General features: G+C 39.9%; 4 protein-coding genes and 1 long non-coding RNA gene across 7 annotated transcripts; 1 reads left to right on the top strand and 4 right to left on the bottom strand.

The window, feature by feature from the left end:
- Nucleotides 1-1,339: 1,339 nt before the first annotated feature.
- Nucleotides 1,340-4,519, bottom strand: LOC309711332. The gene is made up of 4 exons (XR_014277939.1): nucleotides 3,765-4,519; nucleotides 3,275-3,425; nucleotides 2,818-2,903; nucleotides 1,340-2,212 (listed from the first exon to the last, which is right to left on the bottom strand). It is a non-coding gene; the product is annotated as an uncharacterized lncRNA (long non-coding RNA).
- A 4,686-nt stretch (nucleotides 4,520-9,205) lies between these two features.
- On the top strand, nucleotides 9,206-19,637 carry rab4a (RAB4a, member RAS oncogene family). Its single transcript, XM_082534074.1, has 8 exons — nucleotides 9,206-9,384; nucleotides 11,448-11,528; nucleotides 13,545-13,659; nucleotides 14,321-14,383; nucleotides 14,622-14,776; nucleotides 14,903-14,998; nucleotides 15,317-15,462; nucleotides 16,760-19,637. Exons 1-7 carry the CDS (start codon nucleotides 9,369-9,371, stop codon nucleotides 15,430-15,432), a joined length of 642 nt encoding a protein of 213 aa, XP_082390200.1. The 5' UTR covers nucleotides 9,206-9,368; the 3' UTR covers nucleotides 15,433-15,462; nucleotides 16,760-19,637.
- Nucleotides 19,638-19,727: 90 nt separating this feature from the next.
- ccsapb (centriole, cilia and spindle-associated protein b) lies at nucleotides 19,728-27,348 on the bottom strand. Of its 3 annotated transcripts, XM_082540818.1 has the most exons (6): nucleotides 27,036-27,348; nucleotides 26,696-26,885; nucleotides 25,391-25,797; nucleotides 24,464-24,523; nucleotides 23,991-24,211; nucleotides 19,728-23,909 (listed from the first exon to the last, which is right to left on the bottom strand). In XM_082540818.1, the coding sequence occupies exons 3-6, from the start codon at nucleotides 25,770-25,772 to the stop codon at nucleotides 23,727-23,729; spliced, it is 846 nt and encodes a 281-aa protein (XP_082396944.1). In that variant the 5' UTR covers nucleotides 25,773-25,797; nucleotides 26,696-26,885; nucleotides 27,036-27,348; the 3' UTR covers nucleotides 19,728-23,726. The 3 variants fall into 3 exon arrangements, with proteins under 3 accessions (XP_082396944.1, XP_082396943.1, XP_082396945.1); XM_082540817.1 differs by lacking the exon at nucleotides 27,036-27,348 and having other exon boundaries at nucleotides 26,696-27,019; XM_082540819.1 differs by lacking the exons at nucleotides 26,696-26,885; nucleotides 27,036-27,348 and having other exon boundaries at nucleotides 25,391-26,395.
- A 333-nt stretch (nucleotides 27,349-27,681) lies between these two features.
- Nucleotides 27,682-31,719, bottom strand: acta1b (actin alpha 1, skeletal muscle b). The gene is made up of 7 exons (XM_082540805.1): nucleotides 31,586-31,719; nucleotides 30,620-30,756; nucleotides 29,792-30,116; nucleotides 29,269-29,430; nucleotides 28,643-28,834; nucleotides 28,343-28,524; nucleotides 27,682-28,181 (listed from the first exon to the last, which is right to left on the bottom strand). The coding sequence occupies exons 2-7, from the start codon at nucleotides 30,746-30,748 to the stop codon at nucleotides 28,038-28,040; spliced, it is 1,134 nt and encodes a 377-aa protein (XP_082396931.1). The 5' UTR covers nucleotides 30,749-30,756; nucleotides 31,586-31,719; the 3' UTR covers nucleotides 27,682-28,037.
- Nucleotides 31,720-37,328: 5,609 nt separating this feature from the next.
- abcb10 (ATP-binding cassette, sub-family B (MDR/TAP), member 10) lies at nucleotides 37,329-51,234 on the bottom strand. Its single transcript, XM_082528133.1, has 14 exons — nucleotides 50,148-51,234; nucleotides 48,240-48,446; nucleotides 47,245-47,447; nucleotides 44,435-44,569; nucleotides 43,756-43,902; nucleotides 43,011-43,146; nucleotides 42,822-42,917; nucleotides 41,286-41,495; nucleotides 41,116-41,195; nucleotides 40,796-40,976; nucleotides 40,236-40,279; nucleotides 40,045-40,079; nucleotides 39,830-39,888; nucleotides 37,329-39,729 (listed from the first exon to the last, which is right to left on the bottom strand). Exons 1-14 carry the CDS (start codon nucleotides 50,581-50,583, stop codon nucleotides 39,536-39,538), a joined length of 2,163 nt encoding a protein of 720 aa, XP_082384259.1. The 5' UTR covers nucleotides 50,584-51,234; the 3' UTR covers nucleotides 37,329-39,535.
- Nucleotides 51,235-51,476: the final 242 nt, after the last annotated feature.

Here is a 51,476-nt window from a genome sequence, read left to right as displayed (position 1 = left end):
GCAGCCTTACAATTTGGATATCCAGCACATTAAGGGCAAAGATAATGTCTTGGCAGATGCTTTGTCCCGTGCCCCTTTGTAACCAGCAGCTTCACTCCTCATATGCTTGAAGTATGTCCTCTCCAGTGTAGTTTTCCTTCCTCTTAAATTGCTCCTAGGTACCAAGGTTGCTGAGGTTGGAGTTGAGCTGAAGATGATTTTTGAGCATACAAAAGGTGTTGAAAGTGAGGGTGCATGTGTGTGTGTGTATATGTTATGAATTTAAAAAATGTTAGTTCTTCTAGCTGCAAATTCATAATGTAAATGTGTTTGCCAATTCAGGGTGAGACCCTGTTCTTTGGGGGGAAGTGTGACGGCCAGTGGGCTGGCCTTGTGTTTTTCTTTTTCCTTTTCCTGTTTCTTGCAGGTAGGTGGAGCTGACCCAGTTATTGATGCAGCACACCTGAGAGGCCAGTCCCAGTGTATATAAAGACACCTTGACTGAACCAGGGTGGCTGGCTTTTGGCTCCCTCTGGCACGTGTTATGTTTATTTGGAAGTTTCAGTTATGGCTGTTATGTCCTTTAACTTGTGTTTAAGTTGCTTTACCTTATTTTCATTAAATGTGTCTTACAGTCTTTAAAAGCCTGTGTGTGGTCTCCCATTTGTTTGTCACTTCCTATGAGCCGGGTTGTGACACAGTAAAGAAAATCAAACCCGATACACTGAAAAAAATATGTTGTTGGATTTACTTAATTCAATGGTGGACATTTGTTGCACACAGATGTTTTGCTTCGGCAGCAACTTAAACAATTGAGTTAAATTAACACAATTTATTCATGTTCAATAAACCTGTGCAATTTGTGTTGATAAAATGTGACTTAAACATGTTTTGATGAAGTAATTTGAGCTCTTGGAATATTTTAATCCTTCACAATTTTCTCACGTTATCCCAACACGATTCAATAACTTTTACCCAATACTACTTGGTCACTTAAATACTACATGTTATCTTCAAATTACATTTTGCTATTATATTCTAGTATCAAATACACAATTTTCAAATGGAGGCCTTATAACAGATTGTATTGTTCTCTTCCAAGATGGTTGCTGGCATCCACCAGTAACCTTTCAAAACAAAATGTCTAATTTCACTGCATTGACAGTAGGTAAAGAATTAAACTGACATTACTCCTCCACTGAATCTATATAAATCAACAGTTAAATAATGTCAGTTCTTCCGTGTTCTCTGGAATCAATCACAGCAAAGAAATTAGACTGTTTCTTTTGAAAAATGTTGGGAAAGAACAAATCAAAACATTCTATTTAAGGCCTCTGACATCAAGATTCAGTTAAACAACAATTCTAACTAAACAATTTGAGGTAATGTTAGTTTCCATTAACATTAAATTAGGTTACTGAATTGGCAAACACCTTCCTATTAACACCTCCCATTTTACCCCAATAACTAAAGAAATTAGCACTTGCAGGTCAAAAACTTTATTCAAGAGACGCAAAAATAACATTGATACAGTGACTGTCAAAAATTACAGCACTGATCATACTGTGACATCTTGGTTCAAAACAGCACACTTAGAAATATTCAACGTTCTTTACTTCAACTGAATGAAATTGAAAATACCATTTCACACGACCCATATGGGATATTTAGACTGTATAACTGTTCACGCTACATCTCTTCACTAGTAAAAGAAAGAAAAAATACAAAGAGAAATTAAAAAATGCTGCCAAACAGACAAACAGAACTTGTACAGAGCAAAAGGAAAAACAAACAACAAAAAAAACGGCTTGTCCTCATGGCAGTTGCAGAGTATATAAAAATGAACCCTGCGATCCGTTCCTGGAATTGAGCTTCAAAAATGCAGCAGAACAAGTGTGAGATTTAAATGTCCTCTCACCTAGAGCTGGTCACCTCACATGCATAACAGTGAGCTTCGTTGCAGGAGCAGTTTTGTCTTAGTTGTGAGCTTTTCTTGAGAGCTGAGTTGCATCCAACTCCATTACCACCCTTTGAATCACCTCAAAAGTGTAGCAGAGTTGTGATGGGTAACTCATGTTGAAGGAATAAAAAAGGTCCAAACAGCATGGCTACTGCAAAGGTCACGTTATCCAGATCTTGAAGAACAACATCAGAAAAGTCATTGCCTGGCGCATCTCTGGAGACAGATGTTCATTGTGGTTTTCTCAATCTGTGCAGTGGCCTCAGTCAAGTCCTGGTTAAACACAAAACATTTCTTTAAGATTCCTTTTTAAACTCATCTCTTTTGAATCTACCAGTTCTAATGTTAGAGTAATTTAAACCAATGCAAGCAACATAGTAAATAGCTATAGCCAAAGAGTGGCCTGCCATGCTGCCATTCATGGTCTAACAGAGTTTCTAAGAGAGGGTGAAAAACATAATAATTTCAAATGCTTTACATTAGTTTTTGTTAGAAAGACACCGGCCCATCAGAAATCCAGGCTATGTCACTCAGAAGATGTTAGAATTTAGACTTTCAGCCCCACAATTTGGTTAGCTGTTGGTCAGTTGGTCTTTTTTTTTTTTTTCTTTCAAACAAAAGCTAATGTAAATATTGGGGGGATTTTTCTTTGTTCACTAGAATGACAAATTTAAAGTTTTTTCACACTGATGTGACCCCTAATACAGGGGTGGGGGTGGGGCCTCAAGGGCCGGCGGCCGAGTTCACTACCAGGCCTCATGTGAACTTCAAATTATTAAAGAGGACTACTGGTCCTAACCAGTCCAATGAGGATCAAGAGGATAACTAAATGCATTTTTAAATGTTGCAAAGCCACAATCTACTCATAAAACACTCACCATGAACTCCTGCACCAAGATGTTGCAATTGTCTTTCACACAGATGCGGAGCACTTTGATGAGGGACTCCGAGCATTAATGTCATCCTAAAGTATTATAACAAAGAAAACAGAGATTTGTGAACTTTTCAGTAGCACAGAAGAAAATGATCCCAGACAAAAACTCTTGACTTTTTAAACCAGTCAACATGCAACACCAGCATCTACAAAGCAATATCAAAAGTTCCTGTTTGACATCAACTTTATGGATATATAGTTTCCAGAACATTTATTTTTAAAAAAAGATAAATTTTTCTCAGTGGGCCAGTAAATGCATGACGAAAATTATGGCATCCTTTTAGTGGAATCATTACTCACAGGTAATAGTTGACTGTTTCAATGGATGTAGCATAAAAATCTTTTACTGACCTAATGCAATACATATACACTTTGTAGTTAAAGAATTTTAAAGTTCTTACTGTCATAATGGCAGCTACATCCATTAGCTTTGTGCCCTGTTCCCCCGATCACTTTGCAAACACTTTCAGCAGACTGCCAGAGAGAAACTCAGCTCCGTCAGAAACCTTGACTGTATGCATGGTTGGGATGCACTGGAATGCTGCATTTCATCTGAAATGACATAAAAAGGCACTGTGCTTGGTTAATCAGTAATGTTTTGTTGAATAAAAACTGTGTTTCCAGATCTTATGGGATTAAAAAAATCCAAAGATGTTTGTTTCTGATTTGCAACCCAACAACCCACAAGTTACAACCTCATTTCAGTTCAAGTGTGCATTAATGCGAGTCCAGTAATCACCTTTCTGGCAATACATACAGGTATAAGATAAACCTATGGCAGATTTTGGATTTCTCAGTTGTATTAATAGGGTGAGTATGCATGCACCTAATAATTATAAAAAACCTATTATAATTAAGTTACAGAAACGAAAATAGAATATACTTTCTTACCATAACACCTTGAACCCACAATCCATCAGCTGACTCCTGGTGAAATGCAGAATAGAGGTCGTCTCTCAATGTGCAGCAAAAAAAACAAAAACAAAAAGAAAAGGACAGCAGGTGAGGGCAGGAGGGGTAGGGATGTAAGCTAGCATAATGCCGCTGATGATATTAGCTAAAGCTGTTCAATGTCCAAAATCTCACTAACACCACGGTGCAGTAAATACACAATGTAACTGAAGAGTCAGTTGGCAAATCTATTCACACAGAAAACCAAATTATGTTATGAGTGCCTCGTAATTAGGTTTAATGTGATATTACGGCTCTTGTGCCAAAGACAAATTCAAATGAAAAAGCGCCAATTCTTTGACAACAGATAAAACAGCAAATAAGCTAACGGCTCTTTTTTAGCATGTTACATGGCGACACTCTAGACGTTTAACTACATTTGGCTGAAATATGGTAAAAATTAATTCAAAAAATCAAGACATACCAAAAACGTAGAGTTGGCTGCTCGACTTGACTGAGATGGATGCCTTTTTTAAACCACGATCCAAAGCCCGCGAGATGAAATCACGCGTGGTTTCACGAGATTTAACGTTGCTATCTTATTAACTTACTTCACCTGAACATGATATGAACAATTTAATACACCCTTTCTGCATATCATGTAGTTTTTACACTATATAGTTACATTTAACTTTAAAACATGAGGCAATTGTGTTAAATACATGCAAGATGCTTACATAAATCCAAGAGATGGCCAGTCCCTTTTTTTCAGTGTAGAAAGAAAAAAAAAAACGATCTGTCAACGTCTCATTCACCCAGCGGTGCAGAAAGAGTTAAATTACGTCCTCTACTGGAGTCCTACCTCATGTGACAAATATGGCCAATGTGATTGGCTGTGCCTTTTAGGGAGCTCTGTTTAGTTTTAGCAGCGGCAAGCCTGCGCTGCCAGGAGAGGATGATGGCAGCAAAAAGGAAGAATCCAAATGAACTCATAAAATGTGTCCGTCATAATAACAACGTTACAGGCTATTCTAGGCTTTGGCCCACATCAGTCTAAAATTGTATGTAACAACGAATAACGTGTTTTGGAAACTAACTGCACGACAGGCAGCACTATTAGTTTTCTCAGTCTCCCAGAGTAGCATTTCTAATTTTGATTGAAACTGTAAGAGAAAACGGCAGCTTTGAGCAAGCCAGGATATTAGTTTACAGAGGCTGGTAAAATTATGTCTAACATTAAAATGTTGGTGACACAATAATTTCATCCTAATGGTACTGACATATTCATAGGGTTAATTTTTGAGACAATGTCATGAGGTAGTCATGATTTTGCAAATATCCACCTTGTAGTGCAGTTTGCACAAATTGTTTTAAAAATGCACTCACCCTACAACCATTACTGATGAGTCAAGATCTGCACAAATTGACAGAAACACTGAAGCAGCTCCACATTTTATTCTTATTGTCATGTATGTCCTATTTGTCAGGTGACAGAAGAACCAACACAAAGCTCAGAGAGCAATGGTGATACAAGATCACAGGTGAAATTGGATGATGACTTGTTGGTTCATTACTGTATTTGAAGCACATGTGTGACTGCATGTATTTGGAATGTCTCACTGTTATTTATCAGGTGACAGAGGCAGCTCTGCCATGTTGTAGCTCAGACAGAGGTGAAGAGGCAAGGTCACAGGTGACTGACTGATGATTTGGTGCTATAGATTAAATAGTATTTATTATCATGACAATTGTTAGGCTGCTGATGTAAACTGATTCATTAGTGTATACTTGACAAAGAATCTGAATTGACATGTCTCACTTTTTATATGGCACGAATCAATGTGTTATTTTATCAGGTGGCAATATGTCCTAGTGCAGTCAGAGGGGAAGAGCCAGGGCCAAAGGTGAGGCACATCAAGCACAGAATAATAATTGTAATCTGAGGATAAAACGCATGTACTGAGGCTGAAAGAAGCTTCAGTGCTCTCAGAAGACTAAAAAGATGGCTAAGGTTAACAATGACTCAAATGAGATTAAACAATGCTGCTGTATGCCATGTCCACCAGGAGAGACTGGACAGTATAGATGTAAAACAAATATGCCAGCAGTTTATCTCAGTTAACGAGAGGAGCAGGCATGTGTTTGGCTCCTTCACATAGTGGACATTGAGTTGTTGTGTGGGACACCAGTAGTATTAATGTCTGTTGCTGTAACAGTAGTTCATGTTTAGAATAGAAAATCTCAGCTCACTGATTTGATCGGGGCAATAGTGCCTAAAATGTTGCATAATTTTGCTGAGAGATCTTTTACTTTGTGGTAATCTTAGATGAGTAGTTTTATGGACAAAAACCACCAGGTCATTCAGTGTTCCCTTAGTGCCAAAATATAACAGATGTTGGTGTACTATAACTGAAGTAATGATGTTAAGTCCTTAAAGTCATATTCTTTTATTGTCATGACTGTATTTGAAGATATTTTTATTTTTGTATGATACCTGATTTATATGGATTATGGCTGAAGTAAACTAAAGCCTAAAATACTTAGTCAGTCATTTGTTTAATAATTCAACTATGAATTGTGATTTTAAATGGTTTAAAAGCATGTAGAATAGCATATGTAGGCAAGTATATTTCTCCTCTTTTTATTAAGAAGCAAAAACAAAAAGGAAAAAAAAAGAAACAGGGCAGAGTTCGGTGGTTGAATCATCCGTCCCTACCAATGCCAAAACCAAATCTACGCCCTTGGATACAACTTTTGCTTTTTCAATAGGAAGAGGGCCATGTGACACATCAAACTTAGTGGTAATGTCACAAGAAAAACAATGGTGTGCTTGGTTTCAACGTAACTTTATTCTTTCATGAGTTATTTACAAGTTTCTGACCACTTATAAAATGTGTTCAATGTGCTGCCCATTGTGTTGGATTGTCAGTGCAACCCTCTTCTCCCACTCTTCACACACTGATAGCAACACCACAGGAGAAATGCCAGCACAGGCATCCAGTATCCATAGTTTTAGGTGCTGCACATCTCGTATCTTCACACCATAGAGAATTGCCTTCAGATGATCCCAAAGATAAAAGTCTAAGGGGGTCAGATCGGGAGACCTTGGGGGCCATTCAACTGGCCGACAACGACCAATCCACTTTCCAGGAAACTGTTCCTCTAGGTCTAGGAATGCTCGGACCTGGCACCCATAATGGGGTGGTGCACCATCTTGCTGGAAAAACTCAGGGAACGTGCCAGCTTCAGTGCATAAAGAGGGAAACAAATCATCATGTAACAATTTCAAATATCCAGTGGCCTTGAGGTTTCCATTGAGGAATTAGTTGTACCAACTAATGCCACTCTCCAGTGACATGCGGTGAGTGCTACGCTGTGGGCTTTTGCTGAATGAAGTTAGGACAGCCACTGATGCTTCTTCATTAGTGACAGTTTTCTTGCGTCCACATTTTGGCAAATCCAACACTAAACCAGTTTCATGAAACTTTGCAAGCAGTTTGCTAACTGTAGCATGGGAGATTGGTGGTCTCGTAGGGTGTCTTGCATTGAAATCTGCTGCAATGACCCGGTTACTGCGTTCACCAGATATCAACACAATTTCAATCCGCTCCTCACGTGTTAACCTCTTCGACATGTCAATGGCTGTGAACAAAGAGAAACTTGTAAATAACTCATGAAAGAATAAAGTTACGTTGAAACCAAGCACACCATTGTTTTTCTTGTGACATTACCACTAAGTTTGATGTGTCACATGGCCCTCTTCCTATTGAAAAAACGAAAGTTGTATCCAAGATGGCTGACTTCTAAATGGCCACCATGGTCACCACCCATCTTGATGAGTTTGCCCCCTCACATATACTAATGTGCCACAAACAGGACTTTAATATCACCAACCATTCCCATGTTATTACGGTGTATATAAATGGCCCACCCTGTACATATTATTTTTATGTCACTCTTTTCACTTACTTTAAAAAAAATCTTTAACATAATTTTTTATTATGTTATTTTATTATTGTTGAAAGTAAAAAAATTCTCTACATCAAATTATAAGAGCTCCAACATGGGCATGTTACTTTTACTTTGGAATGCCTGTCTGATATAAGAAGAGTTTCTTTTTTGGGGTTTATAAAAACTCATTTTTGGGTTTATAAAAACTCAAAACATTTACTGTCATGCAATATCATGTCTTGTTTTACCAAAGATGTGATAACATAACAGCAATATAAATTTATTATTATATAAACATGTATAAAATTACTAGTGTTAAACATTGTCTTGACTTCTGTGTCACCCCCCCCCCCCCCCATGAGTACTATTTTTACTTAGAGCAGAAACTACTCTGTGCATTCAGAACAGTGAGGGGAATCCTGAATCTGTCTGACATTGAAGCTGTAACTAATGGCTGTGAGAGGTTTTGGAAGTTTTTCCATGTTAAGATTGCTCACATTAGATCAATTTTTTTCCCTTTCCTGATACTTCGTTAAGCAGTCCAATGGTCAGGAACACTCTTGAGGGACTTCATATGGTTTCTGTTGCTAGACTAGGTGAAATTGTAAATCATATGAAACCCTCAGTTAGTTTTGTGGTCTAATTTCTGCTTTTTTCTGCTTAACCATTTTGCTCTTAGTCTCAAGTAGAGCTTCCACAGATTGATTTATTTAATTATTTTTGTATTGTTGCATTGTTAACTTACGTTGTGTACTATGCTTGCAGGTGCAAAGCACTTTCAGATAATACACTTGCATTTATATAATGCTTTTCTAGTCTTATTGATGATTCAAAACACTTTCAACTACACATTTATGCAGGACTTTATTCTATAAACTTCAACTACCTTACATCCGTGATCTGTTTAGAATCACCAGTGCACGAACATGCATGTCTTCAGAGTAAGGGAAGAAGCTGGAGTACCCAAAGAAAAATATGTGAACTCCACACAGCTAAGCCCAAACCAGGATTTAAGCCAGCTGTGAGGCAACAGTGCATCTTCACTTGGGAGTGAAGAGATTTGGGACAGGAGTGATGGGAACACATATAGTTTTACCTTTACCACTGTCCCATTAATAATGCACACAGGTATGACATTTTCCTTGATTTGACCTACACTGGTGGATTTAAAGTTAATTTCAGTCGGGACAGGTCAAATTTGATTGGAGCAGTCTCAGTGTACAGAAATATGTAGCACATAAATTTTAAAAAATATTTATTTTTTAAGTTTTAGGATCCCTAAAACATAAAAAATAAATATTTTTTATACCTTAGGAAAAGTCATCCAATTTCAAAATAAAATAATTAATATTTATTCGTTTAGTCACATGTAAAAATTGACCCAAACAGCAGTCTGTGTCAAAAGTCTCAAGCAGACACAGCGCCACCCTGCGGCTGCCTGAAGACTTTACAGTGATCCAACGGTTCTTCGGTTAGGAGCACAGACGGCTTTTATTTTGAAACAAACCGCGTACGGGAAGTCGGAGGGGAAAATCAGCTGGACTCCGCGGAAATCACCAACAGGAGTATTTTCCTTTTATTTAGCTAGCTAACCATCTGTCAACTCCCATTTCTCCCTCCCTTCTTTATTGCTGTCAAACCGCCACACTGGCGATGTCGGAGTCGTACGGTAAGATAGCACTTTTGACCTGTGGCCACCGTTATCATCCTCCCGTAGCCTCAGAGATGGGATGGGGCAGGTGTGCCCAGAGAGCTTTTTCTCATCGTAAACAGATAGCTGACAGGCTAACCGAGCCGCCGCTGAAGGCTGCTGGCCTTAAAAGTTGCCTCGTCAGCGTAAGGAAACCCACAAAGGCTGTACAGCAGAGTTTAGTGTCGCCGTGTGCAAAAAACGTACCCACGGTACAAGGTTACAAAGCTCCCCGGAGGGTATCGTAAAAGACAAGGGAAGCTGACACCTGGCTGGGGCTTGGTGCAGCTGTAATATCTGACTGAGCTGCAACATTACAGTCATATATGAGGCATTGTTTTCTTAGCTTGACCATTTTACACCAAAATAATGATTATTTTGCTAGTTTAGTGGTTTAATAGTGGAGAAATTCCTCCGCTGCACAGAACAGCTGACTGTAGTTTTTGTTTGCCTACATCAAAGCCTCCACAATATTTTCTTTGTGAGGGGGGGGGTACTTAATTTTTTGTTTGTTTTTCATTAGGATGATACCTATATCAATATTTGAAAGCTATAAAATCAAGCAAGTAAAGCCATGCGCTGTTTGTTGTTAAACATCAGTTTATTATGGCCAAAGCATCACAGTATTGTGCAGCATATGCTTGAGCCTGACTGATAAATTGATTTTGGGAGCCGATGTGCACAGTTTGTCACAGTTATATATCTGAAACCCATTTAGAACACCTGCCAAGAAAATTAAAGACAAAAATCAAATTTCTAGTTTACTACTCTTAAAATCATTCTGTAATCCACAATTTAGTCTGTGCTGGACTGTGGTGATGTGGTGATATGATTTGTCTGCACCTTGATTTTTGCATTGTATTTTATCGCAGGTGATTCTTTTCTGTCTCGTATGAAAAAATGTACTTGTCCTCTTTAGCTATAATAATACTACAGGAGTATATGCTGGTAAATGTGGGTGTTTGCAAGGCTACTGCAGAGATTACTGGATTTACTGGACTTCATAACAGTGACGGTAACTCTCACCACTCAAGTGGGGGGAAAACTAAATTTAAATGAGCTACAAAATATATGAAGCTACAGTTTCTGATTTCTCTAGAATATTTTGAAAGGTCATGTTTACGGAACTTGAGCCACACCCTCATTTGTTTATATTTTGCAAGGAAAATAAGAAATAGGTGCAGCACTTTCTTTGAAACATGCAAAAATATATGGAAATACAGAATATAAGGCAAAAACAGAGTTTGTAATGAGTGTGAAAGTCAGGATTTGGTATTCTTCAGCACAGCCTGAACTCTGTTAGACAGGTTTTTGTAATTTCTTTAAGTAGTCTTCAGGAATAGTTCACTGGACTTCTCAAAGGACATTCAAAGCTCTTCATTGGATTTTGACTGCCTTTATTTCTGATTTCTATCAGGATGATCCCAAACTGCCACTGAGTTTCACTCCAGTTCTTGTGTAATTTGGCATACCTCAACCTTTTCTCCCTGTTTCCTTTCCTTAAGAACAACTGAGTTTGTAGATGGATCAACTGAAGGATGAGTTTTATCTCTCAGGTCAAGTTATTACAGTTCACTAAAACTAAACTAAAAAAATAAAACTGTTTTTTAAAGATGGACTAACTGACATGACATTGACTAATTAAACTAAACTTATTTAGTTTGTTGTCACATGTAGCTTCATTAGGCCTTGGTACATTTGGTTATTAAGGCTTGGAATGACTGTGAGCTAACTGCCTGTGTTTGTATTATAATATCTGTTCTGAACCCCTGAAAAGCACAACCCAGATTACAATAAATAAGAAAGCTAGCACTGAAGCTAAACACTAAAATGAAACGAGCAAACTCACTGTGGAAATGAAACTAAATTGACAAGAAAAACGAGCTGGATATACCAAACTAAGACTACAGTAACTGAGCTTTTCCCACATTTTTCTTGTAATTTCCTGTCGTTTTAGCTACCGTCTATAGCAACTAGTTTCATATAGTCTGATAATAATAGCCCAACTGATGTAATGTGTGTCCTTGCTTTTCCCTTTGCAGATTTCCTCTTTAAATTCCTGGTGATTGGGAATGCTGGAACGGGAAAATCCTGTCTTCTGCACCAGTTCATAGAGAAGAGGTGTAAGTCTGAAAGATCCATTACACTCCTGACTGTTTACTGCAAACTACAGCACTACATCAGGGAATTTCTTCAGGCAAATGAGACAGTAAATATGCCAGTAATTTCCACATGTTAAAGATTCCTAGGATGGAAATCAAGATTTCAACATTTTAAGTCAATATTTCATGAGTGAAATAAGCAGTGAAATTAATGGATATGACTGCATTCTTAATCCATGGATTTAACTGTGTGCATTTATACTTGCATTCTGAGTTTTATAGGCAAAACTAAGAAATCTGTCCTGTTAACTTTGGGTTAAAGCTAAGCTTCTCAGAGCTGACACGCTGGAAAGGGGGTTGTGTTAGATAAGAAAAGCATTTACATTTCTAATATTGTTGAGGATGATCCACTGTAATGACAAAACTATTTGCCCGTCCACCTTCACACTCATATAAACTTGAGTCTCATCCCATTCTTAATCCATTGCGTTTAATATGTCAGCCCACCCTTTGCAGCTATAACAGCTCCAGATCTCTTCCACAAGATCTAGGTGTGTGTTCATGGGAATTTCTGATCATTCTTCCAGAAGTGCATTTGTGAAGTCAGACACTTATGTGGTTTGAGGAGGCCTGGCTTGCAGTCTCTGCTCTAATTCATCCTAAAGGTGCTCTGTTGGGTTGAGGTCAGGACTCTACAGGCCAGTCAAATGCTTCCATGCCAAACTTAATCATTTATGGACCTTACTTTGTAAGTAAACATGTGCAGTCATGTTGGAGCAGGAAGGGGCTATCCCCAAACTGTTTCCACAAAATAGGGATCATGAAATGGTCCAAAGTGTCTTGATATGCTGAAGCATTAAGAGTTTGCAGTCAGACAAGTGCTGTTCTCTTGGCAACCACCAAACTCATACTTGTCCACTGCTCTAGTGTCCAGTGGCAGTGTGCTCTTTACACCACTGCAACCGACGCTTTAAGTTGTGTTTGGTGATGCATCGCTTGGATGCAGCTGTGTGGCCATGAAGCTATCTATGCACTGTCCTTGAGCTGATCTAAAGGCCACATGTAGTTTGGAGGTCTGCAGTGATTGACAAAATTGACTTTTTTATTTCTAGACACTGTGTGTGTGAGTTGCTGTCGTTCTTAAATGCTTCCACTTTGTTATAATACAACTAACAGTTGACTGTGTAAAATTTAGTAGTGAGAAAATTTCAGACTGGACTTGTTGGGCAGGTGGCATCCTATCACAGTACCACGCTGGAATTCAGTGAGCTCTTGAGATCAACCCATTTTTATAAATGTGTGTAGAAGCAGTCTGCAGGCATAGGTGCTTGATATTTATACACCAGTGGGATTTGAAATGACTGAAACACCTACATTCAATGATTGTGATGGGGGAGTGAATGCTATCGGCAATATAGTGTATGTGAAATTTGCCAGTCTGAGCCAATCTGATATATTGACATGTGGTCAATTTCCCCTTGTTTTTCTTCAGAATGACTTTCCAGTTCAAACATGTAGAGCTCAAATACTCCAGTGTCAACTTGCCATTGTGTAAAGTAGAGCAGTGTTAGTGTGTGAGCAGAGTCAGAGGTGAACCGATTTACTGGAACTGCACAGCAGCAGGGGAGGAGTGGGTGTCAGTAGAGATTGGAATGAAATTTCATATTCACAGATGCGAAAGGAGGCAAAAGTGTGAGTGACATCAAGCTACATCACATTTTACACCAGGTTGAACCACATTTTAAGGCATGAAGGGATACATTTATGAAAAAACAACTTCTAAATGTGTGATTTTTATGATTGGTTCTGTTTTTTAAGGGTGAAACCAAAACCTACAACCAGACTTCAGGAGAAAAACTTCAAAGAAAATCATTGTCTCATCTACACATGCTGAAATTGGCTTATTTTTCATTGAAGTGCAGAAGCAACAGTTGTTTTCCTTACAGCCACACAGTGATAATCATATCATCCCTATTAATCCCCCTTATTTAATAATATTAATGCATTTGCATGTTTTATGTATTTTTTTTTTTCTAGTCAAGGATGAATCTAACCACACAATCGGAGTCGAGTTTGGCTCTAAGATCATCAGCGTGGTCAACAAAATGGTCAAGCTTCAGATTTGGGACACCGCAGGACAAGAGAGGTTCAGGTAGGAAAAAAGCCCAACGTGAATATGCACTTGGCACACAAGTCATCTCTGTTATGCTGCAGACATTCAGCTAGCAGTACTATAGCTTAAAGACCAGAGTAACAGACACAGGAGTTTTGGAAGGTAACGGAGAGCTCAAAAAGCTGTTATTAAACTCTGCTGCCTAATTGATGTCCTGAGTAAAACAGGAATAGTTTTGTTGCTTCTGATTATTTTATTTATTCAATTTTCTGCTATAGCTGCTATAACAATTTAAGGCGAATCTGGTGAAGATATTTTCCAGAATTGCTTTTTTTTTTTTTTGAGGTAGCACACGCCAGGAATTGGTTCTGTTGTTTTGTCCTGGCTAAATGCAGCTGTCTGAACAGAGGGTGCACTGAGCAGCAAACATGACACCCACTCACTAGTGATGCATGCCCCAGACGGTTAGGTCTGTCTGTGCATTGCCACAATCCAGCTCACGTGGACTGTAGAGCTAGCAAGTTAAAGACCAACCTGATTAAACTGCAGCAGACATTTAAGTAGGTCTCTACAAAGTTCAGGAGTTAAATGGTTTTCACGCATGCATTGATGTTTTTTCTTTTCTTCAGGGGGAATGTATTGTATACTTCCTGATTGTTCTCAATGTATGTCTACTAATCTGTGTGTGTCTGTGTGTTAGGTCTGTGACCAGGAGCTACTACAGAGGAGCAGCAGGAGCCCTGCTGGTCTATGACATCACCAGGTATCACACAATGTGATGCTAGACTTTTCACATTTCTCTAATTTGTTCCTCCTCCTCTCCTCTCTCCACCCTCTTGCCTAAGACTAAAAGGAATTGAGGATGCACAAACTGAGAAATATGATAGGCTCTGTGTTTCAAGCCTCTAATTTATTTTTGTTTTCTAATTAGCTTCCACATCTATTCCAAACTGTAACATGTCATTACCTGCCATCCTTTTTATTATTATTTTTTGTTGCAGTCGAGAGACGTACAACGCTCTGACCACATGGCTGAGTGACGCGAGGATGCTGGCGAGTCAGAACATCGTCATAATCCTGTGTGGGAACAAGAAGGACCTGGATGCTGACAGGGAGGTCACCTTTCTGGAGGCTTCCCGCTTCGCTCAGGAGAACGGTAAGACCAGCAGCTGATTATTGGGAACGATTCCTGTTGTTGTTGTTAGATGTGTAGACCATCAACTTCAAAGAATTATTGAATTGTTATTTATTATAATGTGTTCATTGTAAACTGATGTAACAGAACTGATGTTCCTGGAAACCAGCGCTCTAACAGGGGAGAACGTCGAAGAGGCCTTTGTCCAGTGTGCTCGGAAAATCCTCAACAAGATAGAGTCAGGTATGAGCTGTAGTCAACACCCTTACCTGTGTGTGCCCCAGCGCTTATTCTGTCAAACCACATGATTCTGTATACCTCTTAACACCACTACCTCAGTCAGAAACAAAATATTTTTATATCATTCAGAAGCCCAGACAGCTAACCCATCAACTAGCTGGCCTACAGCATTGTTCCAGGAAGAATCGAACTTTAACAAAAGCCTTTTGCAAACTTATATAGATGATTAAAGCCTTTTCTTAACTGTCAGTAAACTAAGCACAATAGGTGTAAGTTGGTTATCTCGCTGACTGTTCACTCATGTGATCTCTTGTGTTTCAGGGGAGCTGGATCCAGAAAGGATGGGCTCAGGTATCCAATACGGCGACGCTGCTTTACGACAGCTTCGCTCTCCTCGTCGTGCTCAGCCACAGGGCACCCAAGAATGCGGCTGCTAGTGGACGTGTCCTGTAACACATACAGACGAGGTGAGGGGGTCCTGAGTCTGTACTGTCTACACAGCATTAAAATGAAAAGGTGTCTGAGGGCTTTCAAATAAGGAGAACCTGTGTTTAGAAGCTGAAATTATGCCTTCTGCTCCCCGCAGTGTCTCTCAGATGTGCAGACTCAGTAATTCTATATTTAGTCAGTGCCCATTTTTGCTTCTGCGCACTTGATCCACCCATCATTTGAAAGGAAGCCTTCATTATGATTGTCCAAGACAGTAATCATGAAGGCTGTAATCATTAAATAGTGGCATAAAGTAAAAGGTGGATGTATGTTATTACCTACATATTACACAATAAGATGAACGTAGAAATTCTGGTGTCCATAACTATTTGCACCAGACTTTGGCTGCACTGATGCCTGATCGCTGATAGAAAGTCATTACACCACAGTTCCAGCTGCAGTCTGACAGTTTTCCCTGTTTACATGTCAGATTATTGCTTTTGCCTAGATATTATTATTGTTGTTGTTGTTGTTGTTATTGTTATTGTTGTTGTTATTATTATTATTATTAGCATCAGAACACTATGAAGCAGTTTTGCTGATTCCTACATGAAGTCCAGTAAGCACTCCTCAGGGCGCTAAAAACCAGACCAGCGGCAGATATTTAAAATAGCTTGATTAATTGTGATGATCTCATCTATGACTCTCGAGTAAGTGGAAATGTTTAATGATTCAAGTTTTCTTGTTTTTTTGTTTTTTTTTAATTCTCATTCCAGCACATGTATTTACATGAAGTGGAATTACAGTTTTTATTTTTGGTCCCTGTTCAGGCCAATGAGGATAAAACACATCAAGAGCGACAGAAACAAGAGCAAGAAGTATATTTACAGTGTAAATGACAAGTCAGTTTCCAAGTGTCAGATTGTGTGCGGTGGATTGTAGCTGAGGATCACCAGAGCTGAAGAGACTCCAGGGAGAAACGATCACTGAGTCTTGTGGTTCTGCTCTGCTGGGTCTTTAAAGTTACTGGAGCCTCTTTTTCTGGAACTGCTGGTGTTTTACAATGAGTCAAAAAATAATTTGAGAGAATAACCTTAATTCAATTTAGACGTAATGTTTTTTTTTTTTCAGTGGCAGATTCAATTTTTTTTGTAATAGCTAGTTGGTCAAAGCTCTGTAATTCTTTCTTGCTTCATAATGATGAGAGATGATTAAGATAACCTTTATTAACCTTTATTAGTCCCACAAGAGGGAAATTTGTTAATTACTGGGTGGACAGCCTGATATTGATAAGCTTTTGTATATTTCTGCAACATCTGTGTGTTTTATATGCAGGTTTGTGAAGACCAGGAGAAAAACAGCCATGTGAGACCTGATAACGTGGGGTTCAGATCGCTACGCTGGTGACTTCTCCCCGACCTTTGACCCCTAACCTTTGCACGGACCCCTCAGAACCTTGTTGCCATGCAGATAGCTCAAAAGACTTCCCTGTCACGCCCCCTCCCAGAACTTAAAGATCTCCAAGGTAACCAGAGATCAGCCAACAGTCTGCTCTTCTATTGGACCAAACTGTCCCTCCAACCAAGACCACCCCCAACACTTCTCTCGTCCACACACCTGCCAACCCAGATTACCACATTTTAGATTTCCCAGTCGACCCTCCAGCTACTTAAACAGACATACTAAATACAGATTTTTGGAGCAAGCTCCACAGACCTTTAGATTGAGCTAAACTAACTGCCCCCTGGCTCCAGTTTGATACTTAGTGCACTGATGCGTGGTCTTGATTTTCTCAGAAAAAAAAATTTCTCGTCTTGTGGAAATATTCCTTCGACCACATGCTAATTTAAGTCCCTTCCCTTCCACAGGTCTTCTGCTTCTCTTGCTCTAATTATCTGCTAACTCCATGCTTGCATTTGCAAACACACCACTAACAGTATCCTGTGTAGCTGTGCAGTTTGCACTTCTTGTGTGCCACCTCCACTCCCTTTCTTCACCTGATATCACTGTTTGTATTCTTCTTAAAATATCCAGACCATCATTGCAACTGAATAATTATGCATAGGATGTGATGTCATGGGTTTGATGTCACAGGAGGAAAAAAAGATAAGGTTGTGGTGGATGAATGGCTCAAATCTGAGTGTTGAAGTGGATGGGATGAGAATTGGCACCCTCAGATCAGACCCCAGGCTGTAAAAGGGTGAATTACCCGCTCTCAGCTGAGACTGAAGCAGATTAATCTACCTGTCCTCACCTGTGGCCACAAGCTGCGGGTGTTGAACTAAAGAATTAGTGGACGAACAATCCCCAGCTGTAGTGTATGGGGTCTGTTAGAGATAGAGTAAGGATCTCAGTCAGTAGAAACACTGCTCCTCCATGTTGAGGTGTTTGATGCATGTCCTATGGGCTGTTGTCAGACAAGCTGTTGAGATTGCATCTCTCAGCTGGACCATTAAAAACTGTGGATGCTGGGAACAGGGAGGTCTAGGCATCTCTGCTTACACTGCTGCTCTCATGGCCTTCAGCAGGAAATGAGTGGATGAGAAACACTTAATTTGTTTCTTTCAAGCAAAAGCAAACATGGAAATATTTGTACTTCCATGACCTGTTACATTTTCATTGTAAAAATGTGTTTTGAGAAAGGGGAAAAATACCGTATTTTATTAAAATTAGCAGAAACATGGATCTTTTCCTAAAACAGAGTCTTTAACTATGTTATTTCTCTATTAAAAAGCATGACTAATCAGTAACAGTGATGGTCCCAGGGCAACACCTTAATATTGATATGATATTGCAGGAAATACACACACACTTTTACATCCCCCTTTTTCTCTCCTCCTCTCCCCTAAAGCATCCCTGTACCTGTACAGTGTTTCTGTAAATAGTTTGACGCATGTTTTCTCAAACAAAATATCAGAGTATTTCATTATGAAGAGATATTACGTGTATATTATAATAGATATCATATTCAGCATCTGCTTCGTGCTCCACTGCATCATTATCATTTGAAGCAACTATACACTGGCAACTTGTAGCAGGATACTAGTGATGGGCAGTACTCAGTATTTTTATTTTTTTTGTTAAACAGGACAAGCTGATTCAGATTTTATTATGAATTATGAGGGGAAAGATTCTGAAACAAATTTTTATTTGTTGTTTTTGGGTTTTTTTTGACAAGCTCACAGATAATAAACAGAGGTAGCCTGACATGTTCTGTGTAGACACTGGGCTTTCATTTGTGTTAAATGAAGGTACATCTTTGAATTCACAAGTCAGCAACCGCAACTGACTAAAATGTTGGTGTAAAACTTTCTTTATCCAAAGTTTTCCACTCAAGTCTAATGACTGACCTGTCGTACATAAATGTTGCCTGTTTACATGAGTGCTGACTGCTGCCAGATGTGGGGTCATACTAACTTGTTGGTTTTTAAGTTTTAACGATGGTTTGAGGCTTATCCAGTGTGTGCTTTACTCCTTGTTATCTCCTGTTGTTAACTTTGACCGTGTTAAGTCGGAGGAAACGATTATGAGGCGTGTTTTGCATCAGAGCATTCACGCGTCGCATCAGCTCAGATATACTTTAGATCAGGGGTATCAAACCCATTTTACATTTTGGGCCACATATAGCTCAATTTGATATCAATTAGGTCAGACCAGTAAAACTATCGACTAATAACATATAGGCTTACAGTTGAAAAAATAAAGGTGTAAATTACAGGAAAACCACTGGCAGTTCATTACCTCCCAGTTATCTACTTATCATTTAATTAAAAAAACAGACATTTTCTGTTAACTTACGATATGTTTTAATTTCTATAAGGAAGCATGGAAAAAAGGTTTTCTGTTATGTGATGGAATCTAACAATAATAAGAGAGTCCAAAGTTTATGCCCTTGTGAAGATTTCACATTTTCCAAAGCCATACGAGGGGCCTTCTCTGGCCCCCGGGCCATACGTTCACCTTCCCCGCTTTAGATGATATTAGCCATTTTAAAACGCGGATTTTGAATCAGACACTTCAAATGTTTCCCATCCTTCGGTGTTTGATATCTGATGGTGGCTTTGGTTGTTCTCTATCATGTGTTTTTCTCATCAGGTCATTTGTTTGTATTTATGTGTGTCCTTTTTTCCTGTCATTATGAATATCATAGATTTATAATTTATTATGTATGATAAAGGCATATGTTTTTAAAATAAATACTACTACAAATCCAGCATTGTCTTCACTAAACGAGACTTTTTTACCTACAATCTTTGACCAAGCAGAAACCATTTCAATGAGCTCTGTGAGCTCTGATGGATGGAGTATAGTCAAATGTAAAATCAGAGGATTCCTTTTATTTGCAACAGTCATAGATTCAGTAAAGGGTCATTCAATATAAAATCAATCAAGTATGAAAAACGTTCCCACTTTGACAAACTTGTTTTGGATTTAATCTGAAATGTTGCAACAATGATATAGAACGTGTGAACACCAGTGAAGTTTCTCAGTTTCACAGCTGTAATGTACAGTACTGCATGTGCATATTTACTGCATTTCAATAGCAGTCCTCTAATCTTCTTGACCACTTATGGAACTTTAGATGTCTAGTGTCAATGTTGAAAAGCCTGCTTAGCTTCTGAAATCAGATGAGCTAGAGTATGTCCAGAGCAAAGCTAGGAGATGAGCCTGGTTATCAAACAGTAGGTAAAACAGATCTTTCATGCGATCCACCTAACCCAAATGGTAATAAAAGCCTTGAAAATGTATTTATATATATATATATATATATATTTGCAGGACCTTTAAAATTGTACATGGCCTTATTAAATATGCTAAATTTATTGTACAAAAACTTAGTGTAAACAGACTTATTTCAGTATACAGCAGGTGCTTGATAATGTACTGAGAGACCACACCATGTCACTGCAAGAATCAGGATTAAGACAATGAAAATAGCCTGTTAATATTAAATAAGTCTTGAGAATAATCACAGATGTAAATGTATTTTATTAAAAGCTCAGCGTAACACCACGTAAGCCCACCTGTTTTAAATCCTTTAATTATGACAATGAAGCTTGTTCAAAGCTCAATATGTAAACAAAGAATGTACAGAATTAAGCAGTTTTACAGTTGTTACATCTGTTGTTAGTAAACTAGACCAAGTACATCAGTTATTTGTCATGCAAGTGCCTTCACAATCACGTGAAACTCATTTTTCACTAACATCATCCTGCACTGTGAAGCGTGAATGAGTAACGTGTCAGGAATGTTTTGGCTTGGTGGATTTCTGCCACACATTATCATGTAAACCTAAGAAAAACACATAGTGAGTAAAATATCTCCTGACTAGAGGTACACGTCTAAACAGTCTAAGTCGACTATAAAGCTTTGTCCCAATAACTAACAAAGAAGTAAGGAATGTATCGTCCTGCTTCCCTCCTGTTTTTTGAGATTGTCAAAGTTCATCACATCTAAAATCACAAAGGCTCAAAACCGACTTTTAAAGCATCAAAATATTGCACCAACCTGCATTTCATTAAAACTTAAAAGCAAATCTTAATGTAATACTGAACTCAAAGTTTCAACATTCACAGAAATCAAGTGTGAAAAAGTAAAAACAAAAGTAAAAGCGGGGCCACTAACCAAACTATCATCTGCAAAATATTTACACCAACATATTTTATCTTTGTTACATTACTAGATCTGACTTCTTGTGGTTTGAACAGTCATTATTTGAGTTTACATACTTTTGTCTAATGTTCATAAATTAATTACATGAAAACAACACAGTGATTAAATGATCAAAGCGCTTCTTGACTGGCTGAAAACCAAACAGTACATCAGCATAATGTGTTTGTATGCATTTCCTGTTAATGGTTATTTAAGCTGTAACTGACTCTAAATTAATAACGATAAAGACGTTTGGCCTCAACAACAAACCAAAGGGAGCTCAACACGCTCTAGTTTAATGACATGCATGCAAGTAGCAATTAATTTTTTTAAGTATCTTCCATCTGCCAGCGCATCAACTGCAAATCCAACACTCAATCAGACAGAAGGTTTTAAATACAGAGGCTTAAAACGGAGCCAAATCACGTAGATTAAAATATTCTGATATTTAGTTTTGCTAAATATCAAATATTAAATTGTTGAAAGCAACAGGACAACACAGATTTTGGTTGCCTTTCATGTATGTGCTTACATAGGTACTAGTCAAACCCTCACAAAGGCCTATTCAAAAACTGGAAATATTTCTAGATGACACAAAGAGGTGATAAACCAAACCATAAGGAAGCTTTTTTGCCACCACACCAAAAACAAACAAACATACATACATTTTGACTAGGACTCTCAACATTAACGCATCATCATGATTAATGTGATTAAAATCTTTGGCGGTCAGAATGGACAAACTTTGGACAAACTGCCCGAAATACATTGACGGAGACATTTCAGGGATTTTGAGTCATTCTGCAATTCAGATGGGTGAATTGCATAAAATTTTAATCGCGTTAAGTGTGATGACGGATTAATCTGCATTAATGTTGACAACCCTAGTTTTGAGCCGTAAGTAAAAAATGTATTTATTTCAATTTCAAGTTATTTTCTCAGAAGTTAGTCAAAGATTTTACTCATGGATGCCAAAAAATGTTTGTTGTCCATACAGCTTCCATACATGCTTGTTGTTTTTGTGACTTAAGTTATTGAAGTCAGCAGCAAGTCAGCTGCAAGTCGATAGACTGTGCTCCGTTAGCCAAACACAGTCTATCGTTTTTGCGTCCCCTGTAAATCTTTCAGGTGTTGTCTGTGCAGCACTTCTCTGTAGTTGGTTATTTTCTCTGAATGTTTCTAAATCTGCTTGTGTTTTTTCTATTTACCTGTGCTTTTAAAACAAAAAAACTGCAGTGTGTTCAACTCTCTCTGATGCTGCTGCTACTTGCGTGTGTGGATGTATGAAGGAAAGTCCGCAGTATCCACAATACCGTTGAGACCTTAGCACCAAAATGATTAAGAACAAAGCAATGCTATCAGTTATAAAACCACTTTAAGTCACTAACGCATCAGAGTTCATGAAAATACTTGAAAATGCAATGTCACAAAACACGTGTGATTTTCACTGTCAGCATAAAGTGAGTCACTACCTAACAACCACGTCTGAACCATCAGGAGGGACACAAACGTGAAGCAGCTCCCAGCATTAAAAATCCACTCTTACATATCAATATATCTATACATCAATTAAGTGTACTCAGCTGTACTCTGCACAAATAGGAAAATATGCACATTAAAAGTCAAGTGAATTTGAAATAAAACTTTCATCTGATTAAACTACTCCGAGTTCTTGGCATAAATTTGTGTGTCTGTGTGCGCACACAGGAAATGACGTATTATTATATACGTTCACACCATTGTTCACTTTACCTCAGAAGAACAAGGCTCTATCTTTTCGACATGTCCCACTGTAGTTTGAGATCTATGTATAAAAATATGGGTACATCTTATACAGCATGTATTTAAAGGGGCTGCATCAAAGTATGGCTTTGACATACGTTTGGGACTCCTCATCCTCAACTAAACTTGTGTATTACAGACGTATCCATTATTTTTACATTTGTTATAAAGTATCTTACTCTGTAAAATACATATTATTGTACTGTCTTAGTAAAAGCGGTTTATAGAAACATGGAGGAATAAGCCACACAGTGAAACTTAACATTGAAGGAAAGTCAGCTTCCATCCTGAGAATCTGTTTGAATCCATTTCATGTTATCATTTACATGTGTCGGTGTTTAACCCTCAAGTGACCATGCTCCTTTAGCCACTAAAATGACCAAGTGTGGTCATTTATGACCCTATTATATTATATGCAAGAACTCTTTTTTTTTTTTAAAGGGCTCTGTTAGTGCTTGTGCTCTAATATCATTCAATAATGCTTTTTATGCTCTTTTGCATTGTTTATGCAAAAAACAGACCTTATTGTCTGTCTGTTACTTCTATTAAAACTATTTTCTTTGTTTCAATAATACTAGGGGAAAAAAAGATTCATTTTAAACCTTGAGGTATGTTTGTTTTACAGCATGCCAATTTTAACTCTAAAATTTAGGGGAAAAGAACATTTAAAAAAGGAACTGCAGAAAACTCTAGATGAAGTAACTATCAAATTCATAGTAGGGAACATTAAAGTAATCCCAGTATAAATATAGTCCTACTCGGCCACTTGAAGTTTAAACTTTAGAGGTGAGAGGCAGTGATGGCTTCAGTTTTGTGTTTGTTGTCTAGAGTCATCCTGATGTAGAGGGTCTTTTTTCCGGTTTGTGTCCTATCGCGAGCGAGCCGAAAAGCAACGCATGTACTCAGTTAGCCAGGGGTTGAACTCAGGTTGGACCACTTTTCTGGCCTTGTCCAGGTCAGCAGACTTGGCTCTCCGCCGCTCAGACCGCTGAGTCTGGATATGACGCTCCACCTCCCGCCTGGTCTTAGCACGCAGAGCTGATTCATAGATCTATCAGGTAAACAAAAATCCAATGTAACAACAAGCTTCTGTATGTACCTGTCAACAAATCCACTATGACAGTAAAATAACCTCATTAGTCGAAGCCACTGGGCCGACGTTGTGCGTCTTCCTTCCTGCAGTGTCTGCATCTTTCTCCCCCGACCCATACAAGGCGAAAGGATGTCTGCTCTCCTTACTGTCCTCTCTGGGCAGTCGAGATGGTGCAGGCCTGACCCGCTGTGATCGCCGGGGTTGCCTCAAGGACTTTGAGGGTTTACTCTGCTGTGGTCGGGGTCCTTCAGAGTCTCTCTCTATAAACAGAAGAAGCAAACGGGCTAAAGCACCACCAACATGGAAGAGGAACTCACAAAATAAACCAGAGGCACTATAAACTATCTATGGACGTTGCTTATAACAGAGAGTTGTTTGCTAAAAGCAAAATACAAATTGATTTAACTTTAATCAACTTTCAGTTCATCATTTCATTAACAGTGTTTATTATAAGGCTTTTTCATTTATTTATTTATTTTTAATTGACTCAGCAACTGTTAATTACTTATTACCTCTGTTGCTGGCTCTCTGCTCCTCTTGTAGTACCTTTGTCTCCCTCATAGCATCAGATGCTGGGCCAAAAGAGCAAAGAAAATCGTAAGTTACAGTAAAGTATCAAGCATGTATCCCTACAATGCAGTAATAGGGCAACTGAATGAAAAAGAAATAAAGGAGCTGGACAAGAGGGCTCAAATTTGGAGAATAAACTTGACAACCAAAAGCTTTGAGTCAAAGACTTAAGAATTTTTCCGGGAACATTATTATTACTATTATTATTATTATTATTATTATTATTATTATTATTATGAACAACCCACATCACCCACTGCATGAGTATTTGAGTGGGCTGAGCAGCTCCTTTAGTCACAGACTGAAACACCCTCGCTGCAGGAAGGAGCGCTTTCGCCGATCATTTATCCCAACAGCAGTTAGACTCTATAACTCCTCAATCACAATGTCATAAGTCACTGGACACTGTGAACATCCACGGTCACCACTTCATGCATAATGGACCTTCCATGTGTATGGACATTTGCAGGTACATATGTATGTATATGTATACATATGTATATTTAGTGTCTACATGTGTGTGTGTACATGTCTATAAATAGGAATAGTAGTGGTACAATAGCTATATCAAGCTATATACTTTATGTCTTCCATATTTCCAACCATATCCATAATCACATACTGTGTATGCTACCATTGTATATAGTGTATTATCTTACTTTTTTTCATTGATTGTACTTATTTGTATTTTTGTATTTCCTTCTGATATCTGTACCTGAACTGAGGTGATGCAAAAATTTACCCGTTGTGGGATCAATAAAGTCTTATCTTATCTTTATTATTATTATTATTATATTTTCGGTGGCTTTAATACATAATATTTAAAATGATACATCCCAGTATGTTATTAAGGGTTTTATACAGGTTACCATGAAGTGCAGACTGTGCAGCAGGCCCTGTATCCTCCTCCTCTTCTTGAATAGGAAGCCTGGGTACGGGCCCCGAGGTTCTGCTCTGCTCCTGCTGTGTGTCCGTCCTCGCACCCCCACACTCCTCTAGCTCAGCCTCCGCGCGGCCACCGGTATCCTCCTGGTCCCGTACCTGGTTCTTGCTTGGAGGAATAGGAGGACTTCTACCTCCCGAGTCCGAGTCAGTATCGGAGCCGCCCCAGAACCAGGGGTTGTGCGTGTGTTCCAGCAGCCTGCGGGTCAGCCTGTACTTCAACATCTCCTCGTAACATTTAGTGTACGTGTCCCATTTGGGATCTTTAAACTTCTTCATGTACTCCGAGCGGATCCTCTTCGCCACCATCTTGCTCCTCTGAAAACTCTATAAACTGAAAAAAACAGCTTGTTGTTACTCAAGCAGAACACGCCTAAACAGCCTCCACGCCCCTTTACACACAGCTCCGTGTTTGTTAGCACCGCCAGACATTTAAAAGATAATGGGGAAGCCGTTAAAACCAATGACGGAGCAGCACGAGGGGTTCCCCCTCCTCTAAGGAGCCCGCCTACATCCTGTCGAAGGCGGATGCAGGCGGGGGCAGTTTGCTTCCTTGTGTTAGGAAAGAGGACAAAAGACAAATCTGGGGACAATTACATAGTAAATGATCCATTTTTAATTCATTTAATCGGCGTTTCGTTTTTTTAAATGGCCTCCGGTAAAAACCGTTACATCGTTAAGAGCAGAAAGTTCCTGAACGCGATGACGTAAGTGCCACCTTCTCCTCTGATTGGCCGCAGAGGTGTAAACTGCTCTTGAATATTCCAATTTACAGGTCGGATACAAATCAGTGTGAAAAAAGGAAACAAGAAACAAAAAAACACGACAGGCTGTGAAACGCATTCAGCTACAGCTCTACAAGCCTGTCCTCACTGCTGAAAAATGCTGTTCCGTAGTCCAGCTAATCAACACCTGCGTACAGAAAGCACAAGTGTACCATACGCCATTAGGCTGTAACTGAGAATCAGTGAGCTGGCTATTTATTGCCTGTAGCTTTTATAGCTATTACCTCCTCATGACAAATGTGTTATTTATAAACCTCCATTATTAATCATATGGCGCTAATACTGACACAGGGCAGCGATAATAGCCTGTCAGCGCCAGCAGGTGAAGCGCAGTAAACGTTAAATGTCACAGACCATCCATCGTCACTACTCAACAGCAGTGCGCGCCTGGCACGGAGAAATTCGGGGCTGTAACTGTCTAATTTTGCGTACAGTAAATATACTCACATCGGGGTCAGATTTCACGGAAGCAGAGCAGGACAGATGGCGTTCACAGTGCCGCTGCTGTAATCACACACGGGACTGAGTCTCCGAGCTTAGCTCCGCCCACCTGAAGACGTTTTTAAAAAGCCAAACACACCCGCAACAGGTGGCCCCGGGCCGGGGTGTCAGGAATGCCGTCTGTGCGGCCATGGAACTTGTACAAAATGGCAAAAGAGGATGGAAATACAGTTTGTTTTTGTCGTATAAGGTATGAGCCGTTTAGGCTTCAGTGATTACACCTAGGCCAACTTGTTAAGATAAATGGTGCTCTGTAGGGGGGAAAACAGGAAACATGTTGTCTTACAATAGGCTACTCGGGTGCTATAAATGATGTGCGCGCCTGCAGCCTACTCCCAAACCTACATCTACATAACCTGTGAGCTTATATGCATATAAGGTATAATCCTGCGGAGATGACCCACGGTACCCGGAGTCTGGTTGTGTCTAAAGATGGTCTGGGGGCCGGTGGGTGAGCTCCTATGGTCGTGCAGGGAGGGTGTCAGGTGTCGGATATGCTACTAATCCAGTCAGTCTAAAAGGCTGAGCTGCTGCTGCTGCCTTCGCGCATTCCTGGCAAGTCAAACACCGACTGTCGGCAACTGCTCGAAGGCGTCGCCCTTCAATACCTCTTTCACCTAGCAGCCCCTCCCCCTGCCTCTCGTCCATCCAAATATGATCCAGACATTAGTGCCAGCTCGCGTTTAGATGTCCATGAATGCGCCCTGCACCTGGTCTTTCGTGGAACAATTAGCCGCACTATGTTTCGTTTAGTGGTTATCCCGGTTTATTTCCCACAGTTCTTGCAGGATTTGTTGAATACTGTAATATTGCATTGTTGGCTTATGGCAAATTTATCTTTTAAGAGATAAAAATATATTTATCGTCTGATTTCCCTGCGCTTTTGTTTGTCATCCTCTGCCAATACCGGAAAAACAAGACCAGGGGCAAAGTTACCAAATAATGGACTTTAATAAATTATCAATATGTATATACACTTACATTCACATGTGTTGGGCAACATGTTGTTCTTATTTTTTTTATTAAAGTTTTTTTGGTGGATGCATGGTTCAGTGGTGGTTTTCACAGCCTTTCCCCGTGCAACACAGACAACAGACAGCCATAAAATATGCACATTTTTGAAAGGATTAAAAAATGCATATGAATGTCAGCAGCGCGGACAGACAGTCCATCGACAGCAGAGTGTTGTCGTGCCGCAGAGGTCGATCCTCCTCCTTGCTTGATCTCCAGACGGCTGGTGGTAAAAATGATTGAGATGATGGAGAAGCTGGAGAAAAAGATGAAGGATTTAGAAGCACTTCCTGTGGACAATGCTGGGGCCGGCCTCGTCGTACTCCTGCTTGGAGATCCACATCTGCTGGAAGGTGGACAGGGAAGCCAGGATGGAGCCACCGATCCAGACGGAGTACTTCCTCTCGGGAGGAGCAATGATCTGGAGGAGGAAAGAGTGGATTAGTAAAGTGCCGGTTTCTATAAGTAAACAAGTGTTCAGTGAAATCGGGTGCGTATTTGCCAATTTATGCATAAAATATTTCAATCTTCTTGTAAACTCTGAAGCTTTTGCTTCTCTGATTTGAGTTCAATTTCAAGTACCTTGATCTTCATGGTGCTGGGAGCCAGGGCAGTGATCTCCTTCTGCATACGGTCAGCAATACCAGGGTACATGGTGGTACCGCCGGAGAGCACATTGTTGGCGTACAGATCCTTACGGATGTCAATATCGCACTTCATGATGCTGTTGTAGGCAGTCTCATGAATACCAGCAGACTCCATACCTGTTCAGATGAGATGAAAAAGTGTTAAGAAATTATTACCCGGTATGTACCAGTAGCCTCCATAAGTCTATTTGGTGGCAAAAACTTTATTTTTAAAAGAACTGATTCTTTGAAGTACCGATGAAGGAAGGCTGGAAGAGAGTCTCGGGGCAACGGAACCTCTCGTTACCAATGGTGATGACCTGACCGTCGGGAAGCTCGTAGCTCTTCTCCAGGGAGGAGGAGGAGGCAGCGGTGGCCATCTCGTTCTCGAAGTCCAGAGCCACATAGCACAGCTTCTCCTTGATGTCACGCACGATCTCACGCTCGGCTGTGGAGTTATAAGTTGATAAGTTATTATTCAGAGTGCCAAAAGGGTGAAGCGTGAAATACTAATGTGCGTAATAACACGGATTTAATGGGCTAAACTACACAAATTCTTCGCTGTTGTGAACATGTACACATCTTATTTTCACTCTATTTAAAACAATATCTTTACATTTAAGTATCAATATGCTCGCATGTGGGCATTAATAGGCCTCACAAAGTGTGACAATTATTTGCTGCGCCTTTTTATCTGTATGGGTAAATCTTTGATCAAAGCATGTCATAGCAAATTATCCCAAACACTGCTAATAAAAGTGAACGCTAACTGACAATTTAGACTCGTCTTCGCCCAGATAACGTCTTGCTAGAAAATGTTAGTTTCCTTCTTTCTTTTTCCTCTTTCTTTCAGGCCGTGTTGATTATTGTTCAATTGCTCACCAGTGGTCACGAAGGAGTAGCCACGCTCAGTCAGGATCTTCATCAGGTAGTCGGTCAGATCGCGACCAGCCAGGTCCAGACGCATGATGGCGTGGGGCAGGGCGTAACCCTCATAGACTGGGACGTTGTGGGTCACACCATCACCAGCATCCAGCACAATACCTATAGAGAGCCACGGAGAAAATTTAGTAAAGTCCGAGCGACAAAAAACGAAAAAAAAAAAAGGTTAAAAAATACGTTTTGTGCGTAAAATCATGGGTAAAGTGGGTGCTTTGGGGGTGAATTTACGAGATAAAGTCAAATAAACCTACATGAACAGTTCCAGAAAGGCTGGTCGAGTGTGCGTAAAAGTTGTGCGTAAAAGCGTTTTGTTGTGAAATTGCTCCCTCAATAGTTATTGTCATTTATGTTAGATCGATTGACTATGTCAGTAACATATTATTAAGTAATAAGGTAAACTAGCTATATGTGTTTTATGTGTTTAGTAAGCTATGTTTGTTTATTTGTTTTATGTCAGTCTTACCAGTGGTACGGCCGGAAGCGTACAGGGACAGCACAGCCTGGATGGCCACATACATGGCAGGGACGTTGAAGGTCTCAAACATGATCTGGGTCATCTTCTCCCTGTTGGCCTTGGGGTTCAGTGGGGCCTCAGTGAGCAGGGTGGGGTGCTCCTCGGGGGCCACTCTCAGCTCGTTGTAGAAGGTGTGGTGCCAGATCTTCTCCATATCGTCCCAGTTGGTGATGATGCCGTGCTCAATGGGGTACTTCAGAGTCAGGATACCCCTCTTGCTCTGGGCCTCGTCACCGACGTAGGAGTCCTTCTGACCCATACCGACCATGACACCCTGAAGGGAGGAGAGAGGGGAAGATAAAAGGAAGGTTAGCCGGGGACGTCAACTGATCCATACAGATGTGCGACCTTTCCTGGACAGATTAAAGTCTTCGGACAGACACAGTGACCATTGCGTAAATGTGCCACATATCAGTCACAGAGACAGACAGAGCAGTTGTGAAGTTGGCACTTCATCTGTTACTAATTTAAAGGCTGCTCCAGGTAAAAGAAGCCAAAAATATTGTGACTGCGCTGATATCAGCTGCGCAAGCAGCTGAACTTTTACAATCATTTTTAGCAATAAATGTTAAATGTTTTAACAATCCAAAATGTTAATTTATTGTTTTTGTTTATTGCATTTTGATTTTAATTTATTTTTTGGAAGGTTAATTGTATTTCTTGATATTGAACGGTGTGATGGGTGAGGTGTGACAATTAGTGAGTGTGAAATAATGACTGCCGCCAATTAGTCCAGGCTAATATCAAGTCTATCGGTTAATTTTCTTCGCTGTTTACCTGGTGGCGGGGACGGCCGACGATAGAGGGGAACACGGCCCTGGGGGCATCGTCTCCGGCGAAGCCAGCCTTCACCAGGCCGGAGCCGTTGTCGCACACAAGGGCGGTAGTCTCATCGTCGTCACACATGTTGGCTTCTGTAAGAGAGGAGAGGAAGACAAAATATTTGAGTTTAAATCACATCAAATCCATAATGTATGTGACAGAAATGAATTACACAGTAAGGCGTTGATTAACTCTATCATTATTTTGTATTCTCATCCTACGTGTGGCTAAAAAGACTAAAAATAATTTCACGGAGCATGAACCTGTTCAAGTCCACTGCTTGCGCTATATAAATCTATGGTGCATTAACAAACCAACGCGTGATGAGTATCTTTTGTAAACGTCAATTAAATCTTATTAAAAGTAACTGATATTATTTTTAAATTTTCTATTGGAATTTGGCCAGACTTGTCTAAGATTTACTTTTTATTTAATCTTAGAAGAAATCAAGGCTCTAAAATAAGCTAAAGTTGAACCAAAATCCCTAGTATTCCCATTGTCTCACCAATCCTCCCTCAGGTAAATTTCTCTCGTTTTTAAATTGTCATAAAGTAGAACAGCTTAAGATCAGACCAGAAACTCAGTCCAAATGTTTTATCTACCTATCTATCAATTTATCAATTATTTAGTCTATTTAATTACAGATCTGATAGTTTAGGCTTCTCCTGTCAAGCACAGTGTTTGTGTTCTGCCTCCTCAACTGTAAACAGTTCTTCTTCCTTCAGGTCTCTCCTATGGTCTAGCTATCCTCCAGCAGTCGTGTTGCCCCAAATCAGCCTCAAGTCCTATGCCTCCTGTCCCCGGTGGTCCTTCCTAATTTTTGCCCCTAAGTAATTGCAGTGGCTCCCCGGTTAAGGCTTAGTCTAGTGTCCCAGCCTGGATGAGTGGCTTCAGGAGTGTCAGGTCCTAGCAGGGTCTTACCTTAGGGGTGTGTCTGCGGCTCGGAGAGAACGACCCAACCAGTGCTGCTGCTGAACCAGCTACAGTCCTTACTGCTGCCTGTCCACCTTTTATACCGAACGTCCACCATTCACAAACCTCAGCACTGGCCCCCATCCCGGCCCTCTGCCATATTAGGATACTGACAGGCCGAGGCTAGGGAGTGGGTGGAGGTGGGGTGCCGACGTGAAGGCAAGGAGGGCACTCCATCAATCGGATTTCAGGAGGGGATCACAAGTGACGCTGCGCGCCCCCGACGTGGAGAGAGCGCGCGCCATATATGGAACTGTCGCTCTGACCTCCCATCAAGGCTCGCGGTCCCACCTCGAGGGCCGTATAAGGACCATGCGGACCACTGGGGAGTGTTTCTAGGGGAGACGCCAATTGCTACCAAGCAGGGTTATAGATTTGTTGCTAGTAGGCCTCATCCAGCCTTAAAATGGGAATATGCTTCCCTCATCTGAACAGATTTAGGCCACGGTGAGGGCCAGGGCTTGAAGCAGTGACTGACAGGTCAACCAGGAAGAGAGCTGTACAGGGCCAATTAATAACTCAATTAATACAGGTTTATTAAAGGTCAACGGACAAAAGCTGAAGTTGGAAATTCTGTATATAACAGCTAAATATGTACTGCATTATTTCAGCCATCATATGTCAGAATTAACCCTTTATTTCTAATTAATCACATTAATTAGAGTAGAATTAACTTACAGTGTTGCTATAAAAGTGTACTTTTTATTCATTGATTGCTAGTTTAAATATACTCTTTTTTTTAAAAACACTAAATACTAAACATATTGATCAATGTACAGAGAACCAATCAGAATTAGGAGATTGCAAACGTAACCCCCCCCCCTTCTCAGTTATAACTGCATCCACAAATGTATTAAGATGCATTAAATCGTGTATTAAGATGCATTAAATCGTGTATCAAGACGTGCAATGAATTAAACTCAAAATCGGATCCTGCAGCCCATGTGGCTTCAAATTCACGGAGCTCTAAGTTCGAAGTAGCCAGCAGCTGAAACCTTATCTGAAGGGGCTACTCTGCTCTGTCAGTGAAGCAGTTGGATTAATTATAACTCCAATGGAGGAGGGGAGCTGGTGCGTGTGTGACAAATGGAGAGTGTGTGCGTGCGTGTGTGTACATGCATGTTAGTGTGTATTACTGACGGATACACCGAAAGGAATGAAAGAGGAGGTGCCAAGGTGGTTATAATAACTCCATAGGAGGAGTGAGAGAGGATTAGATTAGAGTAGAAACAAAAAAACAAACAAAACAAAAACAGAGATGGATCTAAAGCAGGAGAGAAGAGAACCATATTTATGGTGAACTGATCAATCAGACAGAAAAAAAATCACAATGGGTCTGGCAACTCCTGGAATTCCTACCTGAAAGCAGCATACAGAAAGCAGGACAGCATTAACATGACTAATTATTCATTTATTTATTTTTTTAATATTCAGATCTTAGATCAAGGATTTCTTTGTAGATTATTTGTGTTGACTGTGGCTGTTTGTACACATCTAATTGCAAATATTTTGAAATATATCATGATGGGTAATTTATCAATAATGGACATATTGACTGATAAAAAGGGGTTGCTCTATATTTTACTTATCAAGCTGGGTTTCAATGGGAAGAGAGAAATATCAACACATAGTCTTACATAACCTGGACTGTCATTACAGCTCCTAACTATGGCCTGCAAGAGGTTGGAGGTAATGAATTGATTGCCTGTGTAAACAGAGGACTTAATCAGGTAATTTTTAATTGCATTCAGTAATTCAGTGGTTCCTTCCTGAACTTAAAATGCATTTCTGCAGCACCTGTGCTCACTGATATGTCAATGAAAATAGGAAAAGAGGAGGTAGGCTGACAAAATCTTGGATGCCTTGGTGGATGAGAGCAAATGAGCAGGGCTTCCTTGGGTACAGGCCGAAAGTAGAGAATGTGGATTAGGGAATGTGTTTGCGTGTGTGTGGGGGGGCTGAAGGGGTGGAGGAGCTGCAGAGCAAGGTTGAGCTACTTTTATGCACTTGCTGTGAACCATTTTGGATCCGGGGGCCAGTGAAACACCTAAAATGTAAAGGGACGGGCAGTTGTTGGGGAGCGCAAGAGGGAGACGCGCAAGAGGAGGTCAGAGGGGCCGAGGGGGAGGAGATTAGAGAGAGCAAGCCTGGAGCATAGAGGGAGGAGGAAGATGGAGATGAAAGGGTGTGTGCAGCAGGTGGCAGAAAAGATGAGTGCAGTTGGTCGGAAGATGTGTGACCGAGGCAGCTGAAGAGAGACAGAGACTTTGGAAAGGGTAGAATATTTTGGGGGGTTTGTGTGTTTTGAAAATTAGATGTAGTTTGGTGACAGAGAGCATTTTGGACACTTTTTAGACGTGAATAGGCTGAAGGAAAAGGGTATTTTCTTTGTAAAAGCTCCCTCAGTCTCTGTGGCTGCCTACCTGCAACTTTTCTAGTGAGGCTTTCTTCAGCTGAAAGTTTCAGGACTATCATGGGAGCACAGAGGGCGAGAGTGACAGGGAACGTGTAAGAATAGCACAAGCTCAGGCATTCAGTAGCTGGAACCAATACTCTTGCTGTACATGAGCGTGCTACCTTTTAAAGTGTGGCAGCATGCTCGACATGTACAGTAGATCTTTCTTTATTTTAAGAACGAATAGGCAGGACTTGATGTTGGAGATTTAAATGAACTTGCTGTCCATTTTGCTGCTGTGAGGAGTGGCTGAGGATACTGAGGATGTTGTAAGTGGACAGGTAAAAATCGAACACAACCATAAAATATCAGCTCCTTTATCAGCTCTTGTTTCTCTTCATTTTGATTCAATCAGCTCATGGAATCACCCTCCAGTGCTCGGGGTGAGCATAACATGAAGATGGTAAAATGTCACCATGTGGGCAGTGTTATGGAAGATGATGGGCGGTGTGACATGCCAAAGACAGGCAGAGGTTGATGCATGGCTACCTATTCGGTGGATTTCTCAAAATTATATTGAGTCTTCTCTGCTTTATGTGACTGTAGAAATTCTCCTGAGATTCCTCCATATGGTGCTTTGGCATGACTGAGATTCAAAACGCAACGTAAATTATTCTGGTTATTTAGTTATATTTATTATTATATATTATATAGTTATATTCCTGTTTGTTTGTTTTTTAGCAATGTAAGGCTCTGTGTGGTGTTTCCAAGTGACAAATAAAGACTTTGAATGCTGCTGTGTAAGGCCAAGAAGGGTCAGGACCTCTTTTCTTGGCGTTCCTCAAATAGCTCAGTGTAGTCACGTGGGGATCGGTGAGGGGAGCTGCAGCACATGGAGCTGGAATTGGAGACCTGGTCTGGTGCAGGGGAGAACCCAAAGTCTATAGTCTTAAGCTGAATGCCAACTAATGGAAGCAGCAAGACATCAAAGTCTTGAGCAATATGTCAGAAATATTCCAAGATCAGATATTTAGACTTTAAATTAGATAGTCTTTTTTACAGCATTATTTGGTCACTAAGGTCAAGAATTAATAAAACTATTCATCAAATCATTGTTTTATTCCAGATGTTTTCAGTGTGGTTCAGTCTTGTGTGGATGTGCTATAAAACCTGTCATTTACAAAGCAGAACTGACAAATTTCAAATTTTAAAGACTTGATTCATCTTCATGGACTTTTAAGCTGCCCCCCAGGTGTAACAAACGTTTTACAAGGATAAATATATCGACTGCATCCCTTCAATGCCACGACCTGTCTGTGTGCCAGCAGATGGGACAACGGTCTATTTGCAGCAAAGCTCACAGCACTGTCATCACAACCTACCAGCAGCTGAATACACATTAATCATATCACAACCATGAGGTTTCAGTCTGGTATGAAGGACTGAACCAGAAACCTGAAGTGAGAGCCTCACAGCAGGAAGGTAGCTCAGTGTATGAAGCAGCAGTGCCACCTAGTGAGAGCCTGAAACACTGCACAGGCACGCACTGAAACGCGGTTAGGTCAATGAACATGAGGAGAATTACTGCCGTTTTGCACAAAGTAGTTGGACAACTGAGTTTTTTCATGACAAATTTAGCTGATAAAACATCTGGATTTCCCCCCCCCCAAGTGTTAACAATATAGAGGCTGTTCACCTGAACTCTCAATATGAAGTGAAGTGATGTCAGTGCAAATGAAGGAGCTCATCATTAACCAAAATAAACCAATCAGAGAGACTTTAACAGTGGTCAAATCACGGACCGGATACATTCAAGAATAAAAGCACTTCTCAGTCAGCAACACCAAAAGCCCTGAGAGGCACCTATAGTGGATAACTACAGAATTATTTCCCGTGGATATTACATTGCAAGTTAGTGCAACACTTTTATTAAACTCCTTGAATTGAGGCTGAAAATGTAATCATCCAGATACTTATGTAATATGGATGAACAAATGTGATATAATGACAGAACGGCAGAGCAGCTGGGACTGCTTGATTCATCATCACATGGTTTCTGCTGGAACTGTAGTGGAAAGTCAATTGAAGAGTGGGAGTGTAACAGCTTCTTTGTAAACTGTTTAAATACTAGTGTGATGACCATTCAACTCATTCAACTCTCTCGGTTTGGTTTGGAGGTGGGCAACCCGTGTGACGCGGGGCTTAAGAGGAAGCACACCTGTCACCACGTGGCTGATTGTTTAAAATATGTCCCTTCTCTCCTCTATGCTACGCATGTGGTTTTGTTTAGATTTGTTTCTGGGAGCCAAAAAGGCCATCTTTATGTTGCAGTTTTGCCTGATGTATATTTGAGGATGAAGATGACTATTTCACCATTTTGATGTTATTGTCATGATTGGAGAAATATAAATCAGTTTCTTTATTTGGTTCACATTCAGAATTAACTTCACGATGGTCTTCATCTGCAGACAGATCCTCCTCCTCTATGATCAAAGTTGAATTTTAGAGCTTTCAGGGCTATGACCCTTTATTCTGCTGCTCATTCGGAAAAACTCTGACAGGAGAATGTCTCATATGTAGCTGTGGAATGTTGTCAGGACTCCACTGCAGAGATTCTTTACACGTTTTGCTCTCTTGCTGGCGAGTGTCCCCTCAATGTGGGTGGAGAAGAAGTCATAACGCCACCTGCATTCACGCGGTTTACACGAGGTCAATAGAACCTCATGTAGGGAGTGTTGTGCGTGTGGTGAAATGTGTCTCACAGCTGCACATAAAACAAATAGATTTTGACCCCTTTAACAACCACTTTGAATGCCAGGTCGAACTGACCCAAACACTATCTATGTGATATAAACATGCGGGGGTTAAAAAAATACTTTAAAAAATCGAAGGGAAAATTTTTTTTTTAACTTTAAAACAGGCCAGTTTGACCCGCAACATAAAAGGCCTGTTAATCATTGGTTACTAAGCTCTGGTTCTCTTCACAGTGTCTTTTTGTCCCATCTCCCTCCCCAGATCCCCAAACCTGTCGTGGCAGACGGCCGCCCCTCCCCAAGCCTGGTTCTACAGGAGGTTTCTTTCTGTTACGAGGACGTTTTTCCTTCCTACTGTTACCAAGTACTTGCTCATAGGGGTTCATCTGATTGTTAGGGTTTTCTATGTTTTTTTTACTTTACAATATTAAGCACCCTGGGGTGACTTGGTGTAATTTGATTCTATGGGGACTAGTAGCTGTGTATGATAACAAACCACTTACAAAAAATTCACATAAAACTCACACACACACACACACAGCAATTTATTAGTATTTTACTTTATTTATCTTTACATAGAAGTATCATAATAAACCCACCGTGTCATATTTATATGTCACTATTTACAAGTTAGAAAAAGAAAAAGAAACTTGCAGCTGTGAGTTGTGTGAGCACATTGACCTGCTGTCAGCTGGACGTTCAGCATTTACTTTAGTGTGGAGTGAATTTACTCTCCAGCTTCTCCAGTTTAGCAAAAAGACATTCAAGGCAACTTTTCAAGTAAACTTAGCTCTAAAATGTGGACTAACATGTCGCAATGATGTGAAACTCTAATGTGATTTGAGTAAAATTGTTTTTCCTTCTAAAGTGAAAAAAAAAATGATAAAGAAGAAACGGGTCCACAATAAACCACCTTGTGTTCAATATACTTAACATAAAGAACACACAGATAAAATCCACCTGAAACACAGGCTACACGCTGCAATGAATAAATAAATAACTCTAAAAGTGATAAGTCACTGCAGATCAATGCCGGATTAATTTCCCCTAAAACTACATCTGCATTAGTGTCACTTATGAGCCACCTCACATCACTGCCTACAAACTGTGAGCTAAATTGATATTTTAGCCAGTTGTCATAGACAGTTTCCAACGATTAATTAGTTCAAAATGGACCAGAGTGTCCAAATGTAACAAACAGCAAATATGTGTAAGACAGCACTATAACATCTATATTAATGATACGTGATAAATTATACGAGTCCTTCATGTTGCTTGTTTTTTCTCACTCACTGAAATATAAAAGGAGTTTAGTAACTAATGCAGACTTGTCATCAGTAATGTTCCCAGCTACTCGTTACAAAGGTTAACTGGGCTCTACAGCGACAAATCAAAAGGAGCCGTTTCTGATAGAGAAGCAGGGAATTTGGCCTCAGGACATTTACATGTCTGGGTTAAAAATGAAGGAATATCCTCTCAAACAGAATCTCAGTGAGACGTGAAGAGGGCATTTATGAACCTAATATTTATGCAGGAGTGTCATCGCTTCTGAGTCTGTGTCTTATAAGCTTCAGCACTGTAGCTACATGTAGATGGTTACATGTCTATAGAGAACTTAAAGCCAGCCAAGTGCACATCCAGTAAACACCCGGCTGTGCACAGAGGAGACGATTGTGCCACATAGGCAGTTTTAAGCAGCGTCATCTGTGCTCACATGTACACTCACATGTCTAAAGGTGCAATGCCGTTTTCGGCTTTTCCAAATTAAAAGGTTAAACTCTCATCTGCGCTGCATAGCTTTCTGAAAACAATATAAGATGATGAAAATGTGGATTTCTGACAGTGAAATAGACGTTTTGATGATACGCAGACCTGCACAGACGCTATTGACTTGACTCCAGTGTCCTTCCTCCTTGAGAGCAGCAGATCTCCAAACATAAAAGTGTCTGCTCAGCAGCCTCAGTCAGCTTTACCCTGCATCTGAACTCATTTGTATTACATTTGACAAACAAAGACAGTAGAGTTCAACAGTTTCAAGGCTGTCAGTTAAATCCTGAACACAAACAGTTACACGAGTGTAACTGGTTTAGACTAAAACTGACAAATGTGCTTACATTAATCAAAATGTATTAAAATAGTGTTCAGTCCTGTTTTACAAGGGTGTAAACACCACATACATATATATAAATATATATATATATATATATATATATATAGCTGCTCATTTGTTTCATTAGTTCTTTAGACTCTAATATGACAGTAAAAGGCTTCAAGTCTTTATAGAAAAAAAAATCAGCTGTAGAGAGACAAAAACAAATATACATTTAGCAGAGTTGTAAAAATCAATCTGGACTGTTTTGGTAACTTGACCAAAAAAAAAAAAAAAGAAAAAAAAGAAATCCAGATGCAGACACAGTGTCACATTTAAATTCTTCAAAATTCCTCCTGAACGTCTGAATGATAGAAAACAGGATTTGAGCTTTTCCCCTAAAACTGTAGTTATAAGTCCTTTCTCTTAATCTCACCTTCTTCAGCATAAGATGAGATATTTTCAAAAAGTACTGAGTGATCCACATGTGATGCTATGTACGGCAGTCTTTTCAGCAACGAGACAGAAAGAAAAGCTTCAGCCTTAAATAAAATTTGATTTTTTCCAGTGGCTTCCCTTCAACTGGAGTTCAAAGGTTATCACAGACAGTGACCTCACCTCCTGATTTCTCTATCATTCACGCATCCGTGCTCCCTGTCCTATCAGATAAGTGCTCGCTGCTGCTCTTCCTGTAGAAACGCCTGTTTCTCCATCAGCTTCCTGAATAGTCCTTGCCTGTTTCCTAGCAGCTCGGTAGGCTGGCCACACTCAGCTATGCGCCGCTGGTCCAGCACAGCAACAGCGTCCGCGTTCTTAATCGTAGAGAGACGGTGAGCGATGATCACGACTGTCCTCCCTGTTAAAAGGACGACAACAGCACGAAATAAAATATAAGTGTGGTTACGTATGTGTGACGCAACAGGAAAGGCAGGGAAAGCAAAGCGGGTAAAGTGTACCTTCCATCAGACGCTCCAAAGCCTCCTGGACAAGAAACTCATTCTCAGCATCCAGCGCACTACAGAAAAATGAAGATTAAAATAAATTAATATCCACCTTTAAACTAAGTTTCTATCACAGGTTACTTACAATCCGTATTCATGTTCAGATGAGCAAACAATGACAAACAAATCAACAAAGTATGATAAGTTATAATTCATTCCCCGTCTCTCACCTGGTAGCCTCATCTAAAAGCAGGATCTTTGGATTCTGTGGAAAGAAACCACAAATATGATTAAAAGACACCATTTCACACAAAAAGGAAATCTGGAAAAAGAGTAGAAGATTCTAGTCAAAATAAATCTACTCAAGTTCTTCGGTGAATGCAATGATTCTAGATGCGTAAAACAATTACGGTCTATTTACCTTGAGTAGAGCTCTGGCTATGGCTATCCTCTGCTTCTGACCACCTGACAAACAGACAAGGTAATTATGTGCACAGTCAGAGTCAAGTTAGTCAACAGCAGCTAAAAACCCCAGAAAGAAATAATGAAATGATGCTCTGATAGCGCGAGCTTTCAAAAAAGAAACCTGCGCCCATTTAAGGAGTTTAAAGTCTAAAGATAGAGCTTCTGAACAGGTAGTATCAAATATTAAAACATAAAATGATTTTGGAGTTTAAATCCATCCATTCATGATGAGAATTTTGAACATGCTTCCTCAGTAATTAAAACAAATTAAATGAGGTCTATTGTGTTCATGTTCAGCTCCATATTTTTACTCTTAAATATTTAATTCATGGCACTAAATATATATTTTTTAAATTTATCTTATACTGGGAGCATTTAGAGCAGTCTAAGGCACTACAGTGAAAGCACAAATAAATGTCTAAGGAATTGGACAGATGAAAAAATAGTTCCCATTTAAGTCTCACAAATAAAACTTTCTGTAGTGTCGGCTCATAAATAGTTGATTTGGTTCCTCACCTGACAGCAGCACTCCTTTCTCCCCCACCACAGTGTCAAAGCCTTTAGGAAACGTCTGGATGAAGTCATAGGCGTTGGCTACTTTGGCTGCTCTGTAGACGTCCTCTGTGGTTACAGCATCTGGATCCGTCGCTCCATAAGCGATATTCTCTCTGATAGAGCAGGAGAAGAGCACCGGCTCCTGCAAGAGGGAGGCGAAAAGTGCAGCAGGGGTGAGAGGTCATGTATTGTAATACATTATGCATTGCTTTTGCCGTATTTAACTTGTGTGGTGTGCGTTATATCTGCTGTATAAAACAAGTTAACCATTAAAGTATTACCTGACTAACAGTTCCAATGTGACTTCTGAGCCAGTAAGGATTTAAATCCCTGATGTCATGACCGTCGATGGTGATCACACCTGAACAAAAACATTCATGTCAAATCCACTTTATCAGTAGCTTCAAGTGTTACAGTCACGGCGGAGAGGACAGAACGAGCTCGTTCTCACCAGCATCGGGGTCGTACAGCCTGAGAAGAAGTGAAACCATGGATGATTTCCCAGATCCACTCGCCCCCACCACAGCCATGATGCTACCGGCCGGGACCAAGAGATTCAGATTCTGGAAAATGGGGGCTTCTTTACGTGTCGGGTAGGCAAAAGAGACATCACAGAACTTGAGCTGGCCTTTCAGCTGGTCTGCTGGGAGGATTTTACCTTCTGTGGAGGAGCAGAGGATTTTATTGTATTAAACCAGACAAAGCTTAAAACTCGACTCGAGATTGATTTTAAACAGAAATCGTACATTTAAACACGTAAATGTGAGATGAATGTTTCTAGGAGAGATGTTCGAAATGTTAAATCAACTTGTGTTTTATAGTAGCAACTTGAAACTATCAATAAAACCTCTGAAAATTAATATACAGCGTAAACGCACTTCTATGCAACAACGTCATACTTTGCTTATAAAAGCATCTGTACCACTTTTTGTGTTTCTGACCTACAGTTTGTTCTGGTTTGAAAAGAGTCTGAAAACTTGCTTTAGGTTATTTATTTCATTAAGGAAAAATGAAAGCAAAATGCTAAACGTGTCAGGATTTGCATTTCTGACGCTTCTCCATCTGAGAAGTTTTACTGTACTTGAAGCTCAGTTGTGGCCTGTAAATAAATTAGGGGCCTGTGTTTTCAGTTCAGACAACAGTGAGAGAAACATTAGCACAACTAGGCAGGTTGCTACAATTTGTTTGCTCCAGTTTGCCCCAGATTTTAAAGCACACCTGACAACAGGAGCCGTTTAGCTCAAACTTGAGGAGCAGACCTGGTAGTCGGATCAGTTCGATGTTAGATTAAATTGCCGCCACAAACAAAACCACTCGAGAGTTCTGTGGCCAGGCTAAGATCACGTACTCAGGTTTCAGAGCAGTTATTGCTCAGCTCCCCAAACAAACCAGAGACCCATTAAATTGATCGTCCCTCCTCCCCGCTCTCCTGCTGGCCTGCACTTCGTTAACCATCTCAACTCCTCTCTTTCCACGCACACACGGTAAGACCTCCCCATGGCCACTCATAGGGAACCAATGTAATTAAGCAATAGATAAACAATATAAACAATTAAGTTCCTGTTTTTCCACTATCGACATTGGGTCCACAATGAGGATAAAAATTTTTTTTTTTTTTTAAAAAGATATTTTCTTTATGATTTATAATTACAGCACAGTCTGGGCTATGAACTACCAGAGCCTTTTCTTTTATTTGTATTTATTTCTTAAAACTTTAAGCACAAAGAGTCGTGCTGACTCTGACTTTATAATGTAGGAAAACTGAGAGGCACTGTTAAATTGCACTTCTTTACACTGACAGAAAGGAGAGTTTCAATGGTCTGTATGTGGCATCTCTGGTATAATGGACCTGGTCCAAGACTCACTTGAACTTGACTTTAGAGGTAAAATGTGCTCAGGCATTATACAAATACACTTTGAGTGAGTAGTAGTACAACATAACACGCGCAGGTATAAATCAGAATAATAAAATGTTGTGTGTACTGACCATTTAGAGGAAACTCAGGCTTTCTGTCCAGCAGCTCCCAGAGCCTGGCCCCGGCTCCAAAACCCTTCATCAGCTCAGAGTAGAACGAACTCAGACCTGCAAGTAAAACACAAAACCAGCGTGCTGTCAGCAACTGCACATCCACATGCTACATACACTGGTATGTATGTATGAATATGTACATCTTACCTGCGATACTGATGCCCACCCAAAAGGTGTACATGAGGAAGGATGAGAGCTCTCCCACAGTCATGTGCTGACTGGCCATCAGAAGGCCTCCTTTGTAGAGCACCGACAGGATCATCATGTTACCACTCAGACCAGTCTGAAATACACACGCACGCACACACACACCGATCACATGTTATCTAATTAACATAACATTTGGGACCACTGCTCCTCAATTACACTGATAATCATCTATTAGGGAACCAGCACAACGAGCTAAATGTTGAGTTTTCTCACCAGTCTCTGTCTTAATGCCTGTTACAAATATTGCACATTTATCTGGTGCCTCACAACAAACAAACTCATCAGCCCTGCAATAAAAGGTAACACACAGTGCATGTTTATTGTTGACAGTGCATCACATGGTGTTGATTAAATGCTTTATATATGATCACGTTCATAAAAGAAGGAGAGTAATCCAAGCTATGAAAAGCGAAGACGTGCAGGTTTTATAGACTACGTAACTGTTTAAAAGCTATAACGCTGGACATGCTGCGTTGCGCTTTATTTAACTTTTAATGCACACAGGCTGGTTTAAATATTCTCCGTCGTTGCATGGAGAACTGAATCAAACGGCAATTATGGTGCAACACCTCCTTGATTGTGACAAGCTCAAACTATGGGGCAAAAAGCAGAAGCTTGAGTGCAACACCTCATTTGCTAACGTATTTGATTTGCATCACTGAAAGGACACAAACGTACTCACCACTCCAAAGAAACCAGCCCGCATCACAGCCTCCTTCTTAGCCAGGCCGAGGACGTGGTCAGTCTTCTGTGTGTATTTGTCGACTTCTGACAGCTCCTTACCGAAAGCTCTGACTGTCCGCATGTTGCTGATTCGCTCCTCTGCCAACTACACACGAACGTGATTTTATTAGGACTTCACTGATTGAAAATCAAATTATCAACAAGAAAATTTACTCTGTCTGCCTATTTAATTAAGTTACCTAAGGAAGTAAAGCACTTATATGACATGTACACAAAACTAAGGATCTACTGCACAACACTCTGTTATACTGACTGCCTTCAAAGCCACTTTGAATTACATTCACCACACTTAGTAAACTATTTAAGCTATGCACTATAGTCATATATTTACATGGCTCTATATTGTAGTTTATCTTTATTATACATTTTCAACTTATTTTTTACTTTTATTGTATCTTTTTATTATTTAACCTATCAAATTATTGTTATATTTAATAATATTTATTTTGTGAAGAATTGAAAACTTTATTTGTAGGACTTACATGGGATCTTTTTTGAAAAGGCCAAAAACACTGGGTAACTACCCTTAAAAACCAAAACACTGGATCATAACAATAATCCTAGTAATATAAATTCAAGCTGTTTAACCCAGATGCGGTGTCGGTCTGTTTGCGTACCTGTGTGGCTTGTGCGAGTGCGTCCTGTGTGCGCTTGGAGATTGAGCGAAGGTATCTGCCATAGATGACAGCAAGACCGGCCATAGGAGGAACAATCAGCAACACAAAGCTCGCAAGACTGGGCGAGACGTAGAACTAGAAGAAGAGAGAAAGAAGCGAAAACAGGAGTTCTGGTGAAGGAAGTTTATAGAAAATGGTTTCACAGTAACAACACAGCTGATGACCTTTAAGAGTTTGATAAAGATGCAAAACATGAAAGAAAATATATTTACTCATTTACCATCCTAAGTCACGATAATACTCCACACCAAACATCAAGGGCCAATACACAATCTACACCAACCACAAGAAGACAGAGTGTTATTTTATTTTGGCGTTGTTTCAGTATTACTACTGAAAAGTTTAATCGAGTTAATCAGCAACATTAAAACCTCAGTTATAGCTCACTTGACAAGGAAGAAAATCTTTTCTTCTTCAAATAGTAAAAGTTAAACTTGTGTTAAAATTTTAAAAAGTTGCCGGTTTCGCTCTGATCTGATTGAATCCACTGTAGAAGCCACTGTGCGGAAATCTGGGTGCATTTTTGTTGTTAAGCGTGAAAGCATTTAAATCAGTGAGGTCACAGTGACACATCACAAGACTTAGACAGCTAATGGAGCCATTGTGATCTGTGATACTCTGATCCACCCAGTTTAACAGCTGATTACGGTAATTACTTCCATTCATTTCCTTGACCATTTACAAAAAGTAGAAATACATTTACTTCCTTACAAGAAGTAAAAACACCTTGTAAAGGGGGAGAGGTTAAACCATGAAGAAAATCTTATAAAGTATGAAAATGGGTAGAATGAACTATTGATAAACCAGTTTATTAAAAGGCCAGTAAGCAAGCAACAATTTAGCAACCTCTCTGTCAAAACTCTACATGATTTATATTCACATATACACATTTTGTGACTTTAGTAATGAGCATTGTTTGTCAGAGACGTGGCAGCTCCTCACACTCATTTCCTCATGCTAATAATTATTTTGGTAAACCTGCTGTACAACAGTTTTATAGTCTAACAATAGCATTGTGACCACAAGCACGCAGCAGAGAATGAGAAGCTGCAGATCAGACACAGAAAAAATAATAATAAGACACTTCAAAAGCAGACATGCTCTGCTCCAGTGCTGCTCAATGACTAAAACAGAGCTTTAATGTAAGAGAGAGCGTGAGAGATATACAAGGAAGGTTTTTTTTAAACAGGAACTACGTGACATTTCAGCTTGAAGATGACATTTCCAACAATTCTTTGCTTCCAGAAGTCACACGGATAAGAGCAAAATACTTCACCGCTGTGTGTGTGCCTTTTCAAAAGGCTCATTCTGAGGAGGATAATTATCTTTGTGGCTCCAGGACATTGACTTTATAATATTTATGTCCATAGTAATCATTACACAGTTATTTAATCAGCAATTTTTTATGCTTCCTCCCTCATTCACAGGGTTTTTCCAGGTTCCCAGCTGGTCTTCATGTAGACGTACAGTATTTTTTATATTATATAAAATACACTTTAGCATTTTTCTGTTGTTTTTTGACACTTTATGACAAAAAATATTTATGACTGAGCAACTTAAAACCTATTTTTAAAACATCACATTGTGATTTTCCTTTGGTGTAAGCCCAACTGTTTTACGTATTATTTTTTTTATATACCACTGGATTTGGTGCGTGCACTAGTGGCATATAAAACCTGACTTATAAATAATGTACAGATCCATGGATCAAGGTTCAGCTGAAAGTCTGGGATATTTTAAGAAGAGAAGATAAACTAGAGGATAATTTACAAATACATGCTGAGGTTAAGCCTAATGAAATGGATCAAGTTTGAGGAAGGTCTGTCACTGTGAAAAACAGGACTTTTTCAGATATTTGAACACACCATTAGACACAGACTAGATCTTAATGACCCAATATTGAAAATATTCCTTGATGCTTACCAAAGTGATTCAACTAAGGGCAACATCTCTAAAATTTATAAAAAATAAAAAAAAAAGCATTTGACCAAATAATTAAATAAATATATTCACACCATGGAATCATTAAAGAGAAATGCAGGGAAAAAAGGAGCAATTTCTTAATATCCAATGAGAACTAGTTGAATGTATTAAATTTCAGTGGAAATATACATATTCTCGGATAGTGAAAGAACTTGAATTGGCATATTTAATTTGTTTGTTTATCCCACCACAACTGAAAGCACATTTTGAAGGAGGAGATTCTAAACGTGGCTGTGTGGGTTCCAGGAAACCAATCACTGGCATATATTCTGGGAATGTCGGCTGATGAGGCCCTATGACGCAGACATTCACTAATTCACTTCTCACAAAGGGCTGAAACACATACTTAACACTCATCTACCTTTGCAGCTCTCCTCTGATACACTCTAATGAATACATATTTGATATTCTGCCTGCAAAAAAAAAAAAAGAAAAAAAAAAAAGCACTCACTAAAGACATTGGTTGCTGCCTAAAGCACCCACAATTCATGAGTAGATAGATATATTATATCATCAATTCGAAGTCGCTCTGAAAATTCTTCATAACTTTGTGTGTGCACTCCATCCCTCCCAGAATAGATTACATGACTTTCATATTTCTGTAAAAGCCAACAGAAGATATGAGATCGTACTGGCTCTGAATTTGCATTTATGAATATCAACTGCAAATAAAGAATTAAAACAAACAAACAAACAAAAAACAATAATAGAGGGTTCAGATATGACCTGAGGGACAAGAGCAACACACTCGGAGGGGATGTACTCACCATCATGCTGACACCAGCAGCTGCCTGGGCAACGGCTCTCAGCCCATCTGACAAGTTGTCTGTGATTGAGCGGCCCACCACGGCCGTGTCAGCAGAGAGACGGTTTATAAGCTCGCCAGTCCTATTCTTGTCAAAGAATGCCACTTCCTGTCTGAGAATGGAGGAGAAGACGGAGGCACGGAGATTACGAACAATCTGTTGCCCTGCAGAGAGATGGGAAACGTGATCAGAGAGGGAGAAAGCAACTGCTGCTGTGCAAAATTACATGCACTTGGCCATGCCAGAAAAACGTCTGGTTCACACTTGATTATGTTCAGGTAAGTATTTGGCCAATTGTAAATTCAATGTTTACAGGTGTTATTAATTAACTAAAGAGATAGAATAACATTTTGGGAGATTCCCTCATTCATGTCCATCCATCCATTGAGAGGTTGGGTAAATCCTGTAACACACATGCTCACATCTACAGCCAATTTAGATTTCCAAGTATGAAAAGAAGCCACACAGCCTCAGCCAGACAGGAGGTTGGGACGTCCTGCTCTTCATCCCACCCCCCAACACTCTAATGTTACTCTTGGCTGAGAAAGAAAAAGAAGCAGAGACTCCAGGAAGTCGCTGTGCTGGGATAATGGCTGGCAAAAGTAACTACAGCTTCTAGGTTTTCCATAAAACCACCTCTTTGTAGTTGTGACATTTATGTTTTTGAATAAATAAACAGGGCAAGACACGAGGCTCTCTGTGGTAACACAATCACATCAAAGCCTTCAGGTCACACTGTAAGACTGACCTTTAGATCCAACTCTTTGCAAACAATCTCTTAAATAAATAATTCCTTAAATGGTTGTTTGGATTATTTCCCTGAACTATGAAGATTAAAGCACAGACCATGAGGAGAGAGCTCAAATTTAACTGTAGTCTCAGCTGTCCAGTGTTTTTAATTTTTTAATAGTTACCCAATTAAGTGCCTTCGTTTACGTCAGGTGAGTAAATCTCACCTGAGGACTGCATGAGGTAGACTCTGGCGGCATTACACGCTCCACCACACAGAAACACCCCCGCCAGCATGATACACAGCGACGTCAACGAGGCCGTCATCGTCTCGGCGTCTGATGCACTGGCGTAAATGGTGTCAATCACTCTGCCCAGGAAGAAGGGAGCTGACATCGTTACTGCACTGGAGACAGTCAGGAAGCCTATAGCAGCTGTGGTGGATAAAACAACAAAAAGAGAGAAAAATCAGAACCAAAGCAAAAATGTGACACTTTAAATATGTGTGAAAAATAAAAACCCAGGGCTAGAAATTATTAAACAAAGTCTTATCTTCTTCTTTGAAAGAGTTATACCAACACAACTACTATGGGAGGTTTTTCTAATGTCACAGATATTTTAAACAGAGTAAAGAGGAGCAAGAAAGGTTTATAGTAGGCAATGAATACCATTTGACTTCAACATGTACAGCTGCAGTCTCGACATGAGATCAGATGAGGTTAATGTAAGCCAGAGATACTAAAGAACTGTGAACCCTAAAGAAATGCAACCCTAACCTAAAAGAAAATACAATGACCACTTTGTAAAGTACAGTGAGGTGACCGGTTGTCACTGATTACAAAAAACATGGTAAAAGTGTAGACACTGTTTTACTTCAACTGATTGTTACGCTTGCATGCACATGACATGAGGGTTGGGAAACAGGAGGACTTACGAAAACCTTATAAAACTACAAATAAACTTCTACAGAAACAGGAAGTAACCTCTTGTTTAATGTGTGAGGTCAGCTTTGGCAAGCAGAAATAGATTTGTGATTTTATTTTTGTAATATTTGTGCCATCATCAATCCAGAGAACAGAAGAAATGAAGTGTGCCAGAACACCATCAGCTCTGAAACTTAACCCGACACGCAAAAACCTCCAGGGGAGCTTGAAGGTTTTCAGACCAATAATAATAATAATAATAATAATAATAATAATAATAATAATAATCCACAGCTATTTACACAACATAAGCAGGGGTTTTCCAGGCTTAAAATGGACCTAATGGTGTCAGCTATGCACATAAGTGTGAATGAGCTGTGTATGGTTAGGACAGCAAGTCTATATTGCCTTGGTTAATAGACATCTGTCCATTTTCTGACATTGCTGCCCATTTTGTGAACAAAACTGAAATTTAAACTGAGCAGAAGGCTAACACGTTTTTTGTGGGCATCGGGAAAAAAGAAGGAAAGGATCAACTTTCATAATGCTGTAAATATCCTAAAGGTAACTGATAAAGTGTGTCAGCAGATAGAGACACTATCAGCCGGGCACCAAAATCATTGTTTACAACGCTTTAGGACTCTGCAGCACATGTCACAGAGTAGCATCACAGCTCACAGACTAGAGTGTGGGGTTTGTCATGCATATAATGTGTTTGGCACTCAACATAACTAAAAAAAAACAAAAACGAACTGATTCCACAGTAACACATTTACTTTGGGCACCTGTTTTATTTGAAGTCTTTCCTACTGTTCAAGCCTACTATTATTTCTTTCTTTTTTCCCTTTTAAATCCCTAGCACTGCTTTTTTAAGTTTAAAAATACATTCACGTCATGTCAAGTTTAAAAATAAATTTACATTTTTTTTAATGATTGTAAATCACCTACAGCAGTCCACATTTTGCGAGTCAGTGATATTTAAATTATAAAATGCAAAATCAACGTATATTTCCCACAAAAGGGAGTATCAGACACAGTTTTCTAAAATTACAATAAAAGTGACACCTTGTTTTTATTAAGGTTAAAGCACTTTAAAAATAAGAAATGTTTTTTACTCTGTCAGTGAAACACCTAAAGTTAATGATCCAGTTATGTTGTTGATGGTTTTTGTTAATGGCTACACCTTAAGGTAAAAGGTCACATAAAGTTTACCTGCCAGTCTTCCTCTCTCCGGGTGAGCCAGTCTCAAAATCCTTTTAACATCCTCCAGGGGGACCGTGGTGGGGGCCTGGCTTCTTTCTGTGTCCGCCTGGGTCTTCACTGATCCGGCAGGTGAGGGTGTAGAGGCCGCTGAAGAGCTAGCAAAGGCAACAGGTGTGCGAGCGAGAGTCCGGCTGTGTGCGCAGAGCACAGGGACACCCGTGAGGGGGCTGCGCGGTAGGACCGTAATGTAGGGCCTGGGAGCCCACACAGGGAATGCCAGGGTCGGATGGAGTGAGGATTTGAGCCCGGATGACTGCCTCGTCCTCCGGAGGGCAGCTGAGAAGGTCGGACGATGCTCCAGCCATAACAACCTAGAATGCATTAGCTTCAACCTGGATAGATGCACTTTGTGTGTGCAGCCTGGCACGCGTATTAAAAGACACATCGTCCTATTTCACAGCTATTTACCAGATAATATATGATACTTGATGATTTCGTCAAAAAATATAAATAAATCTCTTTGTATTGCTTTCTCCGGACTCAGTCTTTGAGGGTGTCGATGTGTTTCTGGTTCAGTAAGTCCACCAGGAGAAACATTTTTGGACATCCAGCCGGTCTGCCAACACACCGTGTCCTCCCGTACAGCTTGTAACCGCTACATTGTCGCTTTTAGACCGTTGCTGTCAATTTTATCTGTTCCTGACAGCCACCTTTTACCCACTTTATCTCTTATCACCGAACAGCTACCAACACCCCGCCTGTCGCTCTCATCTGCCGCTAAAAGTCCGTTTGGCAGGCGGGTGAAGTGAAAACACCAGCTGCCAAATACTGACCAACAGAAAGTCCGCTGGAAAGGATAGACCTACTTTAACGAAGAGGGTAAAAGATATAAACAGGAACGGTGACCCTGATTTGTCTCGCGTACACAAGATACCTCTTCCAACTCAACGCCGACTTCAATGGCTGACGATATAAACTTTCCCAGACATAACCAAACAATCCCAGATCACTCGCACATGGTGGCTCATAAATCTCATCTCATAAATTCACCCTTTATAGAACATAGAAGATGTATAAAACTTTTCTTTTTTTTTTAAAGAGACATTTTACTATTCTGTGAATATGTTTCATCTTGTCAAAAATAAGAGTTCGTTTTAATTTTGAAGGCAGCAACAGGTTTCAATAATCTGGGATAGAACCGTGTTTATCACTGTGTAGCATCCCCTCTTCTTTTAACAACCATCTGTAAACATCTGGTAACAGGAGACCCACTGCTGGACTTCTGGGAGCAGAATACTGTCCTATTCTTGTCTGATAGAGGTTGCTACCTGCTTAAAA

The sequence above is a fragment of the Aulonocara stuartgranti genome (genome assembly GCF_965226115.1).
Source record: "Aulonocara stuartgranti genome assembly, chromosome: 1".
Lineage (NCBI taxonomy): Eukaryota > Metazoa > Chordata > Actinopteri > Cichliformes > Cichlidae > Aulonocara > Aulonocara stuartgranti.
Note: the sequence above shows the minus strand (reverse complement) of the source record. Positions and strands in the feature narration are given on the sequence as shown.

What these genes read in the sequence shown, in the direction of transcription:
- rab4a (XM_082534074.1), top strand. An exon ending in CTGGTCTATGACATCACCAG is followed by an intron (nt 14,384 to 14,621) that starts GTATCACACAAT and finishes TTTTTGTTGCAG; the next exon opens with TCGAGAGACGTACAACGCTC. An exon ending in CCTCAACAAGATAGAGTCAG is followed by an intron (nt 14,999 to 15,316) that starts GTATGAGCTGTA and finishes CTTGTGTTTCAG; the next exon opens with GGGAGCTGGATCCAGAAAGG.
- ccsapb (XM_082540818.1), bottom strand. Translation starts at nt 25,772, where the DNA reads ATGGTGGCGAAGAGGATCCGCTCGGAGTACATGAAGAAGTTTAAAGAT. An exon ending in GCAGAGAGCCAGCAACAGAG is followed by an intron (nt 24,212 to 24,463) that starts GTAATAAGTAAT and finishes TTCTGTTTATAG; the next exon opens with AGAGAGACTCTGAAGGACCC. An exon ending in CAGTGGCTTCGACTAATGAG is followed by an intron (nt 23,910 to 23,990) that starts GTTATTTTACTG and finishes TTTACCTGATAG; the next exon opens with ATCTATGAATCAGCTCTGCG.
- acta1b (XM_082540805.1), bottom strand. Translation starts at nt 30,748, where the DNA reads ATGTGTGACGACGATGAGACTACCGCCCTTGTGTGCGACAACGGCTCC. An exon ending in TCGGCCGTCCCCGCCACCAG is followed by an intron (nt 30,117 to 30,619) that starts GTAAACAGCGAA and finishes TCCTCCCTTCAG; the next exon opens with GGTGTCATGGTCGGTATGGG. An exon ending in CTTCCAGCCTTCCTTCATCG is followed by an intron (nt 28,525 to 28,642) that starts GTACTTCAAAGA and finishes TCATCTGAACAG; the next exon opens with GTATGGAGTCTGCTGGTATT.
- abcb10 (XM_082528133.1), bottom strand. Translation starts at nt 50,583, where the DNA reads ATGTGTCTTTTAATACGCGTGCCAGGCTGCACACACAAAGTGCATCTA. An exon ending in GGAGAGAGGAAGACTGGCAG is followed by an intron (nt 48,447 to 50,147) that starts GTAAACTTTATG and finishes TATCCACCACAG; the next exon opens with CTGCTATAGGCTTCCTGACT. An exon ending in ACATTGGAACTGTTAGTCAG is followed by an intron (nt 40,977 to 41,115) that starts GTAATACTTTAA and finishes TCCCTCTTGCAG; the next exon opens with GAGCCGGTGCTCTTCTCCTG.